General features: G+C 36.6%; 4 protein-coding genes, 1 long non-coding RNA gene and 2 other non-coding genes across 7 annotated transcripts; 6 read left to right on the top strand and 1 right to left on the bottom strand.

Moving 5' to 3' along the window:
• The first annotated feature begins 12,711 nt into the window (after positions 1-12,711).
• LOC113722774 (small nucleolar RNA R71) lies at positions 12,712-12,818 on the top strand. The gene has a single exon (XR_003456824.1). It is a non-coding gene; the product is annotated as a small nucleolar RNA R71 (small nucleolar RNA).
• Positions 12,819-27,008: 14,190 nt separating this feature from the next.
• On the top strand, positions 27,009-28,199 carry LOC113722743 (acidic endochitinase-like). The gene has a single exon (XM_072048279.1). The coding sequence runs from the start codon at positions 27,050-27,052 to the stop codon at positions 28,016-28,018; it is 969 nt and encodes a 322-aa protein (XP_071904380.1). The 5' UTR covers positions 27,009-27,049; the 3' UTR covers positions 28,019-28,199.
• Positions 28,200-40,504: 12,305 nt separating this feature from the next.
• Positions 40,505-42,905, top strand: LOC140006180 (elicitor-responsive protein 1-like). Its single transcript, XM_072048101.1, has 6 exons — positions 40,505-40,786; positions 41,031-41,132; positions 41,940-42,009; positions 42,149-42,275; positions 42,411-42,482; positions 42,824-42,905. The coding sequence occupies exons 2-6, from the start codon at positions 41,091-41,093 to the stop codon at positions 42,837-42,839; spliced, it is 327 nt and encodes a 108-aa protein (XP_071904202.1). The 5' UTR covers positions 40,505-40,786; positions 41,031-41,090; the 3' UTR covers positions 42,840-42,905.
• Positions 42,906-44,924: 2,019 nt separating this feature from the next.
• On the top strand, positions 44,925-45,857 carry LOC140006179 (uncharacterized). Its single transcript, XR_011813815.1, has 2 exons — positions 44,925-45,357; positions 45,441-45,857. It is a non-coding gene; the product is annotated as an uncharacterized lncRNA (long non-coding RNA).
• An 8,008-nt stretch (positions 45,858-53,865) lies between these two features.
• On the top strand, positions 53,866-56,779 carry LOC113722624 (uncharacterized). The gene is made up of 4 exons (XM_072049476.1): positions 53,866-54,825; positions 54,946-55,209; positions 56,461-56,527; positions 56,604-56,779. Exons 1-4 carry the CDS (start codon positions 53,866-53,868, stop codon positions 56,777-56,779), a joined length of 1,467 nt encoding a protein of 488 aa, XP_071905577.1.
• A 2,904-nt stretch (positions 56,780-59,683) lies between these two features.
• Positions 59,684-62,188, top strand: LOC140006821 (uncharacterized). The gene has a single exon (XM_072049475.1). The coding sequence runs from the start codon at positions 59,684-59,686 to the stop codon at positions 62,186-62,188; it is 2,505 nt and encodes an 834-aa protein (XP_071905576.1).
• On the bottom strand, positions 59,855-59,961 carry LOC140007125 (small nucleolar RNA R71). Its single transcript, XR_011814682.1, has one exon. It is a non-coding gene; the product is annotated as a small nucleolar RNA R71 (small nucleolar RNA).
• Positions 62,189-72,089: the final 9,901 nt, after the last annotated feature.

Below are 72,089 nucleotides of genomic sequence, written 5' to 3'. Positions count from 1 at the left end.
ATCATGGATTATCTCATGTATGGACTGAATTTGGATTTCCTTTTGTGTAATCGTTCATATTGGGATTGTATTGAACGTTTAGAATTGCTTGGATGTGTAATAGGCTAGTTTTGGACTTCCTCCTGTATCATAATTGGGATCATGGATCAGAGTGGCGCAGTGGAAGCGTGGACGCTTCGCTTTTGATATGTAAAGTTTGGGAACCTTTGATGTATATTTGATATATATATCTTGAAATTCCATTGAGGATTGTAGTGAACGACTGAGTCCTGGCGAGAGCTGGGCAGGCGGCCCGCCGAACCCTCTGGTTCGCCTTAGGGGGAGGTGGGGCCGTTACACACAGTGCCCTAGCCTCAGCTTGCAATGACGTCACATTTCTATACAGCTCCGAATATGCAAAAATCACCCGACCCTTAGAATCCCTCGGTACTCCCCCTCCTCCCGCCTGTGAATGGGTGATGACAGACCCATCAAAATTGAGCTTCACCACCGCTGCCGTTGGGTGGACCCACCGCACATACCGCACATACCGCACCTGGACAGGGAGACGGACTTCACCAAGGCGTCGGATCACCGCCTGCCAGCTACACCCCCGCACCTGACATCGAAGGAATGGAAACTGAGATCCAAGTAAGTCCCTAAAGTCACCCAATATTCTATTCGAGATGATCTCCGCTGAAAGGACCTGTCCATCGTAAACAAACCCACATCGCGCCTTCCACAAATGCCATAAAATAATTGCTGGCCCAACGTGCAATACCCATCGCAAGATCCAATGATGCGACTGTGCAAACCACCAGGACATACACCGATCACGGATCGATCTGCCGAGAGAAGAGACTCCAAATGGCGATCCAAAGAAACCCCAGATTGCCGTGGGAATGTCCCCCATGGAAAAAATATGTTGCATGGTCTCAAGTTGCGGCTCGCTACAACAGAATTATATCTTGGAAATATTAGACATAAAGAGCAGGATCTTTAGCATGATTTGTAAACTATAATTAAGAGATAAATTCTAAATTGGCATACCTTGTGACATTGAAGACATTTTGGAGAAGAATTCTACAGCTCTGTATCACCAAGCCTTTCAATCTCCAAGGTTGTAATGATACGAACTCGACCCAACAAGAACCTGTCTTGAAGAACCAAATTGATCAGGCAGCGGAAGGATCTATCTTGATTAGGTTATGGAACAATAACTACCTTGCTAGATTTAAAGAGAACTCGTCTCTAGAAACCTAGTGGATTAGTTATTGACTTGAAAAAAACAAGATGATGTGATCATCTTGTCTTGAACACCACAAGTATCCAAGCTAATACTTGATACAGTTCAAGAAGAAACTCAAGTTCCATCAAGGAACTCCATAAAAGGAGACAACTCTCTTTTTATTAATTCATCTTCAACATCATATTTTTTGAATAGTTAAATTAAGTTGGCTATTTATAACCTTACAAGACTCAAAACCCTAATCTAAATTGAAAACAATACAAGTTTCCTTATTTGACTTGACTTCTAAACTTGACACAACTTCCTAAATAAATTTGGAAGCAATTTAACTACTTTCCTAAAACTCTAATTCAACTAGAATAGGAAACTAGCTAACTCAAATTGGCTTAACTATGGTCAACATGACCTTAGCCTTTATTCCCTAATTCAAACAACTTACTTAACTCTCAAATTAACTCTAATTAACAACTAACATTGCTGAAAACTCAATTAAATAAATGATAACAAGAAATAAGCATGACACGGGGTTGGATCTTCAATGATTCTCGAGCCCGATTGCACCATCAACCATCAAATGAATTTTCCTTGAATTTGAAGGGAATCCGAATCTTCATGTTCTCATCATGTAAACTATCGCTTTATGCTATCCAGCCTTCCCTCACCTAACTCCCTTTTTTGTTATTTTAGTGATGGGTAAAAATAACGTATGTCAGAGTGGTGAGAAGGACCAAGAGCCCTAGAACATTTATAGAGTCACAATCCCTCCCATCATGGGATAATGATAAACTCTAATTTTCTTATCGTACTTTATTTGTTAACCATAATGATAAGATACAGTTTAAAATTACTGTAATTATCAGATAAAGTACCACAATAAATATCATATAATATGTTCACATACAATGAATATGGGACTCCCTACTTCCTCCAATCATCTATTCTCATTAGAGCTCTGTAATTGGTTATTCATATTTATTCATATGGTTATTCATCCTTCTAATTAACGGGAGTTATCTTAATAATATTATACGTGGTCATGTAGGCCACATAAATATTCTAATAGGAAAATCTTCTTAATTTGTATAGTATCTTGCACAATCCAACTTGGAAAGTCGTACTACTAATTTGGGAAGCAAAAGAAACGGAGGATCGCGCCTAATCTTTGGCCATTTTGTTCAATATTTCTCCCATTTTACATTAACCCCTAGTTTGGTATGTGAAAATGTCCAGAATAAAAAAAAATCTTTCCACTTGGAATACCTTTTCACCATGATGGTAGGGAGAAAAATTTATCATTTTACTGTCTAGTATATAAGGCAAAATAGAATGTTCATTCATTTTTAAGTGTTTGAAATAATCAATATTAAAATACCAAAATACATTACAGTCGATACAAATTTGATTTAATTACCCTAAATTAGTTTACGGGACACAACATGCTTTATTACTTTTGTCTTGTTGGTTCTATTGTGTTATTTGTTTGTTTACATGGAATTTTGACATTTTTTGTATTCGAAATAATTGATAATTGATATTAAAATAGTTCAATTGTAATAATTGATTCATTCTAGAATATAGACCTTTACATTCAACTGTTGCATCTTCTGGCCATATAATTAATATAAATTATATGAATCTAAACAAATATAATATAATTTCGATTCTTATTAAAATTTGACACTCCTAAGAAGTTGTATGAATTATCAAAAAATTGAACAAAGTACTTATATTGCTTGTACGCAAAATATTTAAGATTGACGAACAAAACGATGGCCTGCTGCCTACATTCTTTCACTTTCTCACTCTCTATCTCTTCCTCTAGAGAGAGAAAGAGAAAAAAAATGGTGGTACAGAACGGACTCTCTCAATTTTTTCTTTTGCCTCCCTGATTTTCTTTTTCCAAGGTTTCTTGCCCTTACTTTCTTCTACCCAACTAATTGCCCAATTCTTGTTGGGGCTGAACCTATCTATCTATGTGTGATTCAAGAAAGAAATAAAACTAAAACTGCTGCTGCGCGCCTTAATTGGTCCTCCGTCGTCTTTGCCACTGAACGGATTCCTTCATTTTTTTTTTAGGTGTGGCTAGATATTGAAAGGGTTGAAGAAAATTTAAGATTGAATTTGAGTCTTTGCACTTGCAATTAATTTGTAGGTGTTCTTGGTTTCTTACAGTTGATGACGGATTATTACTGACGAGTTCCATGGGAACTATCTTCAGTTACAAATAGAAATAAACTGGAAATTATTTCATAGAATGGTACCCTAAGATAATGATTGTGAAATCAGTATTCATCGCAAGCAGATTGTCATAATTAAAGATGTAAAGATATATAAGACTGTAGCCAGTTTGTGATCGCTATAAAAATAGAAAATAATATAATATATCATTTGTCCAAACATAATAATTCCAACTTCACACAAGTTAAACGAATTCATTTAGGATTAAGTCGTTAATGCCTTTGAGAAAAAAAGAATAACTTAGTTTAGTTAGATAAAATATTTTTATATTTATTAAATTATTTTTAATTCATAAACGGTGATCAAGTCAACCCGTTGGTGACTTGAATTCGACCTTTTTTTTTTCAGGTTCATCGGGTTCGACCCAATTCTAACTCAAACCCATTAATTTCAACCCAAACCCATTAATTTCATGTTAGATTCATATTATATTTTCAGGTCGTATCGAAAATTGCCTCCTCTAGATTTAACTTACCAAAAAAGAAAAAGTAAATTTCAGCTGCAAAGCTTTGAGTAATTTTGAAGTGGGAAAATCATTTGAAAAGCTCTTCACATTTCACTAAATGAATTTTTTTTTTGTCTTTCACTTTTAAAATAATAAATTTACGTTTCTTAAAAAATCAAATCTGTAAAATTAAGTTCAACCTAGGTTTTCGACTACTTTTTACACTGAATTTATCATGTAACCCAAATATGATCATTTTTTCGGAACAGAAAGGTTAAATCTCATTTGTAGTCGAACAAATGGCTTGATCCAAAAGAGTAAGATCTGACCTAAATCATATTTATTTTTTTCCTGAAAAGTGGGATCTGATTTAATTCATATTCATTTTTATCCTAAAAAAATGAAATTTGACTTTTTTATACATAAAAAATGATTGCATGTGAACCACATGGTGATTTCAAGCTAATGTTTTTGGTAAAAAACTTAGATTCGAACAAAATTTTGTTAACTTGAATTTGTAAGGGACATAAAGCTAATATTTTAAAAATGAAGAACCAAAAAATTTATTTAACAAAATATAGGAGACGTTTTGAAAGATTTTCACTTTTGAAGTTCAGTCTTTTGAATACTGCCTATCCTTTGATTTCCTATTGTACTGCTTTTCAGTGATTTATTGAGAGCTCCTATTTGGAAATGGTCAAACCTAACAACGGGATCTCAGCGTTATTTGAAACCATGAAAACTGCAAAGACAAGTTGGTCATTAAAAAATCTACTACAGCCAACGACATTAGCCTTATTTGAATTGCAAGTTTTCACAAACAAATTTTGAAATATTTTTTAGTCACATATTTATCTTATAGATGTTATATTAATTATTATAATATATTTTTCTATGAAACTCTATGAAATTATATACGTTCTATTATCTTATATACGTCATGTCACTATATAGTATATTTTTCTAAGAAACTCTGTAAACTTACAATTCAAACTGTAACTTTTCATTTTAGTGCGTCCTTTCTAAGTGATTTTAGTGCGTCCACTTCAATTCATGCATGTGAAGAACTAGTCCCAGAATTCTGTAGAAGGACAATAATTTAGGAAGGACTGGAAAATTCAATGGAAACAAGACAAGAATGTCGCATTCGGAAGTGCGATAATGTTGGTGTCAATCAACCTCACTATTAAAAGAAGAACAAGATTGTTGATAAATCCATACATCAAATCCGTATTCAATAGCTTTAGTCGAAATTCGTGCTCCCCCAAGAAAGTACAAGTGAACTTCTTATTCATCAAATGTGCATAAACAATATGATGTGGCCTAGAGAAAAGTTCAAGCTAAGATGCTCAAGTATAAGATAAAATTGAGTGAAGGGAGAAGGTTGATTTAGACCTATTCATCATCAATTTTGATTTACATATTCCAATCTGTTGCCACAAAAAAAAAATCAAGCACAGGGAAAATTATTTTAATATATATAAAAATATGTGAAAAGAGGAAGAGAATAAATACACAATATAACTTAAATAATTTTATAAACTAAACTCAACATTAATACTCACAAATAACAATTTGAGAAGCTTTCTCTCAATGTCCTTCAAGAAAACAATGAGATGGTACTACTCAATTTATAGAGTATCCAACGGACTATAGTTACAAAGGAATACGACAATGGGCAAATATATATATATATATATATATATATATATATATATATATATATATATATATATATATATATTGCAATTCTGAACAGGCGAGGAGTATCCCTCTCCCAAAATGATAAATGTAACTTGCTAAACTTGAATGACCAGACATTAGGAAATATTTCTTTGCCGCATCAACTTCTAAATTCTTCAACTCACTAGACTAACCAAAAAAAAAAAAAGAGTTGCCACATAACTAATTTAATTTAATAATTAGTCTTGGTTTAATTACCTGCTGGACTTGGATTTTATCTCGGGATAAAACTCAAATCCAACAAAATAACGGTTGGTGGGATAAAACTCAAATCTAACATTGTCTACACAACCATTAATCATCTTTCTTGGGCAATTACATAATCAATCCAATCTTGCTAATTGTCAGCCTTGAAGGACAACGCTTGGAAATTAATTAACAGCTTATCATATGCACTACAAAATACAGAAGTTTAATCCATAGGTTTATTTGTAGACCATGTAATCAATTGGTGAGCCACACTCACCAATTGATTCAGTGATGTATGTTTATATTACTAGCATTAGATTATAAAGAAAATTGATGTGGCTATAGAGTTCAAAAATATCTTTCAAACCCGTTTAGATTAGGTTAGGATACGCCAAGAACGAGATATGGGAGGATAACAGTTGCATGTTTTTAATTGTCGGCTGTCTATTCTGTATCGACGTGGAGACTTGGAGCCGCGAGCTTAGAAATTAGTGACTTTCATAACTTAGGACAGGTTAGGTAAGTACAATAATTGCCCCATCCATTATTACGCACTCAAAGGGACCCATTTCACATTATCCTGCTCGGGATGTTTGCATTTAATTTGCTGGGCATTTATCTGAAAGGAATATTCTTTTAGATGCGTTACATGCCAAACGATAGCAATAATTAGAACTGTACAATTTGTATGAAGAGTTGGAGTCAGTCCCATTCGCTCTTGAGCTGCTGTGTTTCACATTTCTATGTTGCACTACTATTTTATGACTCGTCGAGAGAGACATTCTATTGTGTCCGGAAAAAAAAAAGAATTGGATTTTTATTCATTATTGCATCGGATATGTCATTGGTGGAGTCAGAACCTTGTGATAAGGGGTGCAATGACCAATTTCAGTGTAAATCATACTTTTAGGCTTAGTTTGGGAGTTTAGGATAGAAAAGAAAGGAAGGGAAAACTCAAGTTATGAGAGAAGAGAAGAGAAGAAGGGATTGTTATATTGTTTGGGAGCGTTGAAAATTAGTGGAATGATTTTGGATATGAAAATCATTAAATATCTGTTTAATACCTTTTTAAGGACAAATAGGTATTTTAAAAAAATTGATAAGCTTCTGATGCGACTGCCGAGAGCGCGTTCCGAGCTGAGCTGCGCTAGGCTGAACGAACTAAGGATGACTGAACTGGTACTAGCGGGGTGAGCGAGCTGACCTGCAAGAAAGACCAACGGCGGGGCTGGTTCCTCGGTGTAGCTCTGACGGTCAAGTCAGTACGAGTTTAAGAGTAGGGTAACAACGTAGATATTGTTGATGGCGTACCTTGCTTTGTCTTGTGGTGGTGTATTTATAAGATCCCGAGTAGTAGTTTCCCTATAGGATTAGAAGTCCGACTAGAAAGGGAGTCTTTCTAGGGTTTCGTCTGCTAATTTCGAAAGGTTCGGGGGCTGCGACCCACCAGGCCCATCCAATTGGGAGGCGGCGCCCATGCGCGAACTGTCCTCCCTCCTGCCCGAGCTGTTTGGCCGAACTGCCAGGTCACAATGTCCGAACTGACACGTGGCTCCTGCGGATTGGCCCCACTACACTAGCCCCCCTTTGAGTCTATAGTCATCGAAAGATCGCATGAATCAGGACCGAATTTCGAGGTGACGGGTCAGTTCGGTGTGGGACCCATAATCCCACGATTGCTGCCTTTGCTCGAGTAACCGTCACTTCAAGCGTTACGTCCCTTCATAATGACGGTTACCAGCCCAATCGTCGCGCAATACAGCGGTCTTTCGATAATAAATTTTAATTTTAATTTGGGACGCTTGACAGGTGCTGAACCTGTGCAATAATAATAATAAATAAACCTAACTACCACCAACGCAGTCAATAACCAATTCTAGGTACTGGAACAGAGACTCTAGGTGTGCAATGGGTTACTTGATTCACCCTGTTCCCAAAGAGTTTGCTTAATCCGATATACCAGAATTAATTAGTTGACAAAATTTACTAACTAGTAGACAGTGGCAAGCAGGGTCGTCTCCTCAGGGATTGGAGATATTTGTCTCTTTGAAGTTCCAATTAGTAAAAATGGGGGTTTTATCGGAATAAAACTAAAAATATTTAAGCAATTCAACTAAAAATAAATAATTAACTAGCACGAATGTAGACAGGAATTAAATCAAGAATAGATAAATTCTAACCAAGAATACAACTACTCAGACACAGTCCATTCATCCAATCATTGATGCAAGAGATGTTCACTTAATTTATTAATAGATTAGTTATAGTCGCCGACGAGCTCTGACGACCAATTTTTCCTTAATTTATTGATAACCAAGGTACGACAATTGATTACTTCTAACCAGAAAATACTCCTAGGTAGGACCATAGGAATTAATTTCTCAATTGCATTAAGAATTAGAAAAACCTAACTCCAATCAATAACACGCTACGAGGGTTATTCAAATCAGATTGCACGTCCCCCTAGTGTGTAAAAACGCTAGTTGCCACTGATATTAATCGATTAAATAATTACGGATTTAATTGACTAATTTGGCAGGAGATTAATAAGTCGCATTGAACATTGGGCCCTTGACATTTAATTAACTAAATAATCCCATAGAAATTCAAACAGACAACGTGCAAATATTAACAAATTAAGAAACACATGAAAATTAATTCGATCTCACAGATATTCGGGACTGCGTCGTCGCGTTGATTCTTGACTAGATGAAAAGCTTAATCACACCGCATAAGTAAATCTCCACGCAAATTAATTGATTCACAAGCCATCACATTTGTCACTAGATAATCAAGAAGTAAACGATGTTTCTCCAGTCGGGACTTTTGTCGAACAAGAGTCACGCATGAAAAGGAAAAGAAAGAAAACTAAACTGTCTCTAAACAATGACTAATGCTCCCTCCGTCGTTCTTGCCGCATTGAGAGAAAAGGTACAAAAAGAAAGCTCTGCCGAATTCCTGGTATTTCGTTTCCTCTTGGTAGGAGGACTCCTAGTCAGCAACTCTTCATCAACAAAAGGAAAAGGGAGTCGTTGCTTAGTACCCTGTGGGCCAGATTCGTGAAGCTTTTTGAAGTCTCCCACGTGTGGAGCAATTTTCTCCAACAGGTCCCCCTTTTTAGCACTTTTCAGTTCCACTTCCTGTAGATGGTCCAAATACCAAATATAAGTATATATTAACAATTTAAAACAATATTTGGTAAGGACAAAAGGGAAAATTAACAATAAAATTACTAACAATTAACACCCTATCAATTCCCCCCATACCTAAATCATGTTTGCCTTCAAGTATGAGAACAACTAAACCCAACAATGGTCAACTCTCACGTCATCTATTTTCAAGCTGTGTTTATACCAAAATCAAGGTTCAGTGGCCAAGTGTCAAGACACAATCCTCTCGGTTAGCTCCTGAAATCACAGACTCGTCTAATTCATGGCTAACTCATCTAGAAAATCAAAATATTAAACTAGCAATAGTCAGGAATTGGTCCAACTGGCGACCAAAATCTCAACATTGAAGAACAAGGATCGGCAGGCCAACATGATCATAAGCTTACATATTTTTCACATCTGTTCTTTTTCTTTTCTTCCTTTTTTTTCTTTTTCTTTTTTTTTTCTTTGTTTTTCTTCTTTTTTGAACGAATAAATGCTTAGTCCCAAGCCATTCAAGTCTTTTGACATGAATTCTAACATTTTTAGATGAAAGAGTTCAGTTACTCAACTTTTCACCGCTTCAAGACCACCTACTCATAGATATCGCCACTGTTTTGACGCGAGAGTCGACACTTGTGGTGACGACTCCCGGTTACTGGGTGACGACACTAGCGAAGTATAGCCATATGTTATTCACAACAAAACACCAAAATATCAGACAATTAAAGAACATGGCCCACGTCATCTCCTAAACATGGAGAACTAAGGTCAACAGGGGACCAATCCATACAACAGTTGCCAGCAAAATATTTATATTGCCTAAACAAGTTAACCACAATTCGCACAAAGTTATTAAACTCACAGTATTCACCAAGACAATATGCTCTTACTTGCCACCGAAGCTAAATTTATAGAATAAAACACATCTAGCAATAGAAGAGTGAGTTGCCAATCAATTGTTGATCACCAAGATAAGCAGTACCAAAAACAAAAAATAAAGAGACACCAGTTGAACCCCCCCACAACCGAATGGTACATTGCCCTCAATGTAACAAATAAACAGCAAAAACAAGAAGAAAGGCAACGAAACTTCCCTGAAGTCGGGGTCACAGCGGTGGGTGAGGCGGAAATGGTGCTTGATGAAGCGGCAGCGAGTGCAAGAGGCGGTGGCGGCGCTTGGCAGTCGTGCGCGAGGGAGGTGGCAAAGGGAAAAAGCAGCGGCGATAAAGGAGGGTTTCGGCCGAAATAGAAAAGGGAGAAGGAGAAGCAGGGCAAAAGAGGAAGAAAAGGGAAAGAAAGAAAGAAAAGAAAAAAGAAAGAAAAAAAGAAAAATAGTTTTTTGGGGTTTTCTCTCTTTTTTTTTTTAAGTCAAAATTTAAAATTTGGTATTTGAAAATCGAAATTCTGAGTTGAACGGGAAATATTTTTAATTTTCAATTTTTTAATTTTTAATTTTAATTTTTTAATTTTAATTTTTTTTTAGGATCTTGGGTCGTCAAATATGACGTGGGCACGCCAAAATTATAAAACGTCCATTGACCTTGGGAGTCACTTTTTGCAACTTAACGCGTGCCCTCCTCGCGTAGGCACGCCAAGATTCCATTTCCTGCTGACGTCGCGAGATGTTGAGATTTTACCAACATGGCGTGGGCACGCCAAGATTGATAAACGTCCACTGACCTTGGGAGTCACTTTTTGCGTGCCCTCCTCGCGTGGGCACGCCAAGATTCCCTGTCCTGGTCACAGTGGGAAAAAATATGAAAATTGACTAGTAGCCAAATGAGAAACGACAAATCGAAAGAATTAAACAACAAAACAAAAAAAAAATAACAAAACAAATATTTGGATTGCCTCCCAAAAAGCGCCTTTCTTTAACGCCTTTGGCTAGACGTTAAACATCACTTCAATTTGGATGTAATTCAATTTTCGTTGTAATTTGTGGCCTTCCTCCGGGATCCAAATAGCCATTGAGTGTAACTTTTTTCCTTAATTTTTTACTCATTTTCACCTCATGAATTGCTTTCATCCCATGATACTTGTTCGCAGCAACTTTAAATTTACCCCTACAAGTAAATTCAGAAAATTCTTGCACAGAGGGATTAGTAGCATGCATAGCGAACACAGAGTGAGAGTTTATAGGATGTTTCATTGTATCAAAAATATTAAAATGGACTATTTCTCCATCAAATTTCATTGTAAGAGTACCCTTACTAACATCAATCTTAGTTTCGGCAGTACTCAAGAATGACCTTCCTAATATAATGGGTGATGGATTTGGGGCACTTTCATCATCCATGTAAAGCATATAAAAATCAGCAAGAAAAATTAATCCATCTACTTGCACTAAAACATCCTCAACTACCCCATCCGGGTAAGCAAATGTACGATCAGCCAATTGAATTATTATCCCTATTTCTTTCAAAGGTCCTAAATTTAGAGAATCATAGATTGATTTAGGCATTACATTAATAGAAGCTCCTAAATCTAGCATGGCATTTTTTATATTAGAATGTCCAATCTTACAGGGGATAGTAAACATACCTGGATCCCCATATTTAGGTGGTAGTTTCCTTTGTAGAAACGCTGAAACGTTCTCACCTACCACAATATGCTCATCCCCCCTCATCTTCTTCTTGTTGATACACAAGTTTTTCAAGCATTTAGCATATTTTGGCACTTGCTTGATCGCGTTCAACAAAGGGATATTGATTGCCACCTTTTGAAACACTTCTAGAATCTCATTTTCCTTATCTTGCTTCTTCGATTTCTCCAACCTGCTAGGAAAAAGCGGTGGGTTAGTTTTAACTATAATGAATGGGTCCAGGAGTACCTTTGGATCCTTGTTGCTTCTGCCCTGCTCTTCAAACTCTTTCTCAATTCGTTCCTCATCCTTGTCCTTAGGAATCACGAGCTCGGGTCCTTGGATTTGCTTTCCACTCCTCAAGGTCATTGCGCTCACATTCTTCAAGTTCAGTTCAGGTTGAGACGGCAATTTTCCATAAGCTTGAGATTCCAGGTAGTTGATTGCTATTGCCATCTGACTCATCTGACTCATCTGACTCTACATTACTTGCACCTGTCCCAGTTGATTCCTCATATTTTATAGGTCAGAATCCGTCTTTTACTGATTAGCAATTAATTGCTTCATCATCTCTTCCATAGACGGGCTTGAGTTTGAAGGGGGTGGTGGCAGGCGAGATTGATACTGTTGTTAGTACCCTTGTTATCTATTTGGTGCAAAATTCGACTGCCTATTTCCTCCATAACTAAAGTTAGGATGATCTCTCCAACCCGAATTGTACGTATTGGAGTATGGGTCGTATGGCTGTCTTGGCGCGGGCGCGTGACCAGCCATGTTCACTTGTTCCTCACTTTCTTCCTGAACCAATGGACACATCTCTGTAGAGTGACCCAAGGTAGCGCATATCCCACATACCTTGGCTTGTGAGGCACTTTCCACAGCTAGTTATCGCATGAAAGACGTCAATTCAGAGATTTGTTGTTGGATGGAGGATGTTTCTACCTCATTCATCGTACGCGTCGGGGTGTCCTCTCTTGAACTGAACTGCTGTGAATTCTCAGCCATCCCTTCAATCAACTCCTATGCTTCTCGAGGAGTCTTGTTCACCAATGCTCCTCCACTCGCAGCATCGATTATACTTCTGTTCCTGAAGAGTAATCCCTCAGAGAAATATTGGATGAGCAGTTGCTCACTTATCTGATGCTGAGGGCATTTGATGCACAACTTTTTAAACCTCTCCCAGTACTCATAGAGGGACTCGTCTGGGTGTTGTTTGATACCGCATATCTCCTTCCTCAGACTTGCAGCTCGAGACGCAGGAAAATATTTGTCCAAGAATTTTTTCTTCAATTGGTCCCACGTGGTAATATTACCTGGTGGTAGGTAGTACAACCAGTCTTTTGCAGAGTCCTTCAAGGAGAAGGGGAAGACCCTCATTTTTATCTGCTCTTCTGTGATTCCCGGGGGTTTCATACTGTTACAAACGACGTCGAATTCTTGCAAGTGCTTATAGGGCTCCTCTCCTGGTAGACCATGGAAAGATGGCAAGAGGTGAATTAGATCAGATTTTAGTTCAAAGGGAGTGTTATCATTCAAACTTGGGAAAGTAATGCATAAAGGTTGCTGATTTAAATTAGGAGCAGCGAACTCCCTTAATGTTCGTGCATTAGTCATAGTGACTTTCTCTTGATCCGAGTCACTCGAAGTGTCACCAAACGAATCTGTTGGTTCAACTTCTAGCTCAGGTCTCTGAGATGTATCACTGAAGTGCTCTTCTCTGAGTTGTCTGGTCTCTTTCCTTGTTCTACGCACAGTCTTCTCTACCTCGGGGTCGAAAATTAATTCACCTGTACAAGAAGAACGAGGCATACACTTGAAAAGAATTAAAAATTAGAATAAAAATGAACTTAAAAAGAAGCAAATAACTGACGCCAATCCCCAGTAACGGCACCAAAAATTGACAGGTGCCAAACCTGTTCAATAATAATAATAAATAAACCTAACTACCATTAACGCAGTCAATAATCAATTCTAGATACTGGAGCAGGGACTCTAGGTGTGCAATGGATTACTTGATTCCTGTTCCCGAAGAGTTTGCTTAATCCGATATACCAGAATTAATTAGTTGACAAAATTTATTAACTAGTAGACAGTGGCAAGCAGGGTCGTCTCCTCAGGGACTGAGGATATTTGTCTCTTTGAAGTTCCAATTGGTAAAAAGGGGGGTTTTATCGGAATAAAACTAAAAATATTTAAGCAATTCAACTAAAAACAAATAATTAACTAGCACGAATGTAGAAAGGAATTAAATCAAGAATAGATAAATTCTAACCAAGAATACAACTATTCAGACACAGTCCATTCATCCAATCATTGATGCAAGGGATGTTCACTTAATTTATTAATAGGTTAGTTATAGTCGCCAACGAGTTCTGACGACCAATTTTTCCTTAATTTATTGATAATCAAGGTACGACCATTGATTACTGCTAACCAGAAAATACTCCTAGGTACGACCATAGAAATTAATTCTCCAATTGCATTAAGAACTAGAAAAACCTAATCCCAATCAATAACACGCTACGAGGGTTATTCAAATCAGATTGCGCGTCCCCTTAGTGTGTAAAAATGCTAGTTGCCACTGATATTAATCGATTAAATAATTACGGATTTAATTGACTAATTTGGCAGGCGATTAATAAGTCGCATTGAACATCGGGCCCTTGACATTCAATTAACTAAATAATCCCATAGAAATTCAAACAGACAACGTGCAAATATTAACAAATTAAGGAACACATGAAAATTAATTCGATCTCACAGATATTCGAGACTGCGTCGTCGCGTTGATCCTTAACTAGATGAAAAGCTTAATCACGCCGCATAAGTAAATCTCCACGCAAATTAATTGATTCACAAGGCATCACGTTTGTCACTAGATAATCAAGAAGTAAACGATGTTTCTCCAATCGGGACTTTTGTCGAAAAAGAGTCACGCATGAAAAGGAAAAGAAAGAAAACTAAACTGTCTCTAAACAATGACTAATGCTCCCTCCGTCGTTCCTGCCGCATTGAGAGAAAAGGTACAAAAAGAAAGCTCTGCCGAATTCCTGGTATTTCGTTTCCTCTTGGTAGGAGGACTCCTAGTCAGCAACTCTTCATCAACAAAAGGAAAAGGGAGTCCGTTGCTTAGTACCCTGTGAGCCAGATTCGTGAAGCTTTTTGAAGTCTCCCACGTGTGGAGCAATTTTCTCCAACAGGTCCCCCTTTTTAGCATTTTTCAATTCCACTTCCTGTAGATGGTCAAAATATCAAATATAAGTATATATTAACAATTTAAAACAATATTTGGTAAGGACAAAAGGAAAAATTAATAATAAAATTACTAACAATTAACACCCTATCAACGCTTCGTCTTCCCGCTCTGGTGGCCTATAAATAGGCTCCACTAGATGTCACTTTCACGCTTTCTTCCTCATTTTCTCAGCTCCCCATCTTTTACTCAGCTCGCTCATCTCCTCCTCCTACGAGAGTTAGTTCGGGCGTCCTGTCAAGAGTTCAGTCGTGCACCTGTCCGTGCGTCTCCCCTAAGCACCACTGAGCGCTCGAGCTCTTTTCCCCTACTCTTACTAGTAAGTTCCTTTTCTCCCTCCTTTTATATCTTCTTCCTCTGAGCATTCTGACATAACTAGTTCGGCCCCTAGGCGTAGAGTAGCCCGACCTGTACCCATAAAGGTCATCTCTTCCTCTCCTTCTCCTTCCAGTTCTTCACCTTCCAGCTCGTTAGAGTCAGAATATATTCCTTCCCCTGCTCTTTCTCCTGTTCGAGCAATGGCTCAACCCGAACAGCCTATTCAGCCGAACAACCTATTCAGCTTGCAGCTAGAACTGCTGCCCAAGCAGTTCCACTTGAGGCAACTCCTCTACGAGCTAGGGCAGGGCCCTCCAGGGGGCCCGATATTGACTTCGGTGAAGTGGATCTTATCCCTCCCATCCTGGATCAGGGGGATGTGGACGAATAACCCAGCTCATCCCTCCCAAAGGGGGACTAGTGTTGTGGGGCCAATCCGCAGGATCGGGATCGGGACGATAAGGTTGTCATGTAATTGATGCGACTGCCGAGAGCGCGTTCCGAGCTGAGCTGCGCTGGGCTGAATGAACTGAGGATGACCGAACTGGTACTAGCGGGGTGAGCGAGCTGACCTGCAAGAAAGACCAACGGCGGGACTGGTTCCCTGGTGTAGCTCCGACGGTCAAGTCAGTAAGAGTTTAAGAGTAGGGTAACAGCGTAGATACTGTTGATGGCGTACCTTGTTTTGTCTTGTGGTAGTGTATTTATAAGATCCCGGGTAGTAGTTTCCCTATAGGATTAGGAGTCCGGCTAGAAAGGGAGTCTTTCTAGGGTTTTGTCTGCTAACTCCGAAAGGGTCGTGGGCTGCGGTCCACCAGGCCCATCCAGTTGGGAGGCGGTGGCCATGCGCGAACTGTCCTCCCTCCTGCCCGAGTTGTCTAGCCAAATTGCCAGGTCACAATGTTCGAACTGACACATGGCTCCTGCGGATTGGCCCCACTACAGCTTTCTTAAACTTTTTTCTCATTTCTTTCCAATTTGGAAGGAAAAATTTTGGCTACTATTCATGCTCTTAAATTCTTCCACTTCCTTTCTTTTCTTTCCTACTAAAAACTAACAAATGAAGGAAAATTTAACTTTTTCTTCTTTCCATTTCTTTTCTGTCCAAATCCTCCACTCCCAAACGAGCCCTTAGATTTATATAATAAATATACAGTGTGCTTTTGATTTAAAAAGTGAAATCCTTTTTTTTCTATTAGTGTTTAATTTGAAATAAATCTTAAATTTTTGTTAGAGATAATCAATATAAAGTATTTTTTTTGGAGTAAATGTAGAATAAGTGAGGAATATATAAAACTTCAAAAGATAACCTATATAAAGAAGGGAATTTTCTTAAATTTGACTTACAAATGAAAGAGAGAATTTTATAAAATTCAGGGGTGCAAACATGGTATAAACTTAAAAATTTTGAAAAATTTGAAGGCCGTTGTACAATTTTATCAAAATTGAGGGGGCCGGGGAGGGAGGGCAATTGTCTACTCCTCAATCCTATGTGGCTGGAATACTTATCAATGGAATAGATAGTATAATAAGATTTTAACAGCAAAAATTGTAGAAAAAGGGATTCTTTGCCGAACTATTCGACCCATAATCTGAAGCATGTAGTGTTTTGGAGCAAGGGGGTAAGGTGGGATCAACTCCATGGCTCAGAGAGGCAAAGTGCCATTCATCGCCTAATAGATAAATCCTTCTCTCAGTTAAAAGCCACACTGGTTTGCAACTATCAATTTGAAAAAAGAAAGCTAATTTAAGAGGCAATATTTTAAGTTGTTTAAGGAATAAAAATGTTGAAAAAGCATGAACTCAACTTTGGCCTACAATAGGTTTTTTTTCTGTCTCAACAATTCTTTTCTTAATATTCTTTTTAACTTTAGTGCTGTCAATTTACTTCATGGCCCAAAGGCAAAAAAACAAAGACTAGTGATTGACACAAGAACAATCTTTAATGCAAATTTCAAACTCATTAAGAAATGAGAGTGTGAAATAAACATTCAACGCGAAGCATCTAAGCTGGATCGCAGGCTGGATGACATTGAAATTGTGGTGAAGATAAGTTTTCAAAGTCTCTTTCATTTCAGCTTACCTGTTCATTGATAGTTTCATGCTTTATGATAAAATTTTTTTCTTGAGCACTTTATGAAAAGAATATTTAACTCAGTTTGCTCACTAACTAATGATTACACAAGCACTCAACTTCCGCACATTTGCACGGGCTTAATCTTGTATTCTTTCTTTTTTTTTTTAATAAAAATATTATTATTTTATTAAATCTATACTAGTGACAAAAATTATATAAATAATATACGGATACAAACAGATCTAAATAGCAAGTGCTAAATGTTACAGATCTGAAAAATTAATAGAATATTATACAGTGGAACTCACAAAAATCAAATGATAAAACATTTATTGCTAAGATTATCTATGCATGCTTCCAATTGTACGGTTTACTTCTTCCAGATGGTAGGGTGAAATCTGAGGGATACATTTAAAAATTTTCAAATCTGGCAATCAACTTCGAAAAAACAAAAAAGATCTAACACAAGAAATAGAAAAACTACAAAAAGTCTCACCAGGAATCCCACAAAATCACGATCGCCATCTTTACAGCAGCCATCGTCAACCATTTGATCTTCAATTTTACCGTCTTTGGAACAAAATTTTTTCATTAGATTTCATCATATAGCCCAATCTTGCAGTTCATCGTCACTGTGCCAGCACTGAAGTAAGCCCTCTTTTCCAAATTTTCTTTTTTTGTAACTTGAAATTTGTGTGAATTAATATGCGCAACCTATGGATGTTTGGATCTTTCATATTATTAGTCTCCTCGAATTTGTTCCTTTGTTCATTCGTATGCAATTTTTTAATCACATATTCTGTTTACCTGAGGAAGTCTGAATTGTGATGAATTTTGTATTGATTCAATATCAAATTTGATTAAAGGGAAAAAGAAACTGCCCTACGATCATAGCATGTAAGCATGATGGAAAAATGCCTAAACTAAATACATTGTTGTTCACTGTTTTTTTTTCTTTGGTGTAATTGGATATTGAAACGGTTGAAGAAAGGGAAAGGAAAATTTAGGATTGAATTGGGGTGTTGGCACTTGCAATTGATCTGCAGGTGTTTTTGTTTTCTTACAGTTGATCATGACGGATTATTATGGACGAGTTCCATGGGAATTATCATCAGTTACAAAAAGAAATAAACGGGAAGTGCTTCATAGAATGGTATCCTGAGATAGTGATTGTGAAATCAGTAGCCATCGCAAGTGGATTGTCAAAATTAAAGATGTAAAGACATATAAGACTGCAGCTGGATTGTGATGGCTAATCTTATCCTATGTAGTGAAACTTCTTGATCTCATGAAACATGTACAATCATATGTACAACCAGTTAATTTATTTGGGTCTTTACAAGTAAATTTTCACTTCAGATTTATTGTAGTGTTATTTGAAACCATGAAAACAGCAGAGAGAAGTTGATCATGAAAAAAACTACTATAGCTGACAAGATTGGCGTTATTTGGATTGTCGGTTTTCACTTAAAAATTTTGAAGTATTTTCTCAATATATTTTTCAATCACTTTTTTAACTCACATACATCACATTATTATAATATATATATATATATATATATATATATATTTAACGAAACTCTATAAACTTACAATTCAAACTGTAACTTTTCATTGTAGTGCGTCCTTTAAAGTGACTTTCATTTTAGTCCGTCCATTTTAAGTGATTTTAGTGCGTCCACTTCAATTCATGCACAGGAAGGACCGGTCCCAGAATTCTGTAGCAGGACAATGATTTAGCGTGGCCTGGAAAATTCTATGGAAACAAGGCAAGAATGTCACCTTTGGGGTGTCCAATAATGTTAGTGTCAATCAACCTCACTATTAAAAGAAGAAAAGATTGTTGATAAATCCATACATCAAATCCGTATTCAATATCTTTACTCGAAATTGTGCTCCCCCAAGGAAGTACAAGTAAACTTTTACCCATCAAATTTGCATAAACAATTTTGTGGCCTAGAGAAAAGTTCAACCTAGGATGTTCAAGTATAAGATAAACATGAATGAAGGGAGAAGGTTGATTGAGGCCCTATTCATCCTCAAATTTGATTACATATTCCAATCTATTGCCACAAAAAAAAAAAATCATGCTCAGCAAAAATTATTTTAAAATATATGAATATATGTGAAAGAGGAAGAGAATAAATACACAATATAACTTAATAGTTTTATTAACTAAACTCAACAATAATGCTCACAAATAACAAGTTCTGAGTACTTCTAATCTAATTGGGTGTGTGTGTTTCTGTCTATAAGAGAGAGGAGTATCTCTCTCCCAACATGATAAATGTTTATAACTTGCTGAACTTTAATAACCGGGACATTAGGAAATATTTCTTTCCCGCATCAACTTCGAAATTCTTCTACTTACTAAACCAACAAATAAAAAAACTTGCCACATAAGTAATTTAATTTAATAATTAGGCTTGGTTTAATTATCTACACAACCATTTGTCAGATTTCTTGGGCAATTACGTAGTCAACCCAACCTTGCTAACTGTCAGCGTAGAAGGACCTTAGAAATTAAATAACAGCTTATCATGCACTGCATAAAATACGTTTATCTGTAGAGCTCGAGCTCGTAATCAATTTGTGAGTCACACTGATCAATTTGTGGGTCTTAGAGGTTTGAAGTTAAGAGGTAATTCCGGCGAGATTTGGAGTTGGGAATTTTTTTTATTTGTTTTCTTGCCTCCCAAGATCTTATTCTCCTTTATTCCTTTGTTTGTTATTACTTCTTTTTTTTTTTTAATGAGTTTTAAGAAGTTATGGTGATAGTGGTGGTTAAGAGGTTGATGATGATAGTGGTGATGGGATGATCAAGAGGTTGGTGTTGATAGTGTGATGTTCGGCTAATGAAGACTGTGAGATTTGGGTATGGATTATTACTTGATTTCTATTTCTGTTTGATGAATTTTTAGATATTAATTTGTGCTTTTTGAAAGGGATTTTGTCTTGAGGAATATTTGTAGGGTTTATGAATTTGACTTTATTCAGAAGATGAAAATAAAGGAAGGGTATTTTTGGAGGTTTGGTAAATTTGAGGGTAAACATGTATAATCTCTCTCTTTTATCAGATTTAACTTAGTTTGTAAATTGTGCAAAAAATTAGAAGTTGAAGGTAATGGACTGCTAAATTTAAAGTTTGGGATGCAAGTTCCAATTGCGAAATTGTTGAGGGGTGCAAATTACAATTAACACTATTTCTATTTTATTTTATATTATACAACTTGTTAAAGGGACAACTAAGGATGGCAATGGGGCGGGGTTGGGGTGGGGGACCCCATCTCCGTCCGCTGCCCTACTGCCTACAAATTCCCCCCACCCCCGCCCCATCCCCCATCCCCCGCTTCTCCGGTGGGCCTAATAAAAATTTATTATATAATTTTATTATAGTTAAATTTTAGCAAATAATCAAGTACTAAAATATCAATACATCACCAAATTATTATTCATTGTAATTTCACAATTGAAACTTATAAAAACAATCAAACAAAAGTTATTTGAATACAATCCAATAGGATGAAATAAATACAACTAAAGTAGTCAAGTTTCACTTTTGGCACAAATACAATCACTAATTCATTATTGTGCTTGTGCTTTTTTTTGAGAAAAAATGTTATTGTATTAAGTGTAATTAGGGATGTAGTATAAATGTATTAGTAAATTTAGTATAACTGGTGGCTGTCAAACTACAAAAATAAAATTTATATTAGACCTACTACCAAAACTAAACAAGTATAGTGGTAAGTAGGGTCGTCTCCTCAGGGAACCGGTAGATTTATCGCACACAGGTAATTGGGGAATTTTTGAAGAGAGAGAGATAAGTGAAACAAATTAAAGACATAAGATTACTAAATAAACAATCGCAATAAATGCAATAACTCAAGAATGAAATAAACAATTAATTGACACAACCTAGTCAAGGAGATAATCTCGGCACCGGTTCACACAATTGATTATAGATACCAGGGATAATTCACACGTTCGCGAATAAATTGGTTCTATCAATTTAGCAACCGCCAAACTCCCAATCTCTCCTTAATTATATGGTAGTCCAAAGACGCTCTTAAACTACCCTATTGTAAATTAGATAACCCCAGAGACACTCGAAGGATTTAATCTAATCACAACTTTAGGAATTAGAGAGACCCAATTCTAGTTAACAAACACACATGCGGGTTCATTTAAACTAGATTAATTATTCCCACGACCCAGATTAGACTGCTTGCGAGGCAATGAAATTGTGCCATTCGCCACTAATTTAAAACATTCAAGTGATACGCACGCCTGTCCTAATTGGCAATATATTATTTAGACAATTGAACAACTGGCCATATTGATCCAATCAATCCAAACAATAACAGGCAATTCAAACAAAGAATAATTAAATACTCACAAACGCAGAATTTAGAATAAACAAAATGATCTCACAATTATTCATGCTCCGGGCCTTGATACTCCTCAACTAGATAAAGAAATTAGCCTTGCCGCATAACGACGAAGCAATTCAAAGTTTTCATAGTAATTTCGTTCATGAAGAAATCAAAAGTACGTCGGCTAGTTCTAACAAAGATAAAAGCAAACGAGAAAAAGGTCCAAGTCAGAAGATGAGATCCCTAATCTATTGCAATCTTCCTATTTGTAGTGTCGCCGCCGCTTCCCCTTGCTTTTCGAATTAGAATTTGTTTCTCAAAAGGATTTGCGTCCTTATTTTCCTCCTTGAATTGTTGCCAAAAGTCTTCTTTGAAAAGGCTTCCTAATCCCACGCAGGTTCAAAAGGTGTCTCCAAAGAATAGCGAAAGCTCCAGGGATATGACCCGCGGTCCGTCTTTTTCACGCAGCTCTGCGTTATCTGGCGTGGGCACGCCAGAGAATGCCTAGCCTTCTGGAATTTGCCTCCTCTTGTCACTTTTAACACCACTCTCCTGCAAATAACACAAATACCAAATATGGGCAGAAATCCAGTGTCTTACACATTAAGACCAAATAACAGCGAATAAAACACACAATTATCTCCCTATCAATAACCAATTAATAATTTGTATTAGTACATATATATAATTATTAGTATAATTGATAATATCAATTATATTACATATACTAATATACATTATATAATACATATAACTAATAATATCATTATCATAAGTTTGTAACTAATTAAATTATATATTATATATATAATTATATACATAGATATATTATATATTTATTTTTTTAAAGCGGGTGGCGGGGCAGGAGATAGGGCGGGGGTACACTCCCCTGTCTCCCACCCCATTTCTAAGCCCCAGGGGTGGGGGGGGGGAATTCCCCTCGGCCCCGTACCACCTCCCACCCCATTATCCCCCCGCGGGACGGGTACCGGCGGCCACCCGCCCCCATTGCCATCCTTAGGGACAACTGTCGTATTAAGAGAAATATTTTAAAGGGATAATTTCATAAACCTCCCCTGAGGTTTTTGATAATTTTATGTGGCTCCCTTAAAGTTTCAAAAATTACATCTACCTCCCTTACCCATTTAAAATGACAATACTAATCTTAATATTTTAATAAAACTCTCTTACTTCCATGTTTATAAAAAGGATGGATTTTACAATTTTTTTTCTTTTTTCCTTCTTATTCATTTCTCTTATATTTCATTAGAAGTATAAAAGAACTATCAATGTTGTCGCTAATATCTATCCAAATCAAACTTTAAACTAGTAATTTTTTTGATGACTTTTAATATCATCCAATTTTTTGTAGCTCTTTTTTTTGTATCAAAATCAAGAATAAATCAACAATAATTAAAACACAAATGGCCCAAAATCACTACCAAACTATGGTAGTTCTATCACTAAACTAGTCCATAAACTTTTATTAAAAAAATAGTCCAAAAATTTCAAAAGCACAAGGTAACACTTTCTTCTCTATCTTAAAAAGAATCTATATTCCCAATAAAGCACTATAAAAAATAGCTTATCATAGCAAAAGATTTATTGTTATAGTTGATTATTAAATAACAAATATTGACATGAAAAACTTGGGACTCTTTTATATATATATATATATATATATATATATATATATAATTGTGTCAAATTACTTTACAATTGTTTAAAAGAATGAATTGAACTTTATAATTATCATCAAACTTTGGCAATCAACCTTTCCTTACTTTATCGATAATCAGAGTATGGTCACTAACTACTTCTCTGACTAAAAGATAACCCAAGGTACAACCATAGGATTAAATCTTTTAACAGCACCAAGAATTAAAAAAACCTAATTCTAATCAACAAACATGTTGCAAGAGTTCATCTAAATTATATCATATATTTCCTGACATAGACCCAATTATGCTAGTCAACACAAATATTAAAACAGACAAACAATTACAAATTTAATTATTTCAATTGACAGTAGACTATTGTGAATAATCAAATATTGGCCACTTATTTAATTACACACAATAATCATCATACACGTAATACAGGAGATATACAAATACCCACGAATAGATGAAACAGTAAACTTAAATTAGATATCATAATTGTTTGTAGAACCAAGTTTTTGATTATCCTCTAATTAGAAAGAAAATTTAGCCACTTCTTATGGAGAAATGCAGCCAAGAAAATTAGGTTTTTGTCTTGAGAGAAGAAAAAAGATAAACCACCTAACTACGATGACAAAGTGTAGAGAGAGTTGGGAATTAGATATCGATATTCTCACCCTAACAATCTATATGATAATCTCCTAAAAATTATTCCAATAAAAGGAATTATCTTCCATACTGGAATAATCTATTTTCGTAGATAATGATATAATAATATCCTTACTAACTAGTTGCATCCAAAAATAAAGTTTTCAAGGCTGCAGAGAATCAATCAATTATTCTCTTTAATTGTTGAAATTAATCTCAGGTCCCACAACTTCTGAATTTCCTAGGCTCTTTAAGGCGTGCCCATACTTTTATAGCAAATAGACTTTTCAGCAACTCTTTTTAGTCCTCTTTCATCCCAAATTCTTATGACATCACTAAAACACAAAATATAAGTAGAATCCACAAAATAACACAATAATCTACTAAAATGAAAGGAGAATTGACACAAACTATATCTCAATTAGGCACACTATCATTTAGTGACACATGATGATGTAAGTAATATTACATTATTATGATGATATATGTGGCTCTTGAGTATGCACCACATCGTCCATGAGTGGTTCCGAAAATCAAGTTTTTAAGAAGGTTTTAAAACTGGAAATCTTACCGGGTCATAGGTTATTAGTTCAATCGTTAGGCTACATGCTGTGTTTTCAGACTCGGACCGGATCGGCCGGTCGGACCGGTTGGATCGAGAACCGGCCAGGCATCCGGTCCGAGTTAGTTAAAAAACTCGGATGTTATAAAATCGGTCAAACCCGGTCCGGTGAACCGGAAATTTTGATTAACCCCGGTTTTTTTTTTCTTTTTCGGCCTTTTTTTAGTCAGAGTTTGACAAATCGGACAAAATTGAAAATTGACAAGGTCACAAAACTTGCGTCGGCTACTCTGCTGCTTCTCTTCTCATACATTTTCTTCCTTTCTTGACTTTCTTCTTCAGATCTCCACCGCCATCTCTTGAGATTCATCGATCATCCTTCAATCTCTAGCCTCCACCGCCGCAACAGCCACCAGTTCCTTCAGATTTCAAGACAATCAAGTAATTAGCATGCGGGTGAACTGAAGCTTTGTTTGGTAATTTTTACAATCTGAAGGTTATTATTGCTGATTCGTTATGCTAAAGTTGATATGTGACTGGAATTTTTTGATTCATTATGCTGGACATTTGGGATTTGGATATTACGGGTGTGACTGAGAAGCTGGAGTGTTTAATTATATTTGGGATTTGGGATTGGAATAGTGGGGTCAGGGGATCAGGGAAAACGGCTCTTACACGGAAGGTGTTTGATAATTTGCCTGTGAGGAGGATGTTCTCACCGAGGATTTGGGTTTCTTTATCTGATACCCTTCATGATGAACCGGTGAGCGTAGACTTGAGAGTGAAGATATTGAGGAAAATGCTAGAGCAGTCTGGTTGTGATGTCTCGGAAATGATGACTACCTATGTTGACATTCCCAAGCTCACTCAGAAGCTTTACCAACGGTTAATGGGCAAGAAACTGAGTTCTCACTTCTGGTCTATCTTCGCTTGGATGTTCAAAGTTCCATGCAGCCATCAATGTAAATTTCTGTGATATTTGTCTCTAAGCAATGAAAACTTATTTTGTCTTTTGTCTTAAAAAAAAAAGATTGATATTTATCAAGCATTTGAACATGAACTTGCTACCTTATTTGGATTGCTATTTTTTAAGGATTAAACATGTATGGGATTTCTATTTTATAAATTTTGTGAGTTTGGATGAATTTGGTTATATTTTGTAAATTTGATTTGCAGGTATATATATATATATATATATATATATATATATATATATATATATATATATATATATATATGAGGTATATATGATGTCATCCGGGTCGACCCCCTATCGACCCCCGGTCGAATCCATTGACCCCTGACCTCGACCGAGTCGAGTCCTGGTCCGAGTCTGAAAACATAGGCTAAATGTTACCAAGTCATTGTTAATCTGTGACATCATATATATCATAAATAATTAATGTCAAAAATCGTTCAATACGTCCCTTATATTTTGCTAAATGATTTTTTTGGTCCTTCGCTTTTAAAATGTTAATTTTATATCTATTACAAATTCAAGTTAGCAAAATTTGGTTCCAATCTAAATTTTTGACTACTTTTTAGCCTAAGATCGCCATGTGACCTATATGCAATCATTTTTTATGTAAAAAAAAAATGTCAAATACCACTTTTTTAGTGATAAAAATAAATATGGATTGGGTCAAATTCCATTTTTGTTTTAAAAAAATGAATATGATTTGGATTAGATCATACTTTTTAAAGTAAAAATGAATATGGATCGAATAATTTATTTAACTACAAATGGGATGTAACCACTGTTTAATACTAACAACTGTTAAGTGGATAGGAACACGAATAGTAAGAAATTTTGGATTTTGTAAACAATTTTGAGCAAAATTATAATTTTTTAAAGGTGAAATGATAGAAACTTAAATATGAGGTAACATTGAAATCTAAAAGTAAGTATGAGGGCTAAATGGTAAAATGTCAAAAAGTATAGTGCGTTAATCGTTTCCTATAATTATATATGCTAATGTGGGGCCACATTTTTTTTTTTAAAAAAAGAAAAGCAAGACTCAAAACGGTTTAGTAAAAACACGTCGACGGTTCGTTGGTCCGACCAAACGATCTAGTTGGTTTTTACTATCTAGACCGATTTTTTGATCCGTCTTAGTTTGAGACTTGGTTTAGTTCAGAAAGCTACTCGATCAATAGTTCAATCAGTTCGCTCAAACAGTCAAAACTGAGTTTTATAATATTAGTTTTTATTTAAATATTTTCAATACCCATTTATAAGATTATGGCATTTGTAAGTTCTCCAAGAACCAAAAATAAAAAGATATTTGTGCTATAGTTGAAATGATGAGTGAAGAAATTTACTGATGCTGTCAATAATGTATCGACGGGATACTTAAGCAACGAATAATACTTTTCTTTGGGTAAACTATCAAGTATTATTGATGAAGCACATATTACACGAACCTCCAGGGGGATGGCCACTATTTGGCCCGTCTTCAATTCGCCACACAAGTAGCTGGACTCATCTATAAAAGGGTCAATCTTTGGGCAACCAAATGCACGCCAAACCCAAAAATACACACGAAAGCAAGCCTGCAAAAACAACAGAGAGGAAAAAATGGCTCCCTGTTTTAGAGCACTAGTCATAGCAATAACATCGCTGTTGATGATATCTTCAGTGATCAGGTCTTCCGATGCTGCTGGAATTGCCACCTACTGGGGCCAAAACACCGACGAAGGAAGCCTGGAAGACGCATGCCGGAGAGGTACCTATGACTACGTGAATCTTGCCTTTCTGATAAATTATGGCAATGGCCAGACACCAGAATTGAACTTAGCTGGGCATTGTGAGCCAAGCGCTTGCTCCTCGCTTAGTTCTGAGATAAAAGCTTGCCAGAAACGAGGCATCCAAGTGCTTCTTTCTCTCGGTGGAGCTCCAAACCTTTCTTCACGCGATGATGCTAAGGAAGTCGCGTCCTATCTCTATAATAATTTCCTTGGCGGTGAATCAGAAAATCGTCCATTAGGCGATGCTGTCTTAGACGGTATAGACTTTCATATCCAAGCTGGAAGGAGGGATTTCTTGGATGATCTCGCCAAGGCGCTCTCAGAATATAGAACAACAGAGAGAAGGGTGCACTTATCTGCAGCACCACAATGTTCCTATCCTGACTATTATCTTGACGCTGCTACCAGAACTGGCCTCTTTGATTATGTGTGGGTGCAATTTTACAACAATCCGCCTTGTCAGTATAGTATGGGCAATGCCAACAACCTCATCAACAGTTGGAGCTCTCATTGGGCTTCACATCCAGGAGTTAACAAACTATTCCTGGGATTACCTGCATCCCCTGAAGCCGCTCCTTCTGGCGGTTACATTCCACATCGGATGCTTATTCGTGAAGTTCTTCCCCAGGTCCAGGACTATCCCAACTATGGAGGCGTCATGCTTTGGAACGTATACTATGACGAGAATTATAGTCAGGCAATCAGGCCTTATGTTAACCCTGAAACTCTGACTTTTGATCGCAGGTCCACGATTAAGTACCCAAGAAAGTCCATGATAAAGTCTTTTGTGGATGAGTAAGTTCCTCTCATTATCTTATGAGAGATGAAATAAGTATAGTCCTGGTGGTTTAAGCCAGAGATCATGTTAATAAATAAGTTCCTCTCATTATCCTATGAGAGATGAAATGTAATCCGGGTTGCTTTTGCAAGAGATAAATTGAATAAATAAATAAAACATGGGTTTTCAATCCCCAAAATAAGGGCAGTCGCGTTTGATTTTTTTTAATTCGTGTTTGTTCTTGAGTAAAAACTATCACGAACAATATCATTAGTTTTAATTTCCCCTTACTCTTCAGAAAAAAAAAGGGTATTGAAAAAAAAAGAACATGCAAAAGGTACTAGATCAAAATCTCTCACTCGCTAGACAAAGAATTTCAAGATAACAGCCCTTGATCCAATCCGCATTCCAATGCAAGTTCCTGGTTTTACTTAGTATGAGGAACCTTGGGCCATGCGAGATCAAATAAAAAAACAATAATATCATCAGATATTTATTCTCCAAAATCAATATATTTATTCAAGAGCATTTTACATTTCAGTACACCTTTACTGTTGAGAATATTACTGTTCTGTTAGCTTCTATGCAAAGTTTGTTTCATATGCAATAACGTACTTAGTAACTAAACTTCCATCACTTGCAGATATTAATCCAGGAAAAAGATGAATAATTGTTTTCTTTTATATGAATTAATCTTCTATACACTGACAGTGTATACACTTTCATCATTAGTGCATGACACATAATTTAAATTTAAATTTAAAACTCAAATATTGGATATGTATCATATTGTCACGCCCCGAGCCCGCACGTGCCCGTCACATGACATTCGCCGTACTCCCAAGTCCCACTCAGGAATACAAGGCTACATTAACTAAATTAACTTGACAGTACTAAATAATTTAAACAAATAAGGTGCGGTTTGAATTACATATAAAAGGAAGTCTACGAATATTCAAGATGTTCGTACATTTATTGGAACAGCGGAAACAAAAGTAAATAAGACTAGCAACTAGAGGTAGCTAGCCTGCCAACTTCTATTCATCTAATGCTAATAAAAGTCATCCTCAGGGTCTTCTACGTAAACCAATTCATACTCTTCAAAATCTGCAAAAATGGTAAGAAGTGGGTTGAGTGACACATCGCTCAGTAGGTAATATTTACCCCTCTGTTGGACCATGCACTCTTAGTTTTATAGATACATATACAAGTATAAGTAAAACTCAAATCGTTTGTCTATCATTCACATCCGTAATTTTGAAAGTAATGTCATTTGTAAAGCAATCAGCAGTAAAGAAGGACAAGCAATTTAAAAGCATCTTATTGATAGTTGTACATTAGAAATTGTAAAGTCATAAATCATTTCATCTCAAGTCACAAATCTCTTCATATCCATTCGTAAATCAACTCATATCAGTTCATAAGTCTCATTTCGAATCAGTTCATAAATCATTTCATATCGGCTCGTAAATCATTCTTTGAGATCAGCTCATAACAAGTACATGTAATGACCGGCTACTGAGTACTCAGCTTAGAAATTAAACCCCTTCTAAGTGGGCGACCAATAGATTTCGCGACTATCGATTGATCTCATTCATATTTGGGTCAATCGGCCGGACTCTATACCAGGCTACCATGGCGATTAGACAGGACTATAGCCCCTACCGTCTATTCCATGACTGCTCTGAGCTTCACTTGTCAAAATTCAGTTCATATACCGTATACATAAATCTTGGCTTTCATAAGAGATTCAGCTCATTTTGTATATAAGAAACATATCAACACATTTCAAATAAGTCGCATGGTCCATTTTTGTATAATAAAATATAACTTTCATAAATATCCAAGTAAAGCATTTAATTAAACACCTATCGAGTCAACTCAACAAAATCGGATTGAAAACAAGAATTTCGTTTTGCACATTTGAAATCTCAGAAGGGTAAGTACCGCCTACCTTTGTTTAGCTGCTCGAGTGGAATTACTTTAGGTCCTTGTACCGTACCTATCAAATGCATGAGTTCCCTAATTAGTTGTTACTTCCTATAGATACATAAATATACAACCTCTAAGTAAGCATAAGATTCATACCTAGGCCATTAAATGGACCCTAATAGCATCTCCCTCAAAATGGGTGATTTCTATTTTTGGAAAGTTTCTTAATTTGGAAAGTTTCCCCTTTTGTAACGTTTTCTAAAATAAAATAATTATCCATAATCATGTTTATTATTTTGACTGTTATCTTACTATACATGTCTATAATTTATAATAATTTATAATTATTATTATTATTATCGTCCTTGTCGTTGCTACTTTATTTTTATTACCACCTACATATATTTATTAATTAGTTATTATTATCTTTCACTTTATTCCTACCTTTGTGCGTGTGTAGGTGTTATTATTATTTATGTATATATGTACATATATATATATTTTTCTTTATTATTGTAGTTATTGTCTTAATTTATTACACTTGTATTTATCTTTATATTTCCGCTTATATCCTTTATTTGTTTCATCCATATTATTGTTACTACTATTACCATTATTATTTTAGGCGCTTTGTTCAAAAGTCTAGAGCTTATCTTACATTGTATAACTTAATCTAACCAGGCTAGGCTAAAGTGTTTTAGATTTCTATTTAAGTACTTTAGACTTAATTAATAAAGTAATATTTTACATGACTAACCCTCAACTCTAACAATTATATTAAACTGGGTCCTGAATTTTAATATTCACAATATACTATAAAAATGGACTAGTTATATTTGAAATCTATTTACTAAATTTTTATACTATAGTTTGGTCCAAGTTTGAATTGCTCCCTTTCTACTTATTTATTTTTGTTTACTGGTATCATTATTTTTCATTTCTATTTTCCTTATTATTATTATTTTTATTACTATTTTATTTTTTTTCTGGTGGGGCCCATGGTTGGCCAAAGGCCAACCATGTCTGACCATGGTCGCCAGACTCTCTGGCGACCCAAGTTCTTCCATTGGTTGGCCGCAATGGCCAACCACAATTTCGTCCAATTGTCGCCAGCACTTGCTGGCGACATCCTCACCCAAAATATATATATATATATATATATATTTTTACCTTTGGGCCAACCTCCCTGGAATCATTTCCCCTGCGGCAAAGCTTGGCCAAAACAGAGCGGCGGCTGCTCTTCTCCTCTTTTTTTTTTTTTTTTTCTTTTCTTTTCTCCAACAGATTTGGCCAATTACTCACCAAAGATCAAGATCTAACCCCCCTATTTCCACCAACCCAGATGTGAATCCTTCTAAATCCCCTATAAGAACATGTATATCTACCTATATGTAACAACATCACACGCCCATGAATTTATTAAAATAATTAATACATCTACTAAACTTAAAAAAGAAGATTACTTGTGTGAAGTCTGGACTTACAGGCTTAGGTGCCTAGTTGTCGGATCGATTGACGGTGACGCCTTCTTCTCCTTCTCTCTTCTCTGACGGCTCTTGCTCTAGGGAGGCAGATGAGAGAAAGGTAAGGTTGGGCTTATTTTTCTGTCTAGGGTTTCAATAAAACCCTAACCCTAACGCTACTTATATTAGTACCCCTTACCCTATCCTACCATTACTTTGTTTATTATTTTTTTCTTTTTTCGTAAAACTTTATCTTTTTAATTAATTGGAAAGATTACAATAATGCCATAATAAAATAGAGCCAAAATCACGGGTTTCACATTCTACCCCCCTTATGAAAAGTTTCGTCCCCGAAACTTGCGTACCTTGATCCAAAAGATATGGGTACCTATTCTGCATGTCCTCTTCTAGTTCCCACGTTGCCTCTCGTGGTGTATGGTTCGTCCATTGCACCTTGACGTAGGGTATGGTCCTTCTCCTTAGCACTTGATCCTTGTGGTCTACGATTCTTAAAGGAACTTCCTCCACCGATAAGTTCTCTTTCACCTCGACGGGTTGGTCCTCCAAAATATGACTCGGGTCTGATACATACTTCCTCAGTTGCGAGACATGGAACACATTATGTATCTTCGACAAAGCAGGTGGGAGAGTCAGTCGATATGCTAAAGGTCCAACTCTCTCTCCAGTATTTCGTAAGGTCCTACATACCTCGGATTTGACTTGTTACTTCTTCCAAATCTCATCACTCCCTTGATGGGGGGATACTTTCAAATATACTTTTTCTCGCATTTGAAATTCTAAAGGTCTTCTCCTTAAATCCGCCCAACTCTTATTTCGGTCTTGAGCTACCTTTAGTCTTTCTTGAATAATCTTAATTCTCTCTAAAGTTCTTTTCCTTACATCAGGGCCAATGATTAGCTTTTCACCTACTTCATCCCAATATAAGAGCAATCTACCTTTTCGCCCATACAACGCTTCAAATGGTGCCATACTTATTCCGCTGTGATAGCTATTATTGTACAAAAATTCCATTAGTTTCACTAACCTATCCCAACTATCCGAGAAGTCTAGAACACAAGCTCTTAGCATGTCTCCCAATGTCTGTACGATCCTTTCTGATTGTCCATTCATTTGGGGGTAGAAGGCGGTATTTAGTCTTAGATATCAATCCCTATAATCTTTTGGTAGGTCGACCAAAAATCTAGACATGAATTTAGGGTCCTAATCCGACACTACTTTCACAATTCATTTTCAGACTAGATATCACATTCTCTTCCCCCTTTTAAAGGTTTCGTCCTCGAAACCTAAAAGACATAAACATCAAGATAAGTTGACAAAATTTTCAATGTCCTTGCAATACATCTTTGGAACTATTCCTACAATGTCTAAATTGGATTCCCTTATTTAATTCCATCAAACTTCTGCTGCGCACTCTTATTTTCTTAATACCTTCCATCTTCATATTTATATAGCTCAGATGGTCATAATATCTCTCACAAATCCAGCATTCTAAATATCGACTTATAATGCTCTATAAAGATCAACCTATAGAAAAGATACCAGAGGCTCTAACAGTACCATTTCTTCTTTTGTCACACGTTTTATCACAACTTACTTATCCACTATCACAAAATAATCCTTATCTCGATATATGGGTTCCTGCCCACTGTATTTGTAATTGGTGATGGAAATCCCTTATTTCCCTCAAATTTCATATCTATCTCATTTCAAATTCCAAAGAGATCAATAATACCTCAAATAGCATCACTCCTATTTTCAGATCTTATAACCTAAAAATGTCATGGGAATCTTATTTCCTTTGGTCATTTTTTTTTTCCTAGCTCAATTCAATTTTCGAAATTATTAATATCTCAAATATCATTTCACAAACTTCTTGATGATACAAAAATTTAGAAAATTTTATGCAAAAATTATTGTCAAATTCTCATATTTGAATATAATAACTTTATCATAACTTTGGTAAAATATTTATCTATGTATAGAATTTCAAACTCATACAGGTTTAGAAACTGAAAGTGTTTGAAATACATAAGTCAACTAACTATACTTCTTGCAGCATTAGAATTTAGGGTACAAAGAGAATTTATCAAGAATTATTGTTAGATTTTTCTATACAATAAGGAAAAAATATTTTTTTTTTGTAGAATACTTTTATCTAAAGCTCTTTTGAGATTGGGTGGGTATAATAAAAAAAAAATATTTTGCACAAGATTGTAGGATATAATTATTCAATATAGTTAGTCTTTTTTTTTATATAGATATATAGATATATATTTAGAAACTATATTTACCAAGCAACTATAAGGTAAAGGTACATATTTAAAAAAAAATTTTGATTAAAAACTATTTGTGCAAATAAAATTTTAGTTTCACCGTTTATTCATTTTTAGGGAAAAAGTATGTAAAATTATATATTGTAAGAAATTTATAAAATATTTATTGACTGATCATGATGTAATAATACCAAAACTAATAATATCAGCTAGTTTAATAAATGTCTTGAGCATTAGATCTAATTATCGTAATCCTCAAAATAAGTCAACAAAATTCCAAGATCCAACGTGTATTGCTTGCGTTCGATGACATCATATTGTTGATCATTCATACTTTCGTTGTGCACTCTAATTTCCTCAATATTTTCAATTTTCTCTATACTAGATTTCAACTAGATATAAGATTATCCATAGATCTGACATCCTAAATGATAAACTTGAAATGTACTATAAAGATCAAAACTTACAAAAAGAACACCCTAAATACCCTTTTATTATTATTATTCTTTTTTTTTATAAGTGTCAATCATATATGGTAGGTAGGCTTGGTTACCTTTTCAACTTAACATATACATATAGTCACCACTTACTTACTAAAAGTAATCATCATCTCAATACCTGAGGTCATTCCAGTAAATTCGTAACCTAAAATTCTAATACCATTAAATGTTATGGAGTCACTTATTTTCTTTTAATCCCTTATCCATTTCATTCCAATTCTCAAAATCACAAATATCTTCAGTATCTTTATACCTACTTCCAACTATTACAACTTGAGCTATAATACCACTAAATATCATAGGAATCTCTTGATCGTTTGGCATCTCCTTCCCATTTCCAAAATCATTAATAGCCAAGCATCATTTCTCACACTTCCAGATTATAAAACCTAAGCTCTGATACAACTAAAAATGTCACAGCATTCTCTTATTTCTTTTGATCTATTTTTCCATCTCCTTTTAATTTCCAATAGACAATACTTCAAATACACATAATATTTCCTACACGTCCGACATCTTAAACGTAGGGTGTACTACCAAAATTACATCCAATAAAAGGACATCATAAACACCAATTGTACCATTTCAACTATTCACACATGCAAATTTTCAAGCCTATTTATTTAGTCACAATTGATCATTTCCTAGGGTATACTTCATCTAAAGAGTAAATAGTACCTCAAACTCTGTTATCATTAAATATTATGAAAATCTCTTATTTCACAATATTCTATCCAACCTCATTCCCTTTTTTTAAAATCACTAATATTACAAATATCGTTCAACATATATCTAGATCGCATAACCTAAACTTTGATAATATTAAAAATCACATGAATCTCTTATTTCGTTTAATCCTCTTTTTCAATTCATCTTATTTCAATTCTCAAAACCCCTAATACCTCAAAAACCATTTCACATACTTCCGGACCATATAACCTAGGCTCTGATACCACTAAAAATGTCACGCCCCGAGCCCGCACGTGCCCGTCACATGACATTCGCCGTACTCCCAAGTCCCACTCAAGAATACAAGGCTACATTAACTAAATTAACTTGACAGTACTAAATTTTTGTACAAATAAAGTGCGGTTCGAATTACATATAAAAGGAAGTCTACGAATATTCAAGATGTTCGTACATTTATTGGAACAGCGGAAACAAAAGTAAATAAGACTAGCAACTAGAGGTAGCTAGCCTGCCAACTTCTATTCATCTAATGCTAATAAAAGTCATCCTCAGGGTCTTCTACGTAAACCAATTCATACTCTTCAAAATCTGCAAAAATGGTAAGAAGTGGGTTGAGCGACACATCGCTCAGTAGGTAATATTTACCCCTCTGTTGGACCATGCACTCTTAGTTTTATAGATACATATACAAGTATAAGTATAACTCAAATCGTTTGTCTATCATTCACATCCGTAATTTTGAAAGTAATGTCATTTGTAAAGCAATCAGCAGTAAAGAAGGACAAGCAATTTAAAAGCATCTTATTGATAGTTGTACATTAGAAATTGTAAAGTCATAAATCATTTCATCTCAAGTCACAAATCTCTTCATATCCATTCGTAAATCAACTCATATCAGTTCATAAGTCTCATTTCGAATCAGTTCATAAATCATTTCATATCGGTTCGTAAATCATTTTTTGAGATCAGCTCATAACAAGTACATGTAATGACCGGCTACTGAGTACTCAGCCTAGAGATTAAACCCCTTCTAGGTGGGCGACCAATAGATTTCGCGAATATCGATTGATCTCATTCATATTTGGGTCAATCGGCCGGACTCTATACCAGGCTACCATGACCTTGTCAATCGGCCGGACTCTATACCAAGCTACTATGACCTTACCAATCGGTCGGACTCTATACCAGGCTACCATGGCGATTAGACAGGACTATAGCCCCTACCGTCTATTCCATGACTGCTCTGAGCTTCACTTGTCAAAATTCAGTTCATATACCGTATACATAAATCTTGGCTTTCATAAGAGATTCAGCTCATTTTGTATATAAGAAACATATCAACACATTTCAAATAAGTCGCATGGTCCATTTTTGTATAATAAAATATAACTTTCATAAATATCCAAGTAAAACATTTAATTAAACACCTATCGAGTCAACTCAACAAAATCGGATTGAAAACAAGAATTTCGTTTTGCACATTTGAAATCTCAGAAGGGTAAGTACCGCCTACCTTTGTTTAGCTGCTCGAGTGGAATTACTTTAGGTCCTTGTACCGTACCTATCAAATGCATGAGTTCCCTAATTAGTTGTTACTTCCTATAGATACATAAATATACAACCTCTAAGTAAGCATAAGATTCATACCTAGGCCATTAAATGGACCCTAATAGCATCTCCCTCAAAATGGGTGATTTCTATTTTTGGAAAGTTTCTATTTTTAGAAAGTTTCTTAATTTGGAAAGTTTCCCCTTTTGTAACGTTTTCTAAAATAAAATAATTATCCATAATCATGTTTATTATTTTGACTGTTATCTTACTATACATGTCTATAATTTATAATTATTTATTATTATTATTATTATTATCGTCCTTGTCGTTGCTACTTTATTTTTATTACCACCTACATATATTTATTAATTAGTTATTATTATCTTTCACTTTATTCCTACCTTTGTGCGTGTGTAGGTGTTATTATTATTTATGTATATATGTACATATATATATATATTTTTCTTTATTATTGTAGTTATTGTCTTAATTTATTACACTTGTATTTATCTTTATATTTCCGCTTATATCCTTTATTTGTTTCGTCCATATTATTGTTACTACTATTACCATTATTATTTTAGGCGCTTTGTTCAACAGTCTAGAGCTTATCTTACATTGTATAACTTAATCTAACCAGGCTAGGCTAAAGTGTTTTAGATTTCTATTTAAGTACTTTAGACTTAATTAATAAAGTAATATTTTACATGACTAACCCTCAACTCTAACAATTATATTAAACTGGGTCCTGAATTTTAATATTCACAATATACTATAAAAATGGACTAGTTATATTTGAAATCTATTTACTAAATTTTTATACTATAGTTTGGTCCAAGTTTGAATTGCTCCCTTTCTACTTATTTATTTTTGTTTACTGGTATCATTATTTTTCATTTCTATTTTCCTTATTATTATTATTATTATTATTACTATTTTATTTTTTTTTCTGGTGGGGCCCATGGTTGGCCAAAGGCCAACCATGTCTGACCATGGTCGCCAGACTCTTCTTCCATTGCGGCCAACCACAATTTCGTCCAATTGTCGCCAGCACTTGCTGGCGACATCTTCACAAAATTTTATTTATTTATTTTTTTTTTTTTAACCTTTGGGCCAACCCCCCTGGAATCCTTTCCCCTGCGGCAAAGCTTGGCCAAAACAGACAGATTTGGCCAATTACTCACCAAAGATCATGATCTAACCCCCCTATTTCCACCAACCCAGATGTGAATCCTTCTAAATCCCCTATAAGAACATGTATATCTACCTATATGTAACAACATCACACGTCCATGAATTTATTAAAATAATCAATACATCTACTAAACTTAAAAAAGAAGATTACTTGTGTGAAGTTGGGACTTACAGGCTTAGGTGTCTAGTTGTCGGATCGATTGACGGTGACGCCTTCTTCTCCTTCTCCCTTCTCTGACGGCTCTTGCTCTAGGGAGGCAGATGAGAGAAAGGTAAGGTTGGGCTTATTTTTCTGTCTAGGGTTTCAATAAAACCCTAACCCTAACGCTACTTATATTAGTACCCCTTACCCTATCCTACCATTACTTTGTTTATTATTTTTTTCTTTTTTCGTAAAACTTTATCTTTTTAATTAATTGGAAAGATTACAATAATGCTATAATAAAATAGAGCCAAAATCGCGGGTTTCACACATATATTCAACTGTGATAGTGTATACATCGTCAGTATATATAAAATTTACTCTTTATTTATATATATAATGAAAACATATATATATATATATATATATAATGAAAACAATGACGTTCAAAACTTAAGATCGGTGTACAATTCAGTTTTGCTTAAATTCTTAGCTCGAGGCCTGTTCAAATCTTGTAAAAAGGTACCGGTAATAAATGAAAATCTAAAGTTTGCTCAAGGTAGGTAATATTATAGCAATTGGTCCTCTTCTTAATTTAGTTCTTCCAGTAAATTTGATATATCATTTACGATCATCCAGCATTATGGATATTGCTTTCTCTTTCTGAAAACTTTTAGTTTTGAGCAAAGTCTTTGGTTTTTAGTCAAGTTCTTGCGTTGGACAGCTCTACATCTTCGAATTGGTGATTCGTACAAATATACAGTATCTTGGAAAATCTTCTTAATTTGTATAGTATCTTGCACAATCCAACTTGGAAAGTCGTACTACTAATTTGGGAAGCAAAAGAAACGGAGGATCGCGCCTAATCTTTGGCCAAGTGGGATAGATCAAAGATTTTGTTCAATATTTCTCCCATTTTACATTAACCCCTAGTTTGGTATGTGAAAATGTCCAGAATAAAAAAAATCTTTCCACTTGGAATACCTTTTCACCATAATGGTAGGGAGAAAAATTTATCATTTTACTGTCTAGTATATAAGGCAAAATAGAATGTTCATTCATTTTTAAGTGTTTGAAATAATCAATATTCAAATACCAAAATACATTACAGTTTATACAAATTTGATTTAATTCCCCTTAATTAGTTTACGGGACACAACATGTTTTATTACTTTTGTCTTGTTGGTTCTATTGTGTTATTTGTTTGTTTACATGGAATTTTGACATTTTTTGTATTCGAAATAATTGATAATTGATATTAAAATAGTTCAATTGTAATAATTGATTCATTCTAGAATATAGACTTTTACATTCAAATTTTGCATCTTCTGGCCGTATAATTAATATAAATTATATGAATCTAAACAAATATAGTATAATTTCAATTCTTATTATGTTTTATTTTTACATGTAAAATTTTAAAAAAATTGCACAAAGTTTGACACCTCTAAGAAGTTGTATGAATTATCAAAAAATTGAACAAAGTACTTACATTGCTTGTACACAAAATATTCAAGATTGACGAACAAAACGATGAACTGCTGCCTACATTCTTTCACTGTCTCAGTCTCTATCTCTCCCTCTAGGGGGAGAGACAAAAAAAAAAAAAAAGGTAGTACAGAACGGGCTCTCTCGATTTTTTCTTTTGTCTCCCTGATTTTCTTTTTCCAAAGTTTCTTGCCCTAACTTTCTTCTACCCAACTAATTTGCCCAATTCTTGTTGGGGCTGAACCTATCTGCCTATGTGTGATTCAAGAAAGAAATAAAACTAAAACTGCTGCTGCGCGCCTTAATTGGTCCTCCGTTGTCTTTGCCACTGAACGGATTCTTCCCTACGAACTCTCCATAAACATAAAGAAGTTGGCCTCCTAATTTTTCTCTTTTCTCTCTCTAATTTTTTTTTTCATAATTTATGTCCTTAACTTTGTCCTTAACTTTGTCTACGTAGAGATTGTGATATTTCCCATACCAATTATTTATTTAAGTATTTAATAATGAAATCGAGAGATTTTTGCAATATTAGTTGGTTTATTTTTTTTTTTTGGATAAAAAGCAAATTTCATTAACGGATTATCATCCAATTTGATTTATATTAATAAAAAAATACTCTAATGGTAGGTTAAACATGCACTTATCAGTTATCTCTAATTCTTATCTTGCCATTTAAATGAGATGACAAAGCCTACCCAACTTTCAAGTGATAAGGTTAAAGAGAAAATTAATCTTCAAATTATGATGGATTTCAATTTTTTTTTTTTTTGGCAAAAGGGTAGTTGGTGATGGCTTCTAGCTCTTGCACTTGTGGAATGCGAAGTCAGAGAGTTCACATCCTCCAAATGCAAGGATACCAGACCTTTCTGTTTCTTCAAGTGCGAGGATAACCTAACTTTTTTGTTTTTTTGTGTTGTTTGTTAGCAAGAGCATGCAACTCTATCATTTTCAACATAAGTAGAATAAGAGCCGAAGGCCTCTTGTGACCTGGAATGGTTTTCGTCGTCCTCGCACGTGCCGCACATGTGAGTCACCAGCCTTTTTTTTTCTACGCGATGCTCCACACGTCTGCATATACTTCCTCTCTAGGGTTTTCTTAAATTTCCTCTGCTGCCGCCCCCTTCTCTTCTCCCCTTCTCTCTTCGCCTCACCTTTATTCTCAGAAGCTCCGTCTCCTCTACTTTATTTTCTCTTCTCCAAAACATTCGATCTCTCATTTTTTTTCCCCTTTCTCTCGATTTTGTGTTAAAACCTTCATTGCATTGAATTTTTTCACTTTTTTTAGGTTGCAACTAGAATGATTTTTAATTTCTGGACTCTTATTCTCCGTCTAAGATGGAGTTGGAAGCGCCTCACCCGAGAGTCTCTTCACTCGAAAAAGCCCATTTCCCGATTTTGACACATCTGCTCTGGAGTTCGTCTATTCTTTTACTCCGGCGACCCATAAATGCCGCCACCTTGCCCGCCTTCCACGAATTATTCCTTTTTCGTCTCGTTGCCGCCCATTCTCGTGTTCAGAGTGATTGATTGTGGTATGTTCTCCGATTACAGTTAGCATTTTGAGAATCTAACTTAGAGCTTATCCACTTCAATCTTTGAATGTTGCACCGCTAAAACCCTAGGTTTGGCACACTACCGGATTTCTGGAATTCCGGAGATCTGGTAATAATAGAATATCTTCTTCTCTCTCTCTCTCTCTCTCTGGTTGTGTTTTAATTTTTTTTGTTAACATAACAACCAAGTTGAGTTTCCCTGGCATTTCATTATGCAATACAGGTTGCTGATTTGGGTTCTTTGGAACTCTCACCAGTGGATGGCCGAACGTTGACTGATTTTATGCATACAAGAGGCCTTAGGATGCGTTCTCTTGGACAAGTTGTAAGTGGTTTTACAGTGATGTGGATTTCCCACATTGTACTAGATTCTTTTACATCAGATATGCAGTATTAGCACCATGTTTTCTGTGCATTATAACTAATTTGCCATGTATCACTTCCAGTGGTACTGAAATTGCACAGTTGAAATTCAATTGCAAAAACCTTTACCATTCACTAGAGGAGATGAGAACAATTGTTCAATTTCAACCTCTCACTGGAAAACATATTATGTTTGTATAGAAAATGGATTTTGTATAGCATCCTTGTTATAGTTATTTAAAAAACTAAGAATAATAGTTCTGTGCATTATTGTTGCACTTTAATCTTTATTTTCTAAAAAAGCTGTTTCCTGTAATATGGTATAGTTCTAATATGTACATTAAACAGTTGCTCTGAAAAAAATATGTTGATCTATGGTTGTTTCTCTAATAAAATAGGTAAAATGCTAATTAAATGTGGTAGGATATTTTTACAATTTAAATGCAGCAATGTCTCTTAGTAATGTGCATTGCCAACAAGATGCAAATGTTTGGCTTAGATTAGATGGAGGAAACATGAATACTAGCAAGATATGCTTTTTTCATTTGATTTTGTACAAATGTACTTTATCTTATTAGCATATTATGGATAGTCTGCTTTATGATAGTCTTTGGCATAAACACGCTACCTGTTTGTTCTACTTTGGTCTCATTGAGGTTCAATTGGTCTTTGGACAATATAGAGCCTGATAAATCTATTAACTAGAGAAGTCAATGCTTTAGTCTATGTCTCATTAACATTCTTTTTCTTCAATCTTCTGAACATGCAGCATCCAACTCCTGATCCTTACGTTTGCCTGGAATACGCCAGCACTAAATTCCGTACCCGTACCCACACAAGTATGTAATTCTTATTATTTCCTCTTTTTATCTTTGTTTGATTGTTTTTTCAATTACTACTAATATTCGAGCTTGTAAGAAAACTCTCCATTTTGTTGCCTAACTATTCTATTCTACTGCTACTTAATTACTCATGTAGACGGTGGAAAAAACCCTACTTTTCAAGAGAAATTCATCTTCTCCTTGATTGAAGGGCTAAGGGAGATCACTGTTGCTGTTTGGAACAGCAATACCATTACTTATGATGATTTTATCGGCAATCGAAAGTAATAATGTCTTCTTTAACTTTCTGCCTTTTGTTTTCCCTGCATTCTATTCGTTGTATTAGTTTGAGTATTTTCTTTTTATTCTATACTTTTAGATGATTTATTATTTTTTTCCAATTATTGTTAATCTATTAGGGTTCAGCTGCAGAAAGTTCTTTCTCAGGGATTTGATGATAGTTCTTGGCCACTTCAAACTAAAACCGGCAGGTATACTCTGCAAAAGATAAAAAGGGACAATTACCTACCATATTCATTCTTTTGTAGGTTAATACATACTTGAGCATTTAAACATATGGTGTGTGTGTAGGGAAAATACCTAATAGTATTTTCTGCTCCATCTTGCCATTTGGGTATTAATAAGTAGGAGAAAGATATTTTGCAAACTGAAACTGCTTTGGAGTCAAACACTTTAGAAGTCTAGAAGGTTACATTGGTTCGAGCTTTTGTGGATTAGCACATATTTTCAAAGCGACATCACATTTTTTTTCCTTTCGCTTGGTTTTATGTTAAAACCTTCATTCCATTGAATTTTTTTCACTTCTTTTTAGGTTGCAGCTGGAATAATTTTTAATTTCTGGACTCTTGTTCTCCGTCTAATATAGAGTTGGAAGTGCAGAAACATCTTCCGCCGCTTGTTTTGTTTTTTGCCCTTTTTAAGGTACTATCTTCTTTGTTCTGATGTTCTTTCCCATTTTTCTATTTCCTTTGTTCAAGCTTTTGTGGATTATCCCTTGTTCGAGCTTTTGTGGATTAGCCCATATTTTCAAAGCGACATCATCTTACAAGTTTTCCCATCCTTGATGGATAGGGGCAAACTTGATGCTTTATTATAGGTTTTGCTTATCATGCCTTGATTTTTTTGATGTAGAAAATGTTCAATTTAGCAAATTAATATGCCTTTCATCCTTTTCTTCTGCCTTTTGTTTTATTACAGGGGAAGGAATATGTATTTGTTGCAAATTCAAATAACTTGGATGCAGCTATTGATTTAAGTATCCTTGATTAGTCTGATGGCCTGACATCTGTTTCCCAATATATAATGCTTAATCACTTGATTAGTCTGATGATCCTTGTTCTTGGGGAAGAGACACCACTAGCATAAATAAGGCTCAGTATTACGATAAAGTCTGAGCCTCTTGGGGCTTGAGACCTTAAAGAGTCAAAACTCAGGAAAAATGAATGGATGAGGCACCCAGAGGGCCAGGCAGTTTTTCAAAGGGTTGTTTCCCCTTTCTGTTTTGCCAATGATTTCCAATTTTTGTTGTCTATACAGAAAGAAAATAGAAAATCACAGCCCTTTCTAAGCAGACAGATAGATACAATAGTATTATTTCTTGAACTGTGCATTTGGAAATGGAATTTGAATTGGGGACTTCATTTGATTATCTTTGAAAGTGGTTGTCGAGAAGTCATCACATTTCATGGAAACTTTTCATTGTTGATGTGATCACCTTCGACAAAGCATTTTTCTTCATCAGGGCTTTGTTGTTTAGTGAAGGTTTCTGGCTGTGATGATAGAGTTATTTTCTTGAGTTGTTGGCATAGAGTTAAATCGGGTTGGTTTCTGGCTGTGATGATAGAGTTATTTTCTTGAGTTGTTGGCATAGAGTTAAATCTGACCCGTATCTTGGCTAGGCAACCCTGATGGCATGTGATCTGAGAGGGGGTGGGCTTTCAATTAGCTCCTCCTTTCTCCCTCACATATGCAACTGGGAAATTGCAGCGATGGCGTTGTCGCCTCGTCTTTTGCCTTGTCTTGTTACAGATCTGAACCTACTCCAATACTCATATAGTGTATGATGATGGACCTTTATCATGTTCTTTATATTTTTCATGAAAGATTTCCCCTGCTTAATTCCTTAAATTCTATAACCTTTTGGTATCTCATGTTACTTTCTTTGTTTTGGTGTAAAAATGATTGCCTTCTGCACCACTATTGCAGTTTTTTAACAAAAAGTTCAACAATTCTAGAACTAAATCACTGGTATTTTTGTATTTGTGATCTACCTTTTAGGTTGCTGTAACCTTAAAAGTCCTTCGGTACTTACCCTCAATAAAGGTGAATTATTTAGAATTGCTTTGACTGTTTGGCTAAGTATGTATAATCCCCTTGGCGTTGAGATTATCAAAAAAGAAATATGACTTGTATTAACTCTCCTAAAATCTCATCTTTACAGAAAAAAGGGGAATTACAAATGACATCAATTGGTATGGCCCCTTAATCTCTTTTTAATATCCTAAGCTACTAAGGTTGCCCTATTATAAACATTTGGCATTATAATTACTTGTGCATCAATTTTTGTTCTTTTTTATGGTTTCCTTTGTCAACATATGTAGAATAAGAGCCGAAGAGCTCTTTGGTTGGGTTTTATCTTAACCGTCTTCTCACATGCCGCTCACATGAGTCACCAGCCTTTTTTTATCGCGCGATTGCTAGACGTCTACATATACTTGCAGGCGTCTACATATGATGCTTAATCACTTGCTCTAGAATACTTTTCATTGTTGATGTGATCACCTTTGACAAAGCACTTTTCTTCATCAAGGCTTTGTTGTTTAGTGAAGGTTTCAGGCTGTGATGATAGAGTTATTTTCTTGAGTTGTTGGCACAGAGTTAAATTCGACCTGTATCTTGGTCGGGCAACCCTGATGGCATGTGATCTGAGAACGGGGGGCTTCAATTAGCTCCTCCTTTCTCTTTCACATATGCAACTGGGAAACTGTAGCCATGTCTTTGGCCTCGTCTTGTTACAGATCTGAGCCTCCTTCGGTACACACACAGTGCATGATGATGATGCTTTAGCATGTTCTTTATATACTGTACCAATAATTTGATCCATGAGAATGACATGGCCTTCTTGAGAATCAAGGAAAATTTATCCTATGATTTCATGGCGTTCTGCACTTTCCTTTGCCTATGTTTTCAAGCATTGCATTCAATGTTGAAGCATGTGATTTTTTGTTCAGACATCAGCCCAATTTATGTACTATCACCTCCTCCATAAATCAGTTTCTGCAGCACGATTGGACATCATTTGTTTCTTTCTATCAGTTTTATACAAGTGGTTCTAAGGTCTGCTTGGTAAGTGCTTTCCTTTATACAATTTGCTCATAACTACATTCTTTAGTGATCTAACAAACATTTGTTTTTATTTTTTTAAATAGGCCTTTCCACAATATGCTGATATTTGACTACGTGAAGGCACAACACCAACAGTGATTTTTACAAGTGGCTATAAAACGTATTGCATTGGCATGAAACAAAGATCCTTCGACAAGAATTGGGCCACTTTTGCAGCCGAACATGTTTTTTGCCCTGGAGACATATTGCTTTTTATTCCACAATCGCTCATCTCTTTTGGTGTTATCATATTCAACAAAAAGGGCATTGAAAAACTATATTCATGGCATTTTAATTTCACTATTCATCTAACTTAGTCCATATTACCAAGTACTGCGATAGTCTTAGAGAACAAATTGTAGTTGATAAGTACTAGAACTAAACTCTTATGTCGCTTCCCATTATGTATCTTGCTCCATTCAATTAGGAGCTTTCTTTATATGAAAAGTGTTTTCATTGTATATCTTGTTCTGTTCGATTCCTTTCCTTCTTTATATGAAAAGTAGTATATGTTCCTGTTTATATTGTGCTCCTGTGTACCTCATCTACCACAAAAAAAAAAAAACCCATTCACCTAAGCTACTATAATCTCCTCCGATATTTTCCTTCCACATCATATGCTTGTCTGGGCATCTTCTCTTTCTATACCACCGCGCACCGCACGGTTTATGCCTCCTAGTTCTTACATAGTTCCCAATTGTATCGGATTCTTCAATTGCGAGGATAGCAGGCCTTCTTGTTCTTTTGTGAGCAAGAGAATGCAATTTTTTATCCTTTATCTTACACAATTCTCAATTGTATCAAACTGAATAATTCAAGTTTTTCTTTAACAAAAGTTTGCTATTTTTTGTATCAAAAGTTAGCAATCACAGATGAGACAAAGATCATTCAGAAATTCAGAATTCAATAAATTTAGCTATACCTCACATTTGCACATTGCGAGCTCATCAAGCTTGCATTTCATTATTGCGAAGAACTCTCTTGCTGAAAGCGGACATCACAATCTACCCTTTTGCATATTGGTTTTAGAATTCATCATAATCTTAGAATTTTCTCTATGGCTTAGTCAATTAGAAATAGTCCTTGTCCCTTTCAAGTTTGTTTTATATCTTCCAATAATTATAACAAGTCTAATCGCCACTTTAAGTTTGTTAGTTTTTAGTAGAACATTGGATATGGGTACCAACACAATGGTTAAAAGCAATTTTGTCCCTCTTCAACCAATTAAATACGTTTTTTCTTTTAAAAAATTATTCTAGCAAGGGAATGTGGGATTTAAGAAGTAGGAAGGGATAAGAAAGATTTGAACCTAAGACCATTTGAGCCTAATGTCGCATCCCATTTTTGAAATAAAAAGAAAAGCGTTAAAAATATGAGTTTTTGATTTTAGAAAATAAAGAAAAATGGCCTAAAATGGGATTTAGAAAATGCGACGGTTTGGACTTGAAATGATAGTCTAAGAAGGGTTTTTAAAAAAGAGAGTCATCACTTAGTATCGAATTTAGGTGCAGCAAGTCATTAAAAAAAAAAGTTTAAAAAGTGAAAGTTAATGAAACACTTTTAGATAATTCCAGATCTTTGAAAAAGAGTGAAAAAGGTTTGATAGTCACGGTTGTAGAAAGGGAAGATAGAGATTCAATCGATTTGAATCTACGACACCTTTTCAACTTAGTCAAAACTAGTTGCGAGATATAGTCAACATTTTCCTAATCTAACCTTTTAAAATTATCACATTTGGATGTTTTGATATGGATGCAAACCTAAAACTAAAGAATATCGAGAGAGACAAAATGTCTTTTCAAGATTTAATTGGTACCAATTGCATTAATTGTGAAACTCAAAAATGAGCCCTTGAAGAGGTCATGAAAATGCAAAAATGAGACTCAAAAAAAAAAAAATTATGACCTAAAAGAGAGGAATGCAACATAACGGGTATGGAAAACTAAAACTCATGGCACAATTTTCTGTCTTATAAAGGGGTAATAGCATGTTAAGGTTAAAAAGCCATACTCTCCCACATATTCAAAAATGACTTTTCTAATCCGGACAAAAAATGAACAAACCTGCTTTTTGATTTCCTATGTGAAATACAAGTTTAAATGATATAGTTTATGCATATAGGGATAAGGGACTAATATAAGAAAACATGTCATGCAAATGAGGAAAAATAGCCTAAAATAAAAAAAAAATGCATGAAATGCAATAAATGTAACACAAAGTATGAATCTAGCATATGGATCACCTAAGGATCTAGTATTAGACTAGTCTATTTCTACAAGTCCCCACTAGTGTTGGAGTAGCGAGGAATCGGAGAGAAAATCCACAACTACCATTGGACTAATGCAATAATATCATGCACTCATTATTTATTAATAATAAAGTATATAGAGTATAATCAAAACAATAACACGTAGAGCACATAGCACATAAGCATAATATTTAGATGCAAAACTCTAAAAAAAAGTGAATAAAACATATAAGCACATAAACACACAAGCACACATGACCTAACTATTACATTGGGTTCCTAACTATAATCTAAAAAGGGAAATATAAGATAATAAACCTATCTAATTTATCTATTATATTTGCCTATCCAATTATATTTCTTGTAAAAATAAAACCTATCTATTATATTGCCTATCTAATTACATTTCTTGCACAAAAAGATCTAACCTATCTATCACATCTTGGATATTCAAGTACCATCCAAACAATTGGATGCAGGTGGAGCTTAGGGGGCAAGGCTTCTGTTTCTCTAACTCTTTTACACTGTCGTGATTTCCTAATAAAATTAGGGGCTGGCATCCCCACCCGGTGAGCGGGCGTTGCTAAAAAAAAAAAAAAAAAAAGTACCATCCAAACAATTATAAAACTTGAATTAAATAAACATAGAAATGGATAAAAGTTTAAAGTAAATAAATAAGTAAAAAAAACTACATAAAACACATGAACACATAGGAGCACATAATAGAAATTTAAAGGATAATAAGGGTACCTCTCTTTTGAAGTAACGGCTAAATTAGGTAAGATAGTTATCTATTACTCAAAAATAACAAATGCATCAAGGTACTAATATAATTGATAATTAATTATTAGAGATAAAAAAACTTAATTCCATTAAAAAGAAGCTCACTAATGTTATAAAACAAATAATAAACTAACATACCAAGCATGAACAAAGATTCTTAAGGCCTAAAATGAGAAAAATAAAAGTTGTGCGGGCAAAAATATAAATTTTAAGAATCTAAGGGCCAAAATGAAAATTCTGCAAAAATCAATTTTTACTGCCCTATTTTTCATAATCCACTCAAAACTAGACTAATTCAATCACTAAAAATAATTTTAAGCCATCAAATTAAAAAACTATTTGCATTAGTTTCTAAAGTTACTGAATTCAAAGTCTAAACTTAACAAGTTTATTTACCCTAATTATACTTGAAAGCGAGAATTAATACACCCAAAACATGCATGAAACATCACAAAGAGGGATCAAGACTCTAAAAAAGAAATTTATCCATTTTCACAAATTTTGGGCCTTAGCATAGTTATGCAAAACTATGGGTCAAAATGCAAATACATCTTGTAGATTTAGATAAAAATCAGCGAATGCAATGACGCATCAAAATTTTCAGAAAAATTAAAGAATGTCTAAAACACATAAAATGTCTTAAATAACATATTAAAAAAATTAAAAAAAATAGAAAACAAAATCTTGGTCCGTATTCTTTAACCCAATCTTTAACAAAACAAATTTGGACGAGGGCTAAATCTCTTGCCCAAACAGGAAGACCTAAGTAACTTGGGAAGAATGCATCTAGTCTAAGTGAAATGGAACAACAAGCCCAACCCAAAACAATTCAGACTTAAATCTAACAACTTTGCTCTATTCAAACTAACCAAACCCACTTTTTGCATTATGATCAATTTTGCAACAGAAATGAGGTAAAACAATAAATAAGCCCAACATAAAAATGCTCATTAGCCCCATGCCACAGTCTAAAGCCAACCCAACCAATATAATAGACCTATTTCCGTCATAAAATGAAACAAAACAAAACCCAATAAAACAGAAACAAAACATACGAAACGAAATGGGAAACAGAAACGTAACAAACTCAATTCAAACATGAGTTTGCGAAACTTCATCAAGAGCTCCGGCCAGATGGCCGTAGTCTTCCCCGGAAAAAAAAATTCAAAGACTTTTAACATTAAATTTTGACATGAACATGATCCTTACAACATCATGGAGTATCTAAAACATCAAACAAGATCCAAATCAACACAAAACCAATCAAAATTAAATTTAAAGTCCAAGAACAAACCCCAAACTTCACAACATATCCCACATCAAACTTCTAGGCAAAACCCTCATGCAAGTCATGTTTCATGTCTAGAACTCCATCCAAATGTATAAACAAGAAATACACAGATTTTACTGATGCTCAAGGGCTAAAATATTAAAAAAAAATTTAGATCATAACTATCCAAAAGAGTTTTCATCATCCCTGGTCCTTAAAGTGACAAAACATGAAAAGGAAACCTCCCAAGATGCATCCAAATGGAAAAAGATATAAAGACCAAAGTTTGAGAGCTTCTACCTAGATGTACTAGTAAAAAAATGGTGCCAAAATGAACGAATCATGAAGCTAAGAAAAAGCTGAATCCAAGCCTCCAACGTAGGCACCAGGGCTGATTTTCCCCCAAATTTGATGTCAAATTTATGAGTTTATAGCTATCTTCTTAGGAAATTTTCAACACAAAAGTTCTTCTACTACATTTATGGGGTATGTAGGAAAAACAATCTCTCAAAATAGAGCTTAAAAAAAGAGAAAAGGTGTTCAAACAGGATTGGTTGGTCAGCTCTATTTTTGTGGTTTGCTGGATTAAAAATTTCTCTCTTTTCCTTTGCTTCTCTCTCCAGCAGCTGAAACCAGCAAACTCCTATTTCTCCGCCGTAAAACTCTCTAAAGATGGTATTTATATGAACCCATGTTAAGAAACAAAACCCTAAAACCTATAAATGATGGTTAGAATGAAGAATGGGATGATGCGTTCCTTTTTCCTTCCTTTGATGAATTTTTGTTAAGTTTAAAGGATAAGATTCGATATGGGGAGTTGCCTTTGTACCAACAAAACTTGGGAAAAAAAGAAAGAATGAAAAAAAAGCGAAAAAAGAAAGAAAAATCAAGAAGAAAATGCCATAATGTTTCCAGTACATGCTTCGTATTGGTTTGCGAAATGGAGGGGAAATGGCGCGTGCAAGGCTCCAGCAATTTTTCTTTTTTTTGGAAAGAAGAGAAATGTGTCAATTGGGCGTTGTTCCTTTAGGCTTTCCTTCTTTTCTTTATTTTCTTTTACATGGGTTTTTCGCTTGTGCTTTATTTGGGTTTTGAGTGGGTTTTTTTTTGGGGTTTAGGAATTGGGTTTGGGGTTCAAAGAAAAAATGAGTTATTTCCTTGATTTTTTTTTCTTTATTGCACAAACCTACAAAACAAAACTAAAATGATTACTTAAGTAATTTTTATTGAAAATAAGCAAAAATAAAATAAAGATAATAGTAAACTTAAGATCAAGAAAAATATGGTGTCTACACCCTGACCCTACGTTTTGAGATCTTAATCTTAATCACTAGAATGAGATCTCAATGTTAGCTACCAAAATAAGATCTCCTTGACAAGCAATTAAATATTTTGTTTTTAATTTTTTCCAACAAGGAAAGGGTGGGACATAATAAATGGTGAGGGACAGAGGAATTAGAAGCTAGGTGGTCAGTACCTCTAATACGTGAAATCTCAAGCTTAGCTACTAAATCAATCTTAACCATTAGACAATTCATCATTGGGAAGCAATTAAATACTTAACTAGCTTATATGTCAAATTTTACCATTCTTGCTAGTGTCACTTTATTTCATAAAATTGAAGGTCATACTGTCTTTTTTTTTCTAAATTTGTTTTTTTTTAATAGAGAAAAGGTGTGATTTTGAGAAACAGAAAGGGACAGAGGCATTGATGAATTTTCAATTTTATGATGAACTTTGAAATTTTTCTACAAAAGGGGCATTTTAAATATGGAATTCTGTCAAGAGGATTTTTGCATTTGTCAAATGCGAACTCGGTGAGTTCACATCTGACAAATGCGATGTCTTACTAAATTTTTCAGACTCACAAAATCCAATAAAAAAAAGCGAGGTCTAACCTCGCATTCCACAAATGCAAGGTCACCTACATGCAAGTTTTATATTATATATCTTCTTTCAATCACTGTTACAAGATTGAAGTAACATAAAAAAATTTCAAAATGCGAAAGTCTAATGTAGTTTATTTTTTTATTTTTATTTATTTCAATACGAGTGCTGCAAATTGGTTTTTCCTTTAGTTTATAGATAGCACCAAAGAAATTGAAGATCAAGAACTTGAACAATGTAAATTATTTTTCTTTTTCATCATCCATTTAAATCCAAGCTTCATAATAGGTTCATCCTTTATAGATAGAAACAAAGAAATGAAGAAATACAGCATTCGTTCGATCAGATTCCAACATACTATTTTCTTGTACTATCATATGAGGAATCGAAGACAATCCATTCAAGCATTATGTAAACTCCAAAAATCTATGTTTCATCTCTTCATTAGGCAAACATATTACAGTCAAACAATAACTAGAACTTAGCACGTACAGTTGAAAGCAATACAGTTATATAAATTAGTATTACGAGAAGGGTGAAAAACTATCTCTGTGCGGCTAGGGTTTCTCTCCTAGAACTCCATCTTCTTGCCGTTGGTGCCTTGCATGGCGGCCCTTCAGCCTTCGGCTGAGGGACAAGGAACATCCCCTTCCGCAAGGAAGTCATTCTCACAGTTGTTCTCCCAGCCTTCGTCATCACCGATACAGCTACGGCCTGTGACAACATACAAAGATGAGGCTGCCGTCATATTTTCCAAGGAGGATGCAGACAGGTTGGCAGCACCGTTTCGCTGGGCTTTGGTGGGGAAGTTTTCGCATGGTCGGCCAACATTGGAGGACATCCGGAAGTTCTTTGCTTCACCGAATTTGAGAGACCATGTTTCGGTTGGTTTGATGGACTATCGCCATATGCTTATCAAGTGCACGGCTGAGATGGATTTCAATAGACTATGGACACGAGGGATTTGGCAATTAGGTAGATTTCCAATGCGTGTGTTTCGCTGGACAAGGGATTTCCATGTTCAGAAGGAATCATCTCTGGCTCCAGTTTGGGTGACCTTACCAGCTTTGCCGATACACTATTTTGATAAACACTCATTATTTTCCATCCTTTCTCCAGTTGGGAAGCCATTGTTCTTGAATGCGGCAACGTCGGCAGGCACACGGCCAAGTGTGGCCAGGGTATGTGTGGAAGTGGATTTGGTGAAGCCAATCCGCTCGCGGGTTTGGGTGGCAGTGGAGGGTGAGACTGGATTTTGGCAGCAGATCGTCATTGATGATTTGTCTTCGTATTGCTCAAAGTGTTGGCGGTTGGGACATTCTGTTGGTGATTGCAAAAGGAACGCTGAGGAATTTGCTGCTTCTCGGGTACCCAAACGACATACGGTGGCGTCACATGCTACCCATGCTACCGCTGCCGCTAAGACGAAGGTGGAGGTCTCTGCAAAGGAGACCCATGCACCTTCAAACTTACCGAAGGGGGGTTCTGTTAGCTGCGACGGAGGAAGCAGGGATGTGTCAAGAGCTTAAGCTTGAAGGGGAATTGCAGCAAAAACCTGCTGGTGCGGTGGAGTGTGCTGCTCAACCTGCTGGTACGGCTCAACTTGCGGGTGCTGGTGCGGCTCATCCTGTCGCACACTTCGCGGAGGAATTGCATCAGATTGGGGCGGCGGAGTGTGTGGCTCATGGTGCACGACAGGGAGCTGGGCAGCCTGTTGCCATGGGCAGCACTGCGAGTGCAAGTGCTGGGTCAGATGTCCTGGTGTGTGGGGTGAAGGGTGCTGTAGATGGGAGTCTAAACCTTGAGCTTGACAAGGCGCCAGAACAGGGAATTGGGCAGCAGCTATTGCAACCTGTACAGTGGGAGATTGGTGATGGGCAGCCTGCTCAACTCCCGGATAACAGCATGGACAGAATTGATGGGCATGGTTCGTAGCTTGATAGGGAGGATGGTGTGGCGGAGGGGGAGATTGCGGAGGTGTATGTTGAGCTGCCTCTCGTGGCGGGCAACTTATCTCCGCGGATGATTGTGAGATAGGCAAATATAGCGGAGTCATCGGTCCAGGCTTTAAACATAGATAAGGTCATTAATGGTGTGCAAGGCATCAAGCAAGGGCGAGGGAAAGGTGTCCGTGCGCGCTTCCCTTCTGATAGACAGTTGCGGTCTGCAACACCAACCTATAACTCCTTTCGGGTTTTGCCTTATAATTAACGCAATTTTCTGAAATATTCGAGAGGTTTCCAAATTCCCAAATCTTAGAAGACTGATAAAATTAATACGGATGTATGGGGTTAAGTTTGTTGTTATTTGTGAGCCTAAAACTGACGTGTCTAAAATTGATTTCATTCGTATGCGTCTAGCATTTGATTCAGTTATTACAAATTTGTCGGACGACATTTGGGTTTGTTATTGTGCTCCTTTCAGTTGCTCAGTTGTAGGTAACTCAAGTCAACATATTTCCCTATCTATTCAGCATCCCTTGCTTCCTGGTCCTGTTATCTTCTCATTTGTTCATGCCAAATGTTCTTTGGACGAGCAAAGAGAACTATGGCAGAATCTTCTGGCTGACAATCCTAGATCCCTTCCATGGTGTATTGGAGGGGACTTTAATGTCATTATGGCCCCCCATGAAAAGCTTGGAGAGCGACCGATTGGTGTTCAGGAGGGGGTAGAGCTTATGTCTTTTATGGAGGCGACTGGCATTTTTGACGTGGATTTTTCAGGAGCCAACTTTACGTGGTGCAGCAATAGGAGGGGCAGAGCTAGAATTTGGAAGCGATTGGATAGAGTGCTAATCAATGGGGAGTGCGCTGAGGTTTCTTCCAACGTATCTGTTGAGCATTTAGCAAGACATCCGTCAGATCATGCACTTCTACGGATATCTTTTGCTACTCGTTTAGACAACAAACCGAGGCCGTTTCAGTTCTTGAATGTTTGGACGTCTAAGACAGACTTGTTGGAAGTAATTAGAGGAGCTTGGGATAGGCCGGTGAATGGAGCCCCATTACGTGTCTTGTGCTTAAAACTAATGGTGACAAGAAGGGCTATCCAAGAGTGGAACAAGCACATTTTTGGCAATATTTTTGATGCGGTTCGGGTGGCAAAAGCTGAGGTTCGCAGGGTAGAAATAGAGGTGAAGGGCAATGACTCTGAGGTGGCGCAAGCTAGACTTCATAAGGCCCAGGCAGACCTAAGCCAGGCACTACTCATTGAGGAGCAATTTTGGAGTCAAAAAGCCCGAGTGAGGTGGCTCCATAGTGGGGATCGGAATTCCAAGTTTTTTCATACGGTGGTGAAGCAAAGAAGGGTTCAGAGCGCCATCCATCAGATTAATGATTCGTAAGGTTCCTGGGTGGAGAAGGATGAGGACATAGCAAACGAAGCGATTGCATTCTTCTCAGACTTATTTTCTGAACCTATTGGTCCTGTACTGGATATGCTGCCCTTGATTCCCCCTTTGATCACGGAGAAGGAGAATAAGACCTTGGAGGAAGTCCCATCCATAGAGGAGGTTCGTCGAGTGGTCTTTGCAATGGACGGAGAGAGTGCTCCGGGACCGGATGGATTAATGGGTAAGTTCTTCACGTTCTCTTGGGATGTCATTGCTCAAGATGTCTATAATGTGGTACTGAGCTTTTTCTGTAGGGTTGAGTTGCCTAAATTTATTACCTTCACTTCCATTGTACTTATCCCTAAAGTGCCAAATCCCTAGGATTTCTCGATGTTTAGGCCGATTAGTCTTTGTAATTTTTTTAATAAGCTGCTATCCAGAATTTTGGCCGACAAGTTGTTATCGATTTTGCCAAATATTATCTCTCCCCAGCAGACAGGTTTTGTTAAGAGGCGAAATATCACGAAAAACTATCTGCTGGCCCAAGAAGTGCTGTCGGGTATTGGCAAGCCCTCGAGAACAGGTAATGTCGCGCTAAAATTAGACATGTTTAAGGCATACGATAGGGTGTCCTGGCTTCATATTGTTAGTGTGTTACGGTGGTTTGGATTTGGAGAGCAATTCATTGACAGGGTTTGGCGCTTGCTTTCTAATGTGTGGTTCTCAGTCCTAGTCAATGGTGCGTCGCATGGTTTTTTTAATCGGCTAGGGGACTTCGGCAGGGGGATCCTTTATCCCCGGCATTATTTGTCATCGGAGCTGAGGTGCTGTCATAGGGTTTGAATAACCTTACGCTACAATCCGATTTTGTGGGATTTCGTGTTCCACACGGGTGTCCTCCTATCACTCATTTGGCTTTTGCTGATGATGTAATCATCTTTGCGAATGGCTCGTCTAACTCATTGAAGCATATTATGCGGGTGCTGGAGTTATATCATCAATCCTCGGGGCAGTTGGTTAACGCTCAAAAGAGTGGATATTTAGTTCATCCGTCACTGCCTCCGTCTCGACGAAGGATGATTGAGCGGATCACGTAGTTTGCCAGGCAGTCTTTTCCATTTCGCTACTTGGGGTCTCCCTGTACCTAGGTCGGTGTAAATCTTTGTATTTTGGGGCAGTAAGCCAAGCTATCTTGGGAAGGGTGTTGTCGTGGAAGTCAAGGTTTCTCTCTCCAGGCGAGAAATTGATCCTTATCAAGCATGTCCTTGCCTCTGTTCCCGTCCATTTGCTCTAAGCTGTTGTGGTGCCTAGCTCGGTATTCACGATGATAGAAAAGGTGTGTGCTAATTTTCTACGGGGATCAATGGCTGAGAAAACAAAGTTCCATTGGATACGATGGTCTCAACTGTGCTACCCGATGGAAAAGGGTGGGGCAAGATTTCGAAGACTCCAAGATGTCTACAGAGCCTTTTCGTGCAAGTTATGGTGGAGGTTTCGGACTGGAGATTCACTTTGGGTGACTCTTATGCACACTAAATACTGTAGGGAAGAGCATCCTTGTCAAGTGCCGCTCAGTTTATCTGCTACGGCTATTTGGAGACGAATGTGAAATGTTAGTCGACAGGTGGAGCTGTCAATGTTATGGCAAGTTAATGGGGGCTCCTGTCACTTCTGGTACGATTGGATAGGCAGTGGTGCTTTATTTCTCAGATCGCCAGTCATCCCGGACCTCACTTTTGGGGACTTTGTCACAAATGGAAACTGGAATATCCAGTTGCTATCTCAGGCCTTACCACTGGGCATCATCTCCTCAATCTTACAGCAACCGATACCTCAAGGTAGTCGTGTAGATAAGGCTGTGTAGATGCCGACAACATCTGGGAAATTCACGCTAGCGTCGAATTTTGGTGAGGTTCGTCAAGCCCGCTACACTTCTGCTGTTTTATCACAGGTATGGCACCCTCAGATACCATTGAAGGTGTCCTTCTTCATGTTACGGCTATTGATAGGAAGGCTGCCAATGGCGCATACGCTATGTCAGATTGGTTTTCAAATGCCGTCGAAGTGTCTTTGTTGTCGGAGCCCATCTTGTGAATCTATTGAACATGTGTTTGCGTTGGGACAGGTCGCCATGGAGGTCTGGGGATATTTTGGGGGTGTGTGTGGAGTGACTGGTACAGGGTCCTTACTGCGCGCTCGAATGGGTGCGTGGTGGTTTGTTGGGCAGAAAGCGGCGAGGAGGCGTTTTTTGTTCACAACTCTCCCTAGTCTCATTTGCTGGCATATCTGGAAGGCTAGGAATAAAGCCGTTTTTGAAGGCAAACCAATGCAGTCGGCAGTTATTGTTCAGGCAGTATTCGGGGAAGTTAAGATGCTGGTTGAGATTCAGTTTAAGGGTAAGGTTGGGGTCCATACATTTCAACAGTTATATGATTGGTACTCTCATCCAGCTCGCGCGTTTGTATTCCAGTTGATACTTTGGATAGTGCCGGAGGTCGGGATGCTAACGCTGAATACGGACGGGTGCTCAAAAGGCAATCCGGGTCCGGGCGGTGGTGCTGGAGTCCTGCGTGATTCATCAGGAAGCCCTCAATTTGCTTTTTCGGCTTTTTTGGGGGATACATCCAGTTTATGTGCGGAGACTATGGCCCTTTTGCTTGGGCTTCGCGAATGTGCTCAGAGGTAGTTTGGTAATGTGAGCATCCAGTTAGATTCCTTGGTCTTGGTGGGGATTCTGCGGAAGCAATTTCAGCGTCCTTGGCATATCCGGAGGGAGGTGTGGCAGATTTGGCAGTTGCTGGGTGAGTCCCCTCGGATAGTTCATTACTACAAGGAGGCGAACAAGGTTGCGGATATTTTATCTAATATGGGAGTTGCTTACCCTGAGCAGCAGGTTAGGGTTTATGATTGATAGGGATATAATTATGCATTTTATTTGTGGTTATTTGGTCTTAATTTTGGCAGTTTATTATGCAAAGTATTGAATTTCTGTTCATAATGGGTATTTGTGTTACTTATAGGCAATTGGTGTTAAAAGTGATAAAAAGGGCAAATTCCAGAAGACTGTGCCTTCTCTGGCGTGCCCACGCCAGACAACGCAGAGTTGCGTGAAAAAGCCGGATTGCGGGTCTTATTCCTGGGGCCACCGCCTTTCCTTGGAGCCATACTTTAAACTTACGTGGGATTAGGAAATAGAATTGGAAGATGACTTTTGGTAACAATCCAATGGGGGAAAAGGAAGCAAATTTTTTGAAGAAACCCACCTATTATTTCGGCTAGCAAAAAGGAAACGGCGGCGCAAACAATAAAAAGAAGACAACAATAGACTAGGGAGGGATCTTCGTCTTGGACTTTTTTTTTCTCTGTTTTGCTTTATCATTCCTGTGGCCTTTTCACTGCGTCTTTCATTCAGCAAAAACTCCATGAAAACTCCGAATTGCTTCATCGTTATGTGGCAAGGCTAATTTCTTTTATTTAGTTGAGGAATAAATCAAGGATCGGGGCACCATAACTGTGAGATCGTTTTAATTGTTTATTTTTAATTTATATGTTCATGGGTATTTGATTATTCTCTATTTTTTTCCTGAGTTATTTTTGTTTAGATTTATTGGATAATTAGGCCTGTTACTCGATTGTCTAAATAATTGATAGCCAATTAGGATGTTGGCGCGTCGCCTTTAAGCATCTCGATTAGTGGCAAACGAGACAATTGCACCGCCTCGCAAGCGGTCTAATTTGGATCGTGGGGATAATTAATCTAGCCTAAATAAATTCGCATGTGTGTTTGTCATCTAGAATTGGGTCTTTCTAATTCCTAATGCTGTGGCTACATTAAATCCTGTGAGCGTTTCTGGGGTTGTCTAGTCACAAGAGGGTAGTTTATGAGCGTCTCTTGACTACCATAAAATTAAGAAAAGATTGGTGGTTGGGCGCGTCGCTTGACCACTATAACCAGTTTATTCGTGAGTATATGAATTGTCCCTTGTATCTGTGATCAGTTGTGTGTTTCGATGCCAAGATTAATTCCTTGACTAGGTTGTTTTAATTAATTTTTATTTGTGTAATTTGGTTCCTGCTATCTTACTCAACTTTGAATTTCCATTTTTATTCCTTTTTAATTAGTTGGTACTATTGCTAAAAATTCCCCCCCCATTTTCCTTTGTGATTTGCCTACCTGTTCCCTGAGGAGACGACCCTACTTGCCCTGTTTACAAATTAAATTTGAGATTGTGTTGGTTGGCAACTAGGCTGTTATTTTTAACTTTATTTTTGGAGGTTTGACACCCACCAAATTTTGGCGCCGTTGCCGGGGAACTGGTGTTTTAAGTGACTTATTGCACAGATTTTAGTTTTTATTTTTATTTATTTTTTTCTTTTTTATTTTATGCCTCGATCTTCTCGTACAGGAGAATTAGAATTTGATCCAGAGATCGAGAAGACTGCAAGAACGTTGACTAAGGAGGCAAAGTTGCGTAAACAACAAGATTCAACGTCACCTTCAGAATCTGAGCAAGAGTTTATTTCCAGTGATTCATCAAGTGAATCTGAAGAAAACAAAGTGCATATTCCCCGAGTAGCAATGGCAGCCCCAAAAACTTTGAGGGAGTTGGCAACTCCTAACGTGAACTAACAGCCATTATGCATTACATTTCCTAACACGGAAGAGGCATTTGAGTTTAAGTCTGGTTTTATTCACTTACTTCCTACTTTTCGTGGTAGTGAAGACCCACATAAACACTTGAAAGAATTTCATGTGGTGTGCTCCACAATGAGACTTCAAGGAGTCACTGAGGACCACATCAAGTTAAGAGCCTTCCCTTTCTCTTTGGCAGATAAGGCTAAAGATTGGTTATTTTACCTGCCATCAGGATCCATCACTACGTGGGAAGAATTAAAGAGAAGATTCCTCGAGAAATTTTTTCCTGCCTCTAGAGCCGCCAATATAAGGAAAAAAATATGTGGAGTTAGGCAGGCGAATGTGGAAACTCTATATGAGTACTGGGAGCGCTTTAAACAACTGTGTGCCAGTTGCCCACATCATCAAATCCCGGACCAGCTCTTAATACAATATTTCTACGAGGGATTATCACCCATGGATAGGAGCATGTTAGATGCAGCCAGTGGCGGCGCTCTAGTGAACAAGACCACAGACGAAGCCACGTTATTGATCTCCACCATGGCTGAAAATTCCCAACAATTTGGAGTGAGAGCTGATGGAGCAATAAGAAGGGTCAATGAAGTGAATCACTCTGCCTTAGAGGGTAAACTATCTGAGCTTACCTCTCTGGTGCGTCAAATGGCAAGGGGGCAATTACAATCTGTGAAGACTTGTGGTATCTGTGCTGCTCCCGGACACATGACTGACATGTGCCCAACTCTCCAGGAGGATTCACCTGAACAAGCCAACATAGTGGGAGATTTTTCTGGACCACCTCCACGAAGAAATGATCCTTTTGCACCCAATTACAACCCAGGGTGGCGAAATCATCCTAATTTTAGCTATGCTTCAAAATCCCTTGGTTTTCAACAACATTTCCAACCACGGGCACCAGTGCAACAACCATCCACTTCCAATTCAAACATGTCTCTTGAAGATATGGTGAAGTCACTGGCCCAAAGCACGAGTCAATTACAGCAAGAGGCTCAAAGATCTCAACAGGAATCTCACAGATTTCAACAAGAGACTCGTGCTAGTATTAGGAATTTGGAAGCACAAATGTCCCAATTGGCAACTTCCATGAGCAACCTGGAAAATAGCAATAGAGGGAAATTACCATCTCAAGTAATTCCTAATCCCAAGGAGAATGCTAGTGCAATGCAATTACGGAGTGGCAAGGAGGTACAGTCTCCTAAGCGTGCCCACACCAGAGAAGAAGACGTGCCCAGGAAGGTGGAAGAGGAAGAAGAGAAACAATCCTCTGAAATCTCAAAGAAAGTTGACATTCCTCCTCCTTTTCCTAGCAGGTTTACAAAAGCTAAAAAGGAAGAATCTGAAAAAGAGATTTTGGACACCTTCAGGAAAGTGGAGATCAATATTCCTCTGCTGGATGCTATTAGGCAATTGCCTAAATATGCTAAATTTTTGAAGGGCTTATGCACTAATCGCAATAAGTTAAGTCTGGATGACAACGTGATGGTGGGGGAGAATGTCTCAGCGATGTTTCAAAGGAAGTTGCCCCAGAAATGCAAAGATCCAGGTATGTTTACTATATCATGCATAATTGGCAATCAAAGAATTGAAAAAAACATGCTTGACTTAGGTGCTTCAATAAATGTCATGCCTCTTTCAATTTTTAAAGTTTTGAATTTAGGACCCCTCAAAGAAACTAAGGTAATCATTCAACTAGCAGATAGGTCTAATGTCTACTTTGAGTGCCTAGTTGAAGATATTCTAGTAAAGGTCAATGAATTCATTTTTCCTGTGAATTTTTACATTGTTGATATGAATGATGAATACTCTACTAATTCAGCAGTGATTCTTTTGGGTAGACCCTTCATGAGTACAGCAAGGACTAAAATAGATGTACATGAAGGAACTTTATCTGTGGAATTTGATGGAGAGAAGGTCACTTTCAATATTTTTGATGCAATGAAGCATCCTGTAGATACTGAGTCTGTAAATTTTGTTGGCATGACTAACACCATTGTGCAAGAGAATTTTGAACAGAATTTCATGGGGGACAAGTTGGACTTTGTCTTACAACAAGGCAAGACCAATTTGGAAGTGGACGACATGGAGGAGGAGGAAGTCAAAGGAGCTATCATGTCCTTACATTCACTACATCCGCTTCCAAGCAGGTTTGAAAATTCTTTTCTACCATTACCCACTTCTAATGAAAGAATTCTACCTTCTGTTCAACAGGCACCTAATGTGGAATTGAAGGAACTGCCCGAGCATTTGAAATATACTTACTTGGGTGATAACAAGACTTTGTCTGTAATCATTGCCAATGATTTAACTGCGTTGCAAGAAGAGAGGCTCTTACGGGTCTTACGGGAATTTAAACCAGCAATTGGATGGACGTTAGCAGACATCAAAGGCATCAATCCATCCATTTGCATGCATCACATCCTTTTGGAGTCGGACGCAAAACCCGTGAGAGAGCATCAACGCAAGCTCAATCCCGCAATGAAGGAGGTGGTGATGAAAGAGATTCTCAAGCTCTTAGAATTAGGAATTATTTTTCCTATCTCTGATAGCCAGTGGGTAAGTCCAGTCCATGTTGTTCCCAAGAACACTGGAATCACATTGGTGAAAAATGAAAAGAATTAGTTAGTGCCAATGAGATTGCAAAATGAGTGGAGAATGTGCATTGACTTTAGGAAGTTAAATGCCGCAACTAGGAAAGACCACTTTTCACTCCCATTTATTGATGAAATGCTTGAGAGGTTGGCAGGTAAGTGTTTCTTTTGCTTTTTAGATGGTTACTCTGGATATTATCAAATTATTGTTGCTCAAGAGGACCAACATAAAACCACTTTTACCTGCCCTTTTGGAACTTTTGCATATCGCCGTATGCCTTTTGGTTTGTGTAATGCTCCTGGAACATTTCAAAGATGCATGATGAGTATTTTCTCTGATATGATTGATAATTGCATTGAAATTTTCATGAATGATTTTACAGTATATGGTGATTCTTTTGATCAGTGCCTAGACCATTTAACAAAAGTTTTAAAAAGATGCATTGAAACAAACTTGGTTCTTAATTATGAAAAATGTTATTTCATGGTTAAGGAAGGCATAGTTTTGGGCCATGTTGTTTCATCAAGGGGTATTGAGGTAGATAAGGCTAAAATTGATTTGATCACTAGTCTACCTTACCCTATTAATGTCAAGGATATTTGTAGTTTTCTAGGCCATGCAGGTTTTTACAGGCGTTTCATAAAAGATTTTTCAAAAATTGCTCAACCGTTGTCTCGCCTGCTTCAAAAGGAGGTGCCATTCAACTTTGGAGATGATTGCAAATTGTCCTTTGACACACTCAAGGGTATGTTGACCACGGCACCAATCATCCAACCCCCAGACTGGAAGCTATCCTTTGAGTTCATGTGTGACGCCAGTCAATATGCCGTAGGAGCTGTGCTTGGACAACGGAGTGGGAAGTGTAGTCACGTGATATACTATGCGTCAAAAACATTGACACCAGCTCAATGCAACTACACCACCACGGAGAAAGAGCTTCTAGCTATTGTTTTCACTTTTGAGAAATTTAGATCATATCTATTGGGGTCAAAAGTAACGGTTTACTCTGATCATGCAGCTTTGAAGTATCTCCTGTCAAAAAAGGAGTCCAAGCCAAGACTCATTCGTTGGGTGCTCTTACTGTAAGAATTTGACTGGGAGATCAAGGATCGGAGAAGGGTGGATAATTCAGTAGCTGACCGTTTGAGTAGATTGATAAGGGAAGAGGAAGCAGTTCCCATATCTGAGGTATTTCCTGATGAACATCTTTTCTATCTCAAAGGTAAGGAACCTTGGTATGCAGATATTGTGAACTTTTTGGTCAGTCATAAATTTCCTATTGGCATGAGTAAGAGTAAGAGGGATAAGATAGTCCATGATACTCGATACTACATTTGGGACGAGCCATATCTGTGGAAAATAGGCTCTGATCAAATTATTCGTAGATATGTACCTGAAAGTAAAATTCCTTCTATCCTTGCTCATTGTCATAATTTTGCATGTGGTGGCCATTTTTGACCTAAGAGAACTGCTAGAAAAATCTTTGATTGTGGCTTTTATTGGGAAACATTGTTTCGTGATGCTTATGCATTTTGTAAAAGCTGTGAAAAATGTCAAAAATTTGGAAGTTTGTCTCATAGGGATGAAATGCCTCAAGTGCTTATGTTATTTTGTGAAGTATTTGATGTTTGGGATATGGACTTTATGGGACCTTTTCCTAGCTCTTTTGGATTTTTGTATATTCTGTTAGCAGTTGACTATGTATTGAAATGGGTAGAAGCAAAGGCTACCCGGACTAATGATTCTCAAGTTGTTGTAGGATTTCTCAAATCCCACATTTTTAGTAGGTTCGGGGTGCCGAGAGCTATCATCAGTGATCAAGGTACCCATTTCTGCAATCGCACCATTGCAGCTCTCATGAGAAAATATGGAGTGCACCATCGTGTGAGTACAACATATCATCCTCAGACCAATGGGCAAGCTGAAGTCTCCAATCGAGAGATCAAGAGCATATTGGAGAAAACGGTTAACCCCAACCGTAAGGATTGGAGCTTGCGATTGGATGATGCTTTGTGGGCATATCGAACGGCGTATAAAACGCCCATTGGAATGTCCCCATATAGGTTGGTGTTTGGTAAGATGTGTCACTTACCTGTGGCTATTGAGCATCGTGCATTCTGGGCAGTCAAGCAATGCAATTTGCATGCGGATAGAGATGGCAAAGAGAGAAAGCTCCAACTCCAGGAGTTGGAGGAAATTCGTCTTGAAGCATATGACAATGCACGTTTGTACAAAGAGCGTACCAAGCAGTTTCATGACCGCCTATTGCGTGCGAAACACTTTTCTCCAGGACAAAAGGTACTCTTGTTCAATTCACGGTTGAAATTCATGCCAGGTAAGTTAAAATCTCGTTGGATTGGACCATACGTGGTAGTCAATGTTTTTCCCAATGGTGTGGTTGAAATCCAGAGTTTAGAGACTAATAAGAGTTTTACAGTTAATGGTCATCGTTTAAAACCGTTTATTGATGTTTCAGACATTGGCACTGTGGAAGAGGTACACTTGATAGATCCTATCTATGCCTAATTGCTCACTGTGGAGTCGTCTAGCCAAAGACGTTAAAGAAAGGCGCTTCTTGGGAGGCAACCCAAGGCCTCCATTTGTTGTTATAGTTCTCTTTCGTTTTTCGTTGATTTTGGGTTGTTTTGTTTCATTGCCAGTTTTTTTTTTTTTTTTGTGTTGGGCAGGAGACTTGGATTTACAAGGCATGCCCACGCCCTATAAGTGATGCTCTTGAACACCGTAGAAATGCTTGGGCAGAAAACTCTGCCTTATAAGACGTGGTCACGCCTTACAGCACCGCTAGTCCACTCTAGGGACACAGGTTTGGATTGAAGACTTCCGCTTCCATCTGAGGCAACGCTACACCACACCACCGTCGGAGGCTCCACGCTGCCAGTCCCTGACACCTCCTCTACCATGGTGTTTTGCTGCAGTTTTTATTCATTCAGGGAAGTTTTTTGCTCCCTTCACTTGACTTCAACTTTTCGTTCTTACATTGAGGACAATGTAGACCTTAGGTGTGGAGGGAGTAGTCTAGCTTTTCCTTCTTACTGCTTTTCCTTCTTAAAAAAAAAAAAAAACTTTTACCATGCCTTTTGAATTTTTATGGTTAGCCCTGCTAAGCAATGGCTAGATTTTCAAATTTAACTATTGTTACGGTTTCAGATGATAATATGTTAAGTATGATATGGTAAAATTTTAGGATGTCTCTCTGGTAAATATTTGAGATTTTGTGACTCTTGCAATTTCTCTTGGTTAACTTTTCTAGGCATTGTAAATATTTTTCTGACATTTTTTGTGTGAACTGGTTCAACTATTAATCTTAGTTCTCCATGTTAAGGAAATGGAGCAGGCTTGCATGGTTTTAATTTTACTTGGGTGTTTATTTGTGAATAACATTCGGCTATACTCCGCTGGTTATCATTGACTAGTAACCGGGGGTCTTCACCTAAAGTGTCGATTTTTGCGTCAAAAAGCAGCGATAACTATGAGTATGTGGTCTTTAAGCGGTTAAAATAGAGTAACCGGGCTCCTTCATTGGAGAGATGTCGGAGTTCGCGTCAAAAGACTTGAATGGCTCAAGACTTAGCACTTCCTTCAAGAAGAAAAAAAAAAAAGAGGGAAAAGAAACAGAAAAAAATGAAAATGATGAAAAAAAAAAGTATACGAGCATGAAAGTATGTGAATAATTGTATTGCCTGCGGATCCATGAGTCTTTATGTTGAGATTTTGCTTAATAGTTAGACCAGTTATTAAAGAATGTTGGTTGGATATTTTCTATTCTTAAATTAGTTAGTCTGGATTTGAAAGAGTCATTGGTTTTAAAAGTTAGTTGGAGAGTTATCTCGTAAAATTTGCCATCAGTACTTGACAGTTATCTAAATCATACATTGGCAATAGTTGCTTTGATTAATAGCCATTGTTTTTAATTCAACTGCTGCAAAAATGTTTGCTCGCTGGGTTGTGTATTTAAAGTTTGAAATGCTTGAGGACAAGCATTGTCTTGGTGTGGGGGAATTTGATAGGGATATAATTATGCATTTTATTTGTGGTTATTTGGTCTTAATTTTGGCAGTTTATTATGCAAAGTATTGAATTTCTGCTCATAATGGATATTTGTGTTACTTATAGGCAATTGGTGTTAAAAGTGATAAAAAAAGGGCAAATTCCAGAAGACTGTGCCTTCTCTGGCATGCCCACGCCAGACAACGCAGAGTTGCGTGAAAAAGCCGGATTGCGGGTCTTATTCCTGGGGCCACCGCCTTTCCTTGGAGCCATACTTTAAACTTACGTGGGATTAGGAAATAGAATTGGAAGATGACTTTTGGTAACAATCCAATGGGGGAAAAGGAAGCAAATTGTTTGACGAAACCCACCTATTATTTCGGCTAGCAAAAAGGAAACGGCGGCGCAAACAATAAAAAGAAGACAGCAATAGACTAGGGAGGGATCTTCGTCTTGGACTTTTTTTTCTCTGCTTTTGCTTTATCATTCCTGTGGCCTAGCAGCCGCACAACTTTTCACTGCGTCTTTCATTCAGTAAAAACTCCATGAAAACTCCGAATTGCTTCATCGTTATGTGGCAAGGCTAATTTCTTTTATCTAGTTGAGGAATAAATCAAGGATCGGGGCACCATAACTGTGAGATCGTTTTAATTATTTATTTTTAATTTATATGTTCATGGGTATTTGATTATTCTCTATTTTTTTCCTGAGTTATTTTTGTTTAGATTTATTGGATAATTAGGCCTGTTATTCGATTGTCTAAATAATTGATAGCCAATTAGGATGTTGGCGCGTCGCCTTTAAACATCTCGATTAGTGGCAAACGAGACAATTGCACCGCCTCGCAAGCGGTCTAATTTGGATCGTGGGGATAATTAATCTAGCTTAAATAAATCCGCATGTGTGTTTGTCATCTAGAATTGAGTCTTTCTAATTCCTAATGCTGTGACTACATTAAATCCTGTGAGCGTTTCTGGGGTTGTCTAGTCACAAGAGGGTAGTTTATGAGCGTCTCTTGACTACCATAAAATTAAGAAAAGATTGGTGGTTGGGCGCGTCGCTTGACCACTATAACCAGTTTATTCGTGAGTATATGAATTGTCCCTTGTATCTGTGATCAGTTGTGTGCTTCGATGCCAAGATTAATTCCTTGACTAGGTTGTTTTAATTAATTGTTATTTGTGTAATTTGGTTCCTGCTATCTTATTCAACTTTGAATTTCCGTTTTTATTCCTTTTTAATTAGTTGGTACTATTGCTAAAAAATTCCCCCCCATTTTCCTGTGTGATTTGCCTACCTGTTCCCTGAGGAGACGACCCTACTTGCCCTGTTTACAAATTAAATTTGAGATTGTGTTGGTTGGCAACTAGGCTGTTATTTTTAACTTTATTTTTGAAGGTTTGACACCCACCAATGATCATATATGATTGATTCCACAGTTGGCTCGTGGTGAAATTCGGTTAGATAGACTCGGCTTGCCTTCAGTTAGGAAGTTAAGGATGGTATGGGCTTTGTGTTGGGGGAAGATCTGATCACTTTTGTAATTTTCGGTTCTAATTAATAATACTACTACATTTCTTAAAAAAAAAAAAGAAAAAGAAAGCAATACAGTTCTAACGTTTTGGCGTTGTTAATATAACAAATGTTTTTGGTTCCCTAGCTTGTGACTGAAAAAGTCATGATTCAGCAAACCACCCGCTCAACTACTGGAGATAAAGTTTTTCGAAAATCTTGCAACAAGCTTCCTGCTGGACAAACGATCTTCTTTCAGTTCTTCAGAATGAAACTGTAAGACCATTCTTCTGAGGTTCACAGCAATCTGAAGCAAGTGGGTGGCAAGGTTAAGTTCATTTGCACAGCCATGAAATCGAATCAACTCCACCACCCAAAGGTATTGAGGAGCATATCTATTAGCTTCAGACCTCTGTGATATGGATGCACCCCAAGTTTACTGGATCTCTGGTACCAATGGCCAACATTGGATTCACAGCCAGAAGGTAATATAAGTCTAACAACACAGGAGATCTAATCCTGCATTCAATCATGGAATAAATCAGAAATCAATGCAAAATCTTGCTAGGAGAATATATATGTTATTTGAACAATTTAAACTCAATTTACATGTTAGAAACTGGATGCTGGAAGTATGGGTTGATAGGGCGTAATTTGTTATTAAATTTATGATTAAATTCTCCTTCTATCCTTGCCAAATATTGTTTTAATTGTGAATTTTACTTATATTTGGTATTTGGACCTAATTATAGGAAGTGGAGCAGAAAAATCTAAACAGAGAGACTTTCTTAATAACATGATGTGCACGCAGGAAGCTGCCAAGAAATTAACAAACCTGGCTTCAAGATGTGCTAAACCAATTCCTTTCCTTTTGTGATTAGTAGTTTACTAGTATTAGTAAACAAGAAACAAGGGTTATTTCCGTAGTTACCTTATCCTTTGGTTTTCCTTATTCGGTTAGGAAATTGAGATGACTAGAGACTAGTCATCTATTTTGGAGTAGGAGACTTCATCTTTTTATTTTATTATTATATGATGGCTGGAATAGGCCTGTCAACGGGTCAGGTTCGGGCCGAAATTCATCATTCCGGACCCGAACCCGTCATACTATATTTGTGCCGGATCCGACCCATCTACCCGACGGGTCTTCTACTCTCTCTCCCGGAACCGGATCCGATGGGTCTCGGATCTGGATCGGGTCTACCCGGAAAAAAGAGACCTATCATAGAATCAGGATTCTGGGGTTGATTTCTAGATGAAGCCCTTGCATTTGAGGAGTAGCAGTGCAGGTGCCAGACAAAACATTATCCGTACTTACTAGCAAGTTTCAAAATGTTTCATCAGACCAAAAAGGATCTAGATCCAATTAAGGACCTTTTAACTTTGCAACAAAAAAAAAGAAATCGTAGAAACAAGCAAGCCATTAAACAAGAAGAAGAATATACTACCATGTGTTTAACTGCTGTAATTTTCTTTAATTGAATTGATCTGTTCATTATTTGCAAGAGAGAGTGGAACTGGGAATGGAGTTTTCACTTTCTTCGGACAAGTCAAAATTTAAACAATGGGATTAGTAGCCAGTACAAATAAGTAAAGCTTATTTTTTTCCCCAAAACATGAATTTTAAATATACAATAATACCATGAAAACACCAAAAATACCACACGTGCATTCCCCATCCACTAGGCTTTCACCATGATTTTCAAAAATACTAGAAACAGCCACCATCTTTGACAAAGAAAAAATACTAGAAACAGCCACCATCTTTGACAAAGTCAAAATACTAGAATGGAGGCTTTCACCATGATTTTCAAATACTTTTAGGGAGAGAGATCTAGGCTGCTGGAAGCGCTAGAAATATGCTTTTTGGAGCTGCAACCGTGAGAGATAGAGTGTGTGTCCCCGGCAGCCTCACTAGTCTCTGCTATGGCTTCGACAATCAACGGAAATGGCGGACAATTTGGTGGAACTTGGAAGCTCAGAAATGGCTTACTTGCACAAGAAAGAGAGAGAGTGATGGATTTTGTCTTGGAAGCTTGCCCATTTCACAGCAGACTGGAGAGAGGGATTTCATTTCATGGCGGGCTGGTGGAGGCGGAGCAAAAGAGAAGACAGAGTGAGAGGGAATGAGGGATGTGTGGGTGCGACTGGAATTGGGGAATTAGATATTAGGGTTTGGAAAATTTGGAAATAGAAGTAGTATTATTGTTTTGATATTATATATTTTTTAATTATTAATTAATTAAAACGGGTTCAGGTCTGATATGGGTTGGAATGGTATATCCCGTATCCGACCCGCTTTTTTGTTAGATAAAATGGGTCCGGGTCTGGGTCCCGGATCTATATACCTACCCGTACTCGAAAAATGTTGACGGGTCCGGCTCGGGTTCGGGTTCAGACCCGGACCATTGACAGCCCTAGGCTGGAAGGCCGCAAGACGGAAGCAAGTTTTTTTCTTCGTTCCTTTACTTTTCATTCGAACAAAATATATCGCAATTGTTTCGAGGGAAAGGATTGATGTCAATGAATTCAACCTACTCGCATGGAAATTTTTCTATGAGACGTGGCTAAGTTCCTAATCTAATAAGCGATCAACTCAATGACACAGTCCAGAATATCTGTGAGATCAAACTAATCCCAACTCGTTCCTTCAATTTATTGTTATTTGTGCATTCTCTATTTTAATTTCCAGAGATTGTTTCATTAACTAAATGTCTAGGGTCCGATATTCAAAGTGACCTAATAATCTATTGCCAAATTAATCAACTAAATCCGTAATTATTTAGTCAATTAATATTAGTGGTAACTGGCGCTTACACATGTTAGGGGAACGTGCAATCTAATTTTAATAATCCTCTTTGTGTGTTATTAATTAGAGTTAGGCTTTTCTAATTCTTAATGTAATTGAAAAATTAAATCCTACGATCGTACATAGGATTATTTCCTGGTTAGGGATGATTAGTGGTCATACCTTGGTCATCAATAAACTAAGGAAAAATTGGCCGTCAGAGCTTGTTGACGTCTATAAATAACTTGTTAATGAATTGAACAAGCCATCTTTGCATCAATGATCAGTAAAGGGGCTGTGTCTGTGAGATTGTATCTTTGACTAGAGTTTGTCTACCATCGATTTAATTCCTGCTTACATTCGTGAATTATTCTTATTAATTGATTATTTATTTATTTATTTTATCTCTATTTGAGTTGTTTAATTATTCTTGATTTTACAAAAATCCCCCTCCCTCCATACTCTGAATTTAGAAGAAACAAATTTTCCCCATTTTCTGTGGATTCTACCATACTTACTGCTATATATAAATATATATTTTTGTTGAATAGGTTTTTATTATTACACAGACTCGACACCTGTCACGGTTCATCCAAAATCTAGTGGCGGAGTGCAAACACATAAATTATAACAATTATAGAGATGCCACCAAGATGTTTGACCTGTGAATATTTTCACCAAAATATAATAAAAATTCAACTTTTGGCCTAGAGAAGTTAGAAGTTTACTCGGGAACCAGTGAAAACAGGAATAATTCTGCTCTTAGCTTATCTAACGGAGGCCAGTAAAAACAAGAAAAACCGATTATGTCAGAAAGCTAGCAAGAATCACTTTAACAACTAAAAAAAGGTAAATCTTTCAAAAGGCAAAAACTATTGTCCATTAGCTCACACATTGCCATCTAAACTTTAATGGATGCTCCCTAACATCTCGGGAGTGCTCCAAACTTACCTTCCAACTCTAATGGCTTCATAGGGGGATACAAAGAAAATTTAACGGAAAAGTTCAGATTTCATCATCATTAGCTTCAAAACGATGATACCCATTAACATAGCTACTAATCACTAAATCATAATCAGGTTCCTTCATCATCTCAAAAGAATAATAATAAAACTAAAACATATCAGCCTTTTTTAATAGTTTTAGTTAATCATTTATAGTAGGTTAATTGACAGACAAAAAATAACAATCCCATTCCTCTTTAATAGTTTAAAACGTAGCAGTGATGATTTATGTAGGCCAACTTTTACCCTATAGGATCATTTAAAAAGCTATCTATTTTTTTAAAAGAAAGCTCTCAACATAGAAATAATCTAGTTTCTCATAAGTATGAAAGTACTGAATTTAGGTTGGGTTTGGGAACTTTGTTCATTTCATTTAGACTCAAAAATTAAGGAATTTTTAAGACAAATTTTGAAGAAATTTTGGCAGCATCTCCTCCATAAACTGGCACAAACTCCTCCCTGCCAACCAAATACGTAAATATTCAGTTGAGAAAAGCAAATCACATATATGCACTTGGTAATATCAAGGCAAATCAAAATTAAAAATATAACATAGACAATCAAAATTAGAAATATGACATACCGCTGCAGCAAGGGGTTAGAAATATGACATTTGTAC

Source organism: Coffea arabica, chromosome 5e (assembly GCF_036785885.1).
Source record: "Coffea arabica cultivar ET-39 chromosome 5e, Coffea Arabica ET-39 HiFi, whole genome shotgun sequence".
In the NCBI taxonomy this organism is placed as follows: domain Eukaryota; kingdom Viridiplantae; phylum Streptophyta; class Magnoliopsida; order Gentianales; family Rubiaceae; genus Coffea; species Coffea arabica.
This window is presented reverse-complemented; position numbering and strand designations above follow the sequence as displayed.

Bases quoted from the DNA above. Each gene is read 5' to 3' on its own strand.
- LOC140006821 (XM_072049475.1), top strand. From the start codon at position 59,684: ATGAGACTTCAAGGAGTCACTGAGGACCACATCAAGTTAAGAGCCTTC.
- LOC113722743 (XM_072048279.1), top strand. From the start codon at position 27,050: ATGGCTCCCTGTTTTAGAGCACTAGTCATAGCAATAACATCGCTGTTG.
- LOC113722624 (XM_072049476.1), top strand. From the start codon at position 53,866: ATGTATGGGGTTAAGTTTGTTGTTATTTGTGAGCCTAAAACTGACGTG. The intron at 54,826-54,945 runs GTGAGGTGGCTC...TGGGTGGAGAAG, and splicing joins TTTGGAGTCAAAAAGCCCGA to GATGAGGACATAGCAAACGA. The intron at 55,210-56,460 runs GTACTGAGCTTT...TAAATACTGTAG, and splicing joins CTCAAGATGTCTATAATGTG to GGAAGAGCATCCTTGTCAAG.
- LOC140006180 (XM_072048101.1), top strand. From the start codon at position 41,091: ATGCATACAAGAGGCCTTAGGATGCGTTCTCTTGGACAAGTT. The intron at 41,133-41,939 runs GTAAGTGGTTTT...CTGAACATGCAG, and splicing joins TGCGTTCTCTTGGACAAGTT to CATCCAACTCCTGATCCTTA. The intron at 42,010-42,148 runs GTATGTAATTCT...TTACTCATGTAG, and splicing joins CCGTACCCGTACCCACACAA to ACGGTGGAAAAAACCCTACT.